Consider the following 72,089-nt stretch of genomic DNA (forward strand, 5'->3'; position numbering starts at 1 on the left):
GCCGTCTCCAAAAATGTTTCACACTCCAAACAGAACCTCTGTACCCCCTGAACAACAACTCCTTATTCTCTTCTTCCCCTAACCCTGGTAACCTCTAGTCTACTTTCCATGTCTATGTATTTGCCTACTCTAGGTATTTCATGTTAGTGGAACTGTACAATATTTGTCCTTTTGTGTCTGGCTTATTTCACGTAACAATCTTTTAAGGTTCATCCCTTTTTTAGCATGTGTCACAATTTGTTCTTTTTCGTGGCTGAGTCATATTCCGTTGCATGGATTTACCGTATTCTGTTCATCCATTCATCTGTCCATGAACACTTGGGTTGTCTCCTAACTTGCCTCTTTGACAAGGTAGTGCTGAGGACTAGCGGGTAGGGGACGGTGGACGCGTCTGAAGATCTCACCGTGGTCTACCCTAGTCCCTTCTCTCGGTGCTCTTAGAGGCAGCAGAACAGAGAAAGACCTGACTCTTAAGCCGGAAGTCTCAGCATCCGGAAACCATCTTCAGCCAGCTTTCCTCTAGGGAGCCTGTGAACTTACGTGGTTGGGGCAAAGCGGTGCTCACCTCCTTTAATAGCCTTCCAATATGCGTTTATTCACAATGCAACCTGACGCTTTTTGAACGTCAAAAAGAAAAGCAAAGAGTATTGCTACTCTGTGCGCATCTTGCTGCTCCAGGGCCCCATCAGTCCCTGTCAGAGCACAGCCCTACTCAGACTGCCCAGCGCTGTCACCAAGCCTCAGAGAACCAGCCAGCCAGAACCTGCAGGAAAATGGGAATGGGAAAACCCTGTACGAATGTGAGTGTTTGTGTTTAAGGAAACAAAATGCTTTTACACCAATTTATGTTTTGTTGGAAGACACAATTAAGGTACCAAGCACTATAATTAAGGTAATCCAATAAAAAGCTTGCTTAAAGTCTGTAGAACCTAAGAAGTTAAGAACAGTGTGACTTACTGATAGGAAACCTGACATGGCAAGGGGGAACATACATCTCCACCCTGACTGTGCTCCAGGGTCCAGGAAGGTTACGCTGATGTCGGTATGACTTCTTGGGGTGACCACAGTCCTACTCAAAAGTCAACACTCTACAAGTTTCACCTTGAACTTTCCTCAAATACTACCTGACCTATTGTGCTTATTCCTGGTAAAACAAATAATCCCAGTTACTCCTCAAAGTTGAAAAATGTGCAGTCTCACTGCCATCAGAGTTTAAGGTTTGTGCCTTTTATTCCAGATATTAGATATTTTAGGATAGGAGACTGTTTTGTTTTCTTTTGTTTTCTCAAATAACCTGCCATACTGCGATGGACTCTGAGATTTTAGATCCTGGCTCTAGTGTCCTCATGCCAATTCTGTTCATGACAAACATTAGACGTGGCATTCTGGGAGATGTGAAAATCAGGAGAAGTCAAATCCTCTTTATACCAAAACCTGGAAACTAAGCAGATGGGTCCTTGGTCTTACTCCAAACACTTATAAATGTTGGATAAAATATATCAAATATAATTACACCAAAGCTAAAGTTGGAAGATGGAATTGGAAATCACTGGATACAGAAACAAAGAAGAAACTGAAACCCAGAGTGGAAAGTAGGAATGGAGGTTTGGGCTGTCCACAGGGCAGTCAGATCCTTACAGAGCTGCAGGCCCTGGGGAATGAAGGCAGGTGGGGGTTTTAACATCCATGTTGTTCCCACAGTTTCCACCTCAGGCAGGAGGAGAGCTGGGATAAACCCAAGGACCTTAAGAAACTGCCAAATCCATAAATCGAGAACCAGAAGTTGGCCAAAAATCGACTAAATCTAGATCCTTCTCAAAAATAATTGTACAGCAAGCTTTAGACTCAGTTGAAAATAACCTGAGGCAAATGTTTCTTGGCACCAGAAAATTCAGAATCTTTACTAAGCAATGATAACTTTTGACCTTGTCTAAGTCATGCATTTATTTAAGTAGAATTAATTGAGACAATGAGGGTAAAATCCAGTTGTCAAGTCTGTTTCTGATGCATGTTAGGTAAAGCATCATCATCATGCATGTTGCCTGTCCTCATTAATATCACAGATATAATTCTCTAAATGCGATCATCAACACTCCGTACTTGATTTCTTATCAACAAATTATAGGAGTGGGTTCCTCCAAAACAGTGTTTACAAGAGGAGCAGGTAGGGCTCAGGCGAAATTGGTTTATTACTCATCAGACTGTTCTGCCTCATCAATAAAATGATTAAGAGCAACTTAACACTGTGTGCAGAGTTCATCAATCCAAGCCTTTGATTTCACTGGCAGAAGCCCTGCATAGGAAAACATATTGCAACCCTACTGTAAATCTGAATTCTTATGAGTCATAGCATTGTGGCCAGTCCATGATAGATGGCTCAACGATGACTGTGAATGAGATCTGCCTAGTGGGAACAACAGTGCTGATGAAGTGTCTGTGGGTTTGTTGTCTCAACTGTCATTCTTCACGTTTAAACACTTCCGTAGTCTACACGCACTATATAAAGTTCCTCTTATGGAAACATCTCTGTTCCCCACCTTAAATGGAGACCTTGACTTCTATTCTCCAATATTATCTTAACTATAATGATAGTTCACATTATTGACTATAAACTAGGCCTTGTGCCATGTGATTTATATACATTACTCATTCATTGTTTGCAGATAGAATATAGAGACTCTGTGAGCCTAAGTAACCTTTCCAAGATCATATATTGAGAAGGTGAGAGAAGGTATTTGGGCCCAGGGATGTTTGACTCTAATCAAGTATATAATTATGGATGTACTTTTATCTAATGTAAATATGCCTCTAACAGTAAAAGCCAATATTGAGAATAGAAAGGTCCATTAGCAGTCCACATTAATGATACAGATATTCAATAATATTCAATAACATTCTAATAGGAACAAGGACTGCCTTTACGTATTGTATGCATCTATTTATCTGGTATATAGAGGATACTTTAACGTACTACACATCATTTGATCCTCATAGTATCACTAAAAAGTAGCTATTCTTCTTCCCATTTTATAGTTGAAGGTATTCAGGATCCAGATGGCTAAGTAGCTTTCACAGAGGAAATAAGTGGTTAGATCCTAGTCCAGGGGCTTGATGCTACAGCATGCTGTCAGTACAACTTCATAAATGCATCATTAAGATTACTTTCAGGGACTTCCCTGGTGCTCCAGTGGTAAAGAATCCACCTTCCAATGCAGGGGACGTGGGGTTGATTCCTGGTCGGGGAACTAAGATCCCACATGCCTCAGGGCAACTAAGCCCGGGGGCCCCAATTACAGAGCCCATGCACCCTGGAGCTGGCATGCCGCAACGAAGAGCCCACACGCTGCAACGAAAGATCCGACATGCCTCAACAAAGATCCCACAACTAGGACCCTATGCAGCCAAAAAAAAAAAAATTACTCTCATACTAACTATATGTGTATAAAACATATTTACAATATTATCCATGGATATACATAGTTTCTATTTTGTATTAAGGAGTGATCTGAATCAAAATAATCAAAATGTCTCCAAAAAAAGTAGAATTCTTAGATGTATATATCACTGATTATAGACTGTTAAGTGTGAATTGCCTGACAATCCAGTGTTTAGGGCTCCGCGATTTCACTGCCGAGGGCCCAGGTTCGATCCCTGGTCAGGGAACTAAGATTCCACAAGCCGCATGGTGCAGCCAAAAATTAAAAAAAAAAAAAAAAGTGTATTACAGACTGTTAATTGCTGAGAGGAACTTTAGGTTTATGGAATATAATCCACTTAATCTTAAAGGTGAAGCAACTGATGCCCCAGAGATGCCTCCATTTATACAGATAGTGACCAGTGGTGGGAGCATGGGCAAGTCTCCAAAATGGCAGCTAAAATTTGAGGTGCTCAAAAACCATGCCAAAAAACAAAACAAAACAAAAACAAACATACCAGTTGTGAAAATAAAAATAAATAAAACAAACAGCACTATGTCTAATGTAATAATGTTAGCTAGATGATTTTTATCATTGCTACCAACAGGACTATGTTAAAATTAAGTCACTCAGAAACTTGAATACAAAGGCCAAGTGTAGGGTGACTATATCATACAGTTTGCCTGTGGCAGCCCCAATTTATGCTTGGTGTCCTAGCTTTATTATTAACAGCACCCCATTTTATTCTCAAAAGTATTCAAATTTAGATGATGAATGGAATAGTCTGAGAGTTTCGCCTCCAAATTGATTTAACAGTTAAATATGAAGCTATTTTAGAGATGATGGTAAGTTTACAAATACGACTTAGGCTATAACCCTACATGCCTTACATGCCCTTCACCTCAGGTTGGACAACAAGGAATTCCCTGTATTCACAAGAAACACTACAAGTGTTTTCTGGGTAAGCCAGATGCTGTCTTACGGCGGAACTAGATAAATTCATATTATTGTTTAGTTTCTCCAGAAGACAAGTACATGAACAAATGGTAAGTTGAAGCACAACACCTCCTCTATATGAATAGCTGCAGGAAATACTCAAATCTGCCTCGCCTATCCACGTTTGGAGAGCTGGCGCCCCGCCTCTATGCCTGGGTCTGTGAGATAAGCTGCATCCCAGGCCTCAAGTTGCGTGACCTGGCTATTGCCTGGAGCTTTTGTGTTGCATTTTGTTATTAATGCAAAAACTAACATGCGTGAGAGACAATATTTCCATTACAGAAAGGACACGCTATATTCTCCAGGGAATATAGCTGGAACTTCTAACTAACCAACATGCAGCAGCTCCAAGAGTCGCTGTCACAAGCTATATGCAATTAGGCTCTGAACAGTGCTTGGGCCATAACATATAATTAATGCTGACAAATTGACAGCAGAATGCTGTTCATTTCCAATGTAAACCTAATTGAGGCTTAAGGGAACACATCCTAATGGAATAATCTTGTCTTTGTCAGGAGTCTTCGGGTTATAAGCAATAGAAAGCCACTGATATTAACTTAAGGAAAAGGAAAATTTAGTATAACGTTGGAGTGGGAGAGGCATCTCACATGGCAATGGCAGGAAATGCGACTGGATTTCCTCATAAGCAGGAAACCTCTCAGAAACTGAGTGAGCTGTCACCTCTGGAACTAAGCAGGTCATCACTGCTTTTTCTCTACCTCTTTTTATGCATCTGCTTCATTCTTTGGCTTTTCTCTGTAGATTGGCATTCTCTGCTGATTTATTTGTATATAGAGCCCCCAAAAAAGGCCTCCTCAGTGTAGCTTTCCATCACTTCTTAGTTCAAGTGCCCAGCTGCAGATTCCAATTCTAAGGTCCCAGGAGGAAACAAATCTAACTGCCTCTGAGCTAGACATGGTGTGCCAACGAGCTACGAGCAGAGAACTCATATGCTGTAAACATGGGTCCTCAGGAGCCTGACTTGAGTGAATATTCCCAAAGAAATATATAAATGGATACAAGATGGTCATTTGCATTTTTACTACATCTCTCTAGTACTAAGGAAGCCTGTTTTTGATTTTTCCCAAATACATTTGGAAATAAGCTGGGCTTGTGGGCGCACAGAAACATCCTGGGATGCCATTTTAGCACACTCAACTGTGCCTCTGAAAACTTCTGTGCAGAAGATCAGATTGTGTAATTCATGAGAGTTATGGGGCCAAGGGCCCCAACCAAGGCACCCACTGTGCACTCACAATGAGGAAACTGGCATTCATTTTTCTCTACCCTGTCTGCTGTCATCTGGCTATTCTATTTTGGGGGGATCTTAGTTCCCCGACCAGGGACTGAACCCTAGCCCTCAGCAGTGAAAGCACGGAGTCCGAACCATGGACTGCCAGGGAACTCTCCATCTGGCTATTCTAGTCTGAGTCCCTGTGGAGTTTCTGTGCCCAGCACCACCACTAAGCTTTTGTATCCTGTCTACACCAGACCTCAGGTTGGAAAGAAAGAGGGGGTCTTTAATAAAGGAATTAAAATCATAATAAATATTTCCTTAGGCAGCTTGTCCAAGTCCTACTATTCAGATGTCCTTGATCTCTAAACAACAATAAAAGATCCTGAAATTTTAAGGGACACAGACAAAACTATATCAAAGGCTGTTCAAGTTTTTATAAATTGTCCTAATATTATTTTAACCTTGATGACTCACATCTTTAAAACTCATTTGCCTTGCTGATTTGTTTTATAATTGCTTGTTTATTTTTTTACCTAATTAGAATTTTCTTATTGACTATTTTTTATTAAAACAGAATCTGATGTGATTCCTTTTAAGAATGACTTTACATGCAATGAGATAGAAAATGGGAGCTTTTCTGTATTTTCCACTATTCTGTCAGATCCAGAGTTTGTTTGTGTTTCAGTACTAGGATTTGGTTAGAAAATTAGCAAATGATTACCTAAAGGATGTGACTCAGTTATGAGTCTTGTGAATTAAGCCTATTTTACTGCTTTTTGAAGAATTATATTGTTTAAAAATCCCTCCTGTTATGATTTTAGCTGGTTCAGAGTTTAAGTTCAAAATTTTAAAACACCATTGATTTTAAGTGCTATGACATCTTTTAATAGAGAGGATAATATAATAATTCCATAATTTTGAACTTGATCATAATTTTAATACCACTTAATATTTCATATTTAATCCAATCCAATCAACATTTATTGAATATATACTATTGACCAGCCAAAGCAATATAAAGATTAGAAAGATAAGGAAAAAAAATTATAGCTTCTCCACCTTTATCTCCCCTGCCGCAAACATGCATGAGTCCACATACTAGCTGAGAGGACAGATGGAGATAAAATAAATATAATACAAGAAAAATTACAGTACGTATCAAAAGAAAAGTATGGAGTGTTTGGCGAATATAGAAAGAGAGATTAATTCTAGTTTGAGGGACACATGGGGACGTGGAATTTAAACTAGGCTCTGGATTTGGGGTAGGTAATCTTCTTATTCAATATCCTCAGTAGCAATTTGCAGGATCACCTCTTAACGTGTGATTTTTCCTTTCGAAAATGCAGAACTAATATTGTTACATTGATTTTCACCATGAGGGCATGACAGAATCATCTAGAGGATTTTGTTCAACGTGTATAGTATTCCCAGTAAGCACATGCCTGCCCCTCCCTCTGTCCCCCAGAGTCTTAGTTGGGGAGACCTGGGTGGGACCTGGGCACACCTCGCCCACAGACACTCACACAGGAAGCAAGACAAAGTATGACTGCCATGATGAAAGTTATTACATAGATGTATTCCAATGTGAAATACAGTTTCTATAAATACTTTTTTGGACAAATAAGGTTAAGGTTTCTCGGAAAGATCTCATTGACTCTTGGAATTAGAAGATGTATCACTATAGTTAATTTTTGTTTAAGGTTATCTTCTATGAATTTATGAAATGTACTTCAGTGCTTTCCGAAACCGAGTGAAGTGGAAAAACGAAATAGGTAGATGACCTGAATGACAGTGTTCTCTATTTCTACTTTTGGAGAGCCAGGGTTTGAGGAGTATTACTATATACAGACCAGCTCCCATACACACGTGACTCACCAAGCCACGATTAAATGTCTTACTGAGCTTCAGCCCCACCCCTAGCCCATCAGTCACAGATCCAGATAGAACACCCCCTGGCTTAAAACAGTCTACAGTCCTGATATCCAGACAGCATTGAGCCCTTTGAAACTTTGCGCCTTTAGCATAAAAATTTTAGTAACACATGCTATTGATTGGTCTCCTTTTGCAAGTATTTTACATGGATTTCTTTCTTTTGAGCACCATAATCATAACCTGACAACACCATAAACTGCCCACTGTAGCTCCTTTTAGTTTGTCAGTATGCAGTGCAGAACTGACTTAATTTCATTCCTGGAGCTAATTGTTGTTCATATAATCTAAGTATGTCAACAGATTAATATTTCTTAGATAATTTACATATATAAATATTTTCACTGGAAACAATATTAGTTTGTATGAGAAATAGTCAAAATCTTTATTTAAAAAAAAAAACCCTATAAATGCCAGAGACTGGTCCCAAACAGAATGGAATCAAAACAACCTGCATTATAGGATGGCTTAACTTTGTTCAACTACCCAGTATGCCAAGGAAAATGAAAAGGTTTAATACCCCTGAAATGTCTTCCTGAGATTCTCTCACTCAAATGTAGACTGGAATCAATTTTGCCATCAGCGCCATTGCGCAGAGGTAGCAAGATTTCTTTTTCAACTAGTGCAGCCAATTGATGTGGTTCATTTTCACTGAGTGCTAATATTTTGTGAAGCTGTGTGAGAAGCATTAATTAGGGTAATAATAAAAAGAGGATATACTGTTCTGCAAAAGCAGGAAGCTGAGTTTTGAGGCAATAACCCTGGAAAGCAGGATGAATAACTCTCCTTGACAAGACAACTGGCTGGCTGCTGAGAGGAACAGTTGGATGGACCTTCCACTGTGGCTCTCATCTGTCTTCCCCAAGGTGCCCCAAACTATTGTTGAACACAATAGAGTGAGAAGCAGAAGAGAAATTGATGGAATCAGATGAAAGATACAGCTCCAAAGTTTGGAAAATTCTCATATCCACTTGAAAAAAAGAAAGCATTTGAATCAAATTTAAGAATCTAGTAATTGTTAAGGCTGGCATTGTTCATGTCATACCATGTGAAGAGATTAATCTTCTCATTTAAAAAAATAGCATATGATGCAAAATATCAATACAATGGATTCCCATGGCCTGCTCATGCGCACTCTGGGCACACATTTATGCCATGACTTATGCACTGACTTAACTTATTTTCTTCTATTTTATTCTCCCTGTTTTCTCTTCCTGCCAGGTAAGCACAGATGAATGTCCTAAAGTTTATAGGACAATGGTGCAATTTAACTGCGTATCTGCCACTTATATTATAATTGAAAAAAAAAAAAAACCATCAAAAGACCAAAACCCTAAGCGTAGAATTTCAGGCAGCAGTCAGCTGATACAAGAGGTGATTTTTCAAATTTTCCTGGCACTTCTACATTCAAACCCACAGATCGATGCCTACCTCGCCTGTTGTGGACTTTCTCCTTTTGAGCTGGAAGTTTCTTTGGGGGATAAGGTGAGCTTTAGAGAAATATTTATATCTCCCTCTCCTTGATATTGAGAAACTCTCCATTTTTTCCCCCTGTTTTCATCTTCTCTGTATGCTAAATACAGAATTTTCAGAAGCAAAATTAGAGTTCAATTGTGCAGTTACAGGTATTTGCAAATGTTGTATGAGTTCCCGAGATGTTTTATGCAATGTGCTGAACGCTACTAACATTCAAATGAACAAAACACTGTCCCTGTCTCAGTCAGCAGAGGAGACACTGCAATAATGTTCTATTGATGTTAAGACAGAAGTCTGCTCAGGGTTACACTCAGGGTCACAAGCGGTGAGTGGGAAATTCTATCTCCAGTATCCATGTCTATATGAACTGACTAATCTCTGACAAAAGAATATTTCACCTACTGTGTAAAAAGATAGAATATTGTAACCCCCAGCAAGAAATTAGCAGTTGCCCTTACTTCAAATGGAAAAAGTTATTTTGGAAAATTATGTCCTAACTCAAAGCCATCAGGTTAACCACACAACTGTCACAAGTGTGACAAGAACTATGAAACTCACAAACTAAACATAAATCAGAAAAAAAAAGATGTCAGAGAATAGACCATACATGGAAATGTATCCTAAATAATCTTGTACCTACACTTTTTATAAGTCCCTTTTCAAAGCAAAGACTAATCTTTAACATTATGGCTAGTTTATATATGCATATGACAAGGAAGAAGCCACCTTTAATTCCCAGCACAGCACCTTGCACACAGTAGGTGGTCTTGAATGCTAATCTTAGAAACCAAACAGCATAATGCAAGTCAAGTCATAAGAATTTGCTTTTTCTATAACACAGATATCTTCTTAACTCTCTTTTGACTTTTGGAATTTTTTAAATTCTATTTTGATCTTTGTAAGTTTGTGGTAAAAAAGTAAAATTTGTTTATCTAAATTCCTTTCAGTTATTCAAGAGACATGTATTAAGCTTTGTACTAGGCACTGATCTAGGTACCGAGGATTACAGTGAAAAAGAGACAAGAGCTTAGAGTCTGGTGGAGTAAACAGACAATAAACAAATAATCAAAATGGCAGTTTCAGGTAGTAACGATGAGCGTACAAAAATGAAAACAGTAATCTAAAAGCATGTTCTAGGGTTGGAGATAACTCTAGGTTGTGTGGTTAAGAAAGGTCTTTCTAAAGAAGTGACATATGAGAAGAAACCTGGGAAATGAGAAGGAATCAGCCAGTAAAAATCTGAAGGATCCAAAGCAAAGTCATTCTGAAAATCTGACCCAACCACACAGACCAGTATGTTCAGGCCAAGAATCTGAAAGTTCTCCTTGATTTCTTTTCACCCCATCATCCAAACCATCATCTAGGCTTGTCAGCGTCACCCACAAAACAATGTCTCAAATCTCTCCATTGCTCCCCTGAACAGTCCACCATCGTCTATCACCTGGAACGGTTCTGTCCATATCTGTCCAATATGGTAGCCACTAACCACATACGGCTATCGATCATTTGAAATGTGTCTAGTCTGAATGCTCTAAGTGTAAAATACACACTGGATTTCAAAGGCTTTGTATGAAAAAAAAAGTAAAACACCTTATTAATCATTTTTATCTTAATTATATATTTAAATTATAATATTTTAAATAGATTGGGTTAAGTAGAATACATTGTAAACATTAATTTTACCTGGTTATTTTGACTTATCTACTTCTTCATTGTCTTCCCCCACTGGACTGTTGCACTCCATGGGAGAAAGACATTGAATCAACTCTATTCACTGCTGTATCTCCAGCATTTAGAACAGTGCCTATTTTATAGTTTGCACTTGATAGAGATCTGTTGAATGAATACTGCCTTATGAAACTTCTTCACCCTGGCACTTGAGTGTGGTGCTGAAGATGTCAGTTCTAAAGCTCATTTTTAGGGCCCTGTTTAATGTTCCTCTTTACATGTGATATTATGGAAAGTCTCCTGACACTATTGCCTAGAAATCACTAATTATGACACTTTGGAATGGAACTCATATGGTTCCTCATTTAGGCATGTATAGATTTGACAAAAACTTCACTTTTTTTATGCCTAGGGATTACTGCATCACATGCCACACAAACTAATAAACACAGTTCTTATAGTTTACAGATAAGTTGAGTCTCACAGAGGTTGAGTAACTCACCCTGTAAAGTGGAGGAGCTCAGCATGTGAAACCAGGTCTGTATGAAGTCAAAGGCCAGGTTCTTTTTTGCATTCCTCTAAGTTGCATTCCGAAGTATAAGAGTATGAAATGAAATGAATGTGTATGTGCTAGAAGGTAAGATGGCATGAGATAGGTCAAGAGTCAGAGTCAGAAGCTCCGAGAAGATAAGAAAGGAATTCACTGGAGAGAGCAGGACATATAATACTTTGTTTTTAGAAAAGTTACTAGAGCTATTTGGATAAATTATATACCATCTCCTCCTCCCAGCCCCTCTTCCTTTGCCCACTCCCTCCACTTTCATTCACATTGGAACAGATGCTTTGAGAATGCCAAGTTTGGGGAGTGGCAGGTTTAATAATCACAGTGAGAGAGAGAAAAGTGTACCTCACATCTTTAAAGGCAAGGCTATTGTTCTACGTCTTTTATTGTTCTGCTCCCAATGCTCCAACCTTAAAGTATTAGAATCTCTAGAATTTGAGTCATTATATACAGTTTGTTTTTAACTCTGGCATATAATATGGATTAATAATCTTTGATCCATGACACATTCTTATTATTGACTCATGCATGATCTACTTTTATTATTTCTTTAGTCATTTTAAATAATGAATTAAGTACCTGTGAACTTACCCCCCAAAATAAAAGCCCTAAATGTTCCAAAAAACTACCAGATTTTCCCCATTATCTCAATGCCTTGCCTCCCTCTACTCAATACATTCATCATTTTGCATGTGTTCACCATTTCCCTTTTTCTTGTTTCTACATAGTCTAACTGCATTTCTAAAAAGTATATTTTTAAAAACTTTAGTTGTTTAACATTGTTAAAAGGGCATCATGCTATGGGCAACCTTTGGGGCTTACTTTATTTTTAGTAAATAGTACAAGGTCATCTATATTGTTGCATATTACTATCATTCATGTTTTGACCATCATATAAAATTCTCTACTGTGAACATACCATGATACATCAATTTACTCTCCAATTGACTGGCATCTAAGTTGTTTCCAGGATTTTATTTTGTTTTTTGTTTTTGTTATTATGAACAAAGCTGCTAAAAATTCTTGTACATGGCTATGGTTAAACACACACAAGAGTGAATTTGGATATATAACTCGAGTTAGAATTGCTAGGTTATAGGGAATATGACAGTGGATTTTTCCATTTTTCCCTACGGTTATATTAGTTTTTGCTTTATATAATTTGATGCTATTTTATTAGTAAAATAATGGTAAAATTCTTGGTGTATTGAATCTATTATCATCATATAGTAATTCTTCCCATACCTAAGAATACTTTTGACTTAAAATGAGTTTAGGGGCTTCCCTGGTGGCACAGTGGTTGAGAATCTGCCTGCTAATGCAGGGGACACGGGTTCGAGGCCTGGTCTGGGAAGATCCCACATGCCGTGGAGCAACTAGGCCCGTGAGCCACAACTACTGAGCCTGCGCGTCTGGAACCTGTGCTCCGCAACAAGAGAGGCCGCGATAATGAGAGGCCCTCCCACCGCGATAAAGAGTGGCCCCCCGCTCGCCGCAACTAGAGAAAGCCCTCGCACAGAAACGAAGACCCAACACAGCAAAAATAAATTAATTAATTAATAAAATGAGTTTAAATCTGATATTAATATCACTATACTGGCTTTCCCTTGCCTGTTTTAATAATTTGCCTGATAGGACTTCTAACATACTTTTCCTTCAATTTTTGTATGTCTTTATCCTTTAGGTGTACCTTCTGTAAACCGCATGTAAATTGACCTTTTTTTTCCTTTTAACTGGTGAGTTTGGCTTTTTAATAATTATTGATATCTCAGGATCTACTTTGAATATCTTATTTTTTCAATATTTGAAAATTCTATTATTTTTAACTTTTTAATATTATTCTTCCTTTTTTCTTCTTGTGAATACACACACACATATACATATTACACATTATATATGTATAATTACATTTATATATATATGTATATATAAAACATCCCCCTTAATAAGACAGGAACACCTTTGTCATGTTCTCAAACTTCTTGGTGTACCCCGCATCAGGTTGATGTTATCTAGACTTTTAATTCTGAAAATTTATGGATGTATTTTCTCTTAGACATTTCTTTCATCTTAGATATTTTTAAAGACAACCGATTTTACTAAAATATTTGATCATCTCTTCTCATGCAATATCATCTAGATTTTTACCATCTTTTCCTCAAGAACTCATGCACTGTTTTCAGTGTGGATCTCTGTGCTGCAACATTTCTGAGGTTTTCTACACCTGAGATTATCTGTCTCCTGTTCTCATACCTGAATGGCACTTTGGCTGAATATAAAACTTCAGTTTCTAAGTCCTTCCCCTTCAATATTTTGAAAATCTTATGTTATTGTTCTTCTTGCTTCTTATGCTATTATTGAAACGTTCAATATTAATTTGATATTAATTTTTCATACTGTAAACTTCTAGAATTTTCTGTCTTGGATCTCCCAAATTTCCCTATAACCTGTTACTGTGGGTTTTCCATATCATTCTCCTTTGATACTGCATGGGCCCTTCCATCTGAAGTATTTTATGTGTTCATTCATCCATCCATTCATTTATTGGAAATTTAACACTTTCCTTTCTCTAAAAAGTCATCCATTTATTTTTCCTTCTCTTTCTTTTCGGGATTATCTGTACACTGCCACTTCTACGTCTGCTCTCCATTATCCCTTTTCTACTTCTCTGCACTTCCCTTCTTCCTTTTGGGACATGAACTCTGGTCTTCCAAGGTTCTCACATGCTCCTTACTGTGTCTCTTCTGCTATCTTATCCTATCTCTCTCGTTCTTTATTTCAGCTACGATATATTTCATTTGTAATATGGCCATTTGGTTCCTTTTTGTTTGTTTGTTTTCATACAGCTAACATTATCCCTTATCTTTTTTTAATATGTTTATCAGGCTAATTTACAAATTGTGGTCCATTCTAATGTTTATGCTTCTGATGGAAACCATAATCTATTTTTTTTTGTCTTTTGAAATAACTGTACTTCTCAAAATAATCTAATTTGCACATGCATTCATTTTCCTCTGGAAATGTGTTGAGGATAGGCCGAGGATGACCCACTGGCGCTTAGGGGTTTTCTGGGATGCTGGACTAAAACCAGGGCAGTCCTAGGTAAACAAGGATGGTGCATCATTTTACCGGACCCCAGTCTGAGACATGCCAAGTTGCTCAGGGGTGAGAGTAAATGAGCTCTGCAGTGAAGAACCCTAAACCCAAGAAAATCACAGCCAATCACTTCTTAGATCAAGAATTCACCTTCTGTTTCCCCAGAGAGAAGCAACCTCAGGAGGAGCAGTCCTTAGGCTGTGATTCGTCAGCTGCCAGGGAAGTTAGAGAAGGAGGTGTTGGTGGGCAACTGCCCTAAGTTGGTTGGGAGCCAAGGAGTTTCATGGCTCCTCACAAGCACAGGGCTTCTGTGCAGCCCTGATTTCCTTATGGAGTCTACATGGCCCAGAGCTCAGAGTCACAATGCATGCAGGGGCAGGCACTGATTTCCCCAAGGCAGCGGTAAGGAGAAGCACTAGCAGATTTTCAACAGTCCTTTTCCTGCTTTATTCTCCCACCGCATGGATGGCTGCTTACTGCCCCAGGCCTACATCCCCACTGCCCTCTTCTAGTCCCAGACAATTTAAAAATGACAAAAAAACCCTCATTCCTGGGTTTTCCCATAGTGCTCTTCATTGCAGGGCGTTTCACCCTCCATGTTACTCCAGCCATCTAGGAGGAAGGAGCAGTAAGGCTAGTTCAGCATCTTCATGTCACATATTAGTAGAGTTGCTCCTAATTATTTTTAAATTTTTTATTAAAAACAAAAAGCTTCTTGGATATGTGGGAAAGTGATTTGGAAATGGCAAAACATTTTTATTATTCATAATAATGTAACTAATGTAAAAAATTAGTTACATTATTATGAATATCAAGATATTCATATGCCTACTTTATGCTACTATAGCTTAATTTTTAAATGTTCTTATATTTGTACAGAAAATAGCGTTAGAAAAATTACAACAATTATATTTGACCAAAAACCATGTAATGTCTGACAAACTTCTGATTTTTATTACAGGTTATTTATTGTTGCTATACTATTACATTTGGTACATCTATGTGTTTTTTTATTTCCAAAATGCATCACTAAGCTATAATTTATTATTCCTTGCAGCTTCTTTATTGAAAAGATTTTTCTATGGCAAGGTACAAAAAGGCATTCTACAAAAAACATTTTAAGTTACATTATTTACCAAAAGACTATCTCTATATATTACTGGTCTGTTGAAATTTTTCTTTTCAATCAAATTCCATTCATTTTTACATAATGCATGTCAATAACAGCTACCATGAAAAAAATAACTATAAGCAAAAATTGTTTTCCTGTTTATTTTCATTTTTTGCTACTCTTCATTTTTCTTCCTGCTTCTATTTGTGAAAGTGTGAATCCCTCCTTCATGATGTCCTCAAGTCCATAATTACCCCTTACGACAATTTTTTCATGACACCCACATTATAAATTATTCATTATTTTGAATAATGCCTTAATTTCAAATGTACCTTTGTACTCTTCTACTTTTTCTTCTGTATTGTTTCTTCCTATATTATTTTCATACTTTTTATAACATTGCTTTGAGACTTCTGGCTTCTGATTTTTTCCCGATAGTTGTCCCTAGAATGGCGTTGCTACAGGGAGTTAAGGAATCAAGTGATCCTGTATTCCCCTTATTTCACTCTACCTCATTCCTGCTTTCTTCTTTTGCTCTTTCACCTTCTGCCCCACCTAGTCTATTCTTTGGCCACTTCCTTCAAAACATGGCTCCATATTAATTTTCTCAGACAGCTTTCCCTGACCAAACCCACTCCAGGTTGTTATGTTTCTCTTGACCTCTAGGAATTCATGTATAAATGATACATACTATTACCATGTACTTGGAAAAGTATTTCTGCAATTTTATTCAGTTATTTAGTTATATATTTTGTAATATTCTATTATTTATATTTTATTTTATTACACACCGTGTAATCCCTGATTTTTTCCTTATTAGCAATAGTTATAGCTGTTATTATATAATGTAAATGTGTAATCAGTTGCTTAATACCTGCCTCTTCTGTTTATAACGTCTGTACCTCCTCCTAGAATTCAAGCTCTTTTGGCTAATTGTCTATTGTTGTATCCTCGGGGCCTAGAATAATAAACATAGTAAGTGCTCAATAAATATTATAATGTCTTGGAAATACCATGCAGTCCATTAGTAGAATGAAAGTGCTCATAAACGCTTGCTGATCTTTTTTTTTTTTTTTTTTGGGGTACGCGGGCCTCTCCCGTTGCGGAGCACAGGCTCCGGACGCGCAGGCTCAGTGGCCATGGCTCACGGGCCTAGCCGCTCCGCGGCATGTGGGATCTTCCCGGACCGGGGCACGAACCCATGTCCCCTGCATCGGCCGGCAGACTCTCAACCACTGTGCCACCAGGGAAGCCCCTTGCTGATCTTTTTAAACACCATTTTGTCTCAAATCCCTAACACTTTGTGTAACACTTGAGATGTATTTGCCTGCAAGATGCAGAAAACCTAGCGGACTTAAACTAACAAACATAAAACAAAGGACACTAGCTGTTTACTTCACCATGGTCCAAAGGTGGGCATTTCCAGCATAGGTTTGACATTCCAATGTTGTCATCCAGGACTAGGTTCTTCCCTTCCTTCTTAGCCATCCAAAGCTTGCTGGTTTTCAAACTCAGCCATAAGGCATCACAGCCCAAAGGTGGTGGCCACATACTCATATTTCAATGTGCTAAGCAGGAAGCAAATGATGTCAAAAATGGGGATATTAACTCATTCTTGTCAGAATCCCAGAAATCCCCCAGCCTAGCAGCCTTCTTCCCAGACCAATGGCAAGAACTGAGTCATGTGCCTACTTCTGAACTATGTACAGAACGGAAAGTGCTACCATCAATGATCAATCCTGATTCATCCCTTTTTTTTTTTCCCCAAAAGTAAAGGGAAACTGCAGGGTATATAAGCAACATTGTGCCTGGTCTTCTATATTAAAAAAATTACACTAGAGCTATTTTCCTCAGGACCTTCAAGCTCTTAAGATTCTTCAGGGTTTTTCTTTTTTTTTTTCTTCCCCTATATTTTAATCATTAAGCCTTTCCTTCATGGATTTTTTTTTTTTTTGCCTGCTGAAAATTGCCTATTGAAAAATTTCTGTTCTTGGGAGTTCCCTAGTGGCACAGTGGTTAAGCATCCACCTGCCAATGCAGGGGACACGGGTTCAAGCCCTGGTCTGGGAAGATCCCACATGCCACAGAGCAATTAAGCCCGTGCGCCACAACTAGTGAGCCTGCGCTCTAGAGCCCATGAGCCACAACTACTGAGCCCACGTGCTGCAACTACTGAAGTCCATGCTCCTAGAGCCCATGCTCAGCAACAAGAGAAGCCACCACCATGAGAAGCCCGCTCACCAGAATGAAGTGTAGCCCCCGCTCGCCACAACTAGAGAAAGCCCGTACTCAGCAACAAAGACCCAATGCAGCCAAAAATTAATTAATTTTTTTAAAAAAGAAAAATTTCTTTTCTCTATTAAAAGGTTTTTTCATTGATTTGTTTACATACTCAATTTCTGCATTCTAATTCTTTTTCTTTTCTAAAGTGCTGAGACGTATCACATTTTCAAAAGAGACACACGTTTATTTTGCCCCTTCCTTTCCACTCTTCATATATACTTCTGTTTCTCAACTGTATTAGGAGCCTGAGAGGCCAAGAAAATGTTTTCTGCTCTCTTTATAATTACCAGTAGCATTTCATAGGTGCCAAATGTATTTGACTTGTCCTTCCCCTTTATGGTTAATCAGAGATATGTAAGCTTTTATAGGAAGCAAAAGGAATCAGGGTCTTATAGCCAAGCAAAGCACTGGTCATATTACGAATGCCCTCTACTAACTTGTTTACATTAAATTCCTTGCATACTTGCTTCTTGTTATTGTCAGAAAGTCCCAGAATACAGCGTATTTCCCACTTCATCCCACCTTTTCCATCTTTCACTGAAGCAAAGAAAGGAGCTGGGTTTCCATGGTAACACAAGTGTGACAGTTGAGGATATATGGGCATAGGTGAGATAATTCTCAGATTCAGAGGGGAGAGGAGAAATGAAGTTTTTCTCTTTTCTTTTTTTTTTTTCTCCCAGCAATGTACTTCTGAAGCTAAAGAGACCCTGAAGTGTCAGTGTACACTGTTAAGCTTTCACTATCATACAGATTTACAGCTCTTGGGGAAAATTCAATTTTATTTTATCTCATTTTTATTTTGTCTTTCCCACAAACAAATGACTGGAGACATTTTATTTCTAAAATCACTCTCAGAATAGATAGTTCATGCTAGCATAGCAATGAACACAATTAAGGGATCAGGAGATACACACCCAATTCCCACCCAAATCTTCAAAATTCTCTGCACATCCCAACATCCTTTCTTTTAGCAGCTAATTCTTCTCTTTCACATAGAGCCTCAAATCAGGTCACTACCAAGACAGAATAGGTAGGAAAATGTGCTCCTACTTAACATGTTTTTTTTGAGTCTTATTGATTAAAAATCTACCTTTATGGCAGCACTGAGAATGAAAATTGAGGCCTGTCATTATGAGAAATATAAATGAGCTACACTACTCCAAGAGCTGCAGTCTCTACACTTCTCCTTATCAAGAAAGTTGGCACTGATGAAAGGTCAGGGAAAATAAACTGAGAAATGTCTTTAAAAACCTCTCCTCTCTCTATTATGCTAAGTGGAGTAACTGGGCACCAACTCACTATTTTTTTGTGACAACTTCTATCAGATGCACTCCAGTCCAGAGCTTCTCAACTTTTGGGGACCTAAAAAGTGAAAGCAGTTGCTTAAAGATACATTCTGGACCCACAATCTGGACCCACATTTGGACCCACAATCCCAATGCAAATTTCTTAAAAAAAAAAAAAAGTCACTGGGCCTTTACTTCTTGCAAAGTGAATGGTTTTTCAGTTCCACTGTAATACAAGGTACTACACAGGTTGTAATGATCCATACAAAGAGAGGAAGTTTGATGCTTCTTGGCTCTATTCAACCCCTAACAAACCTAGGGATTTCTTATGACTACAATACAAAAGTTGGATCTTAAAAGAGACAGTATGTCTTTTCCGTGAAAGAAGTGTAGCTGTTACTAAAGAAACCACAAAAAGCATATAAGTTTTACACAGTATATGAGACTTCTAAAAAGCTAGTTCAACACTGTATTCACCAACAAAATCCTCTTGAAACATGCCTGCCAAAAAAGCTCAGATATGAAGCTTCACTTCAAATCCATGTGAGCTCTTAATTTTAATTCACTTATTCACATTAGTAGTTTAAAATGAGGTATCAGATGCTCTTTGGTTTCAATTCTCATAAAACTTTCCTCTTGATTCTTAGTTCTTTTGCAATCTGCCTTCACTTCACTTGATTCTGGTGGCTCAAATATAACACTCATATTTTGATAAGTAATCAAGAAATAATGATTGAGTTATATTTTACCACATATTTTGACAGGACACTTGCCCGCAATTATTTTAAGCAAAAACTTGGTGTGTTATACTATAGCAAGATAATGCAAGGGTAAGTTATTCATTTTAAGATAATGGAGCGATAGGGCTGTAGGACACTGCTAAAGCTGAGTACATCTTTGTAGTAGTTTGATAATTGACCAAAAAAAAGATGATAAAAGAACATCTGTTTTATTGATGAACTCAGACCAAAATCCTCTCTACGTGATGACCTTGTGCAGAAGAGGAAGGCTGAAAAGGTATGCCATGATCAAACCTTAGTTAGAACTATAGAAACTTATTATTCCCAAGAAATGTGAGATGGTAATGGATGGCTGTAGACTAGTTCGAGAAGGACATAGTTTAAGGAAGGTAAATCCGATTACCAGTTATTGCAAAATATAATCCAGGAATATTTAGGGACATAACTTCTCCTAAATTTGACGTTATAGGTGGGAGAGAGTGTGTAATTAAGATCTAATGCCACAGAGAGAACAGTAAGTTTCAAAACTGAGTTGTTAAAAACCTTTTAGGAGGCACGCATGGAAAACCCATGCAACTGCTGCTGTATGTCTAAGCACCCGAAATTTTCTCACCCTAAAGAGTCCCTGTTTTGTCAGTTCACCCCACTTTTCAGCCCACATCCCTCAGCACTATTTCCGTGTCTATCATTTAGGCAGAATGCCACGGAGACGACGTTAAAAGTGAAATCCATCACTCTCGCCCGCAACACATCCTGTTTCTTTGCCCGAATAGGGTGCCGCGACCCACCCCTCAATCACTGACCCCTCCCAGACCCCACCAGCTCTGCCCCTGTCTCCTTACTACCGGCCCTTGGTGGCAAGGAAACCACGAATTCTGGTTGGCTCAGCGCAAGTCTCCGTCTTTCTTCAGCTCACCTATGATTGGCTGGCAGAGTATGCGCAGAGGCAAACGCCCAGCCTGGCCAACAGTGGCAGATGGGATGGCTGAGCCTGAGACTAGACTTTTCCTCCATTGGCTGATGGGTCAGTGTCACGTGGCACGAAGCGGCTCTCTATTGGTCGAGAATAATACCACGGGGTCCAAAAACGCGGGCTGGTTGGCTGGAATGAATCCCAGCTTCCTACTAGATGCCCCGGCTGGCTGTTGCTATGAGGTGTCCCTGGGCCTTCTGGCTGCTGCTGGGGGATCCGCTCTCCCGGTTTTCCAAGCGCCCGTAGCTGACAGGGCGTGGGAAGAGCTCGACTTTTATCAGGCACTGAAGAAGGGCGGGGCTGGGGAAGGTGGGTGGGCCCCCGGCGACGTCACAGAGCGTGGGCCCGGCTTCCTTGGTCTCTGGCCTTCGCCGCCTCGGGCAGTGGGCTGGATGGGTGTCTGTCACTTCTCCCTCAGTGTCCTGACGCTTACAACAAAGCTGCATTTCGTTGTATTTATGCTCCTCCCTTAAAGCTTCTTATGTTTATACAAGATAAAACCAAAGCTCTCAGGAATGCTGACAGACTGGGTGGTGCCCAGCAAGGCCCTCGTGCCAAGGCCTCCTTCTGGACCTTGCCAGTATCTTCTTCTCCCCGCCTCATGTTAAAGCCCGGAGATTGCTCTGGCCCCTCCAACATCTTGTCTCCGCCAAATTCTGAACGTGCCGTTCTCAGGTAGAAGCGGCTCCCGTCGCAGGAGGAAGAACTGCGCATGCTCAGTACGCAGGCCCCGGGGTTCAACGGGGCAGACGAGATGAGGTGTTGTTGGGTAACCCAGGTGGCTGTTTATCTAAACGCGGGCCGAGGCTTCCGCGCCGCGCCGAGCTTCCTGGGAGCGCGCGCGCGGCCGGTCGCCTAGGCGACGGAGGGAGCAGGGGCGGGGCTGCGCCGCCGGGCTCCGCCCCGGGCCGCCGGGCCCCGCCCCCAGCAGCGCTGCGGCTCGGGCTCGGGCGCGCGCTTCGGCGCCGGGAAGAGAGGCGGCGGCGGCGGGCGGGGAGCTGGGCGTGGAGGCGCGAGGGGCGGGGCCGCCGGCACTGCGGGCCCGCGGTTCGGGCGGCTCCGTCGGCTCCTTGGCTCACACTCCCTGCTCGCCCTCAGTGCCTGCCGGCGCCCGCGGTGCCGCATTGCCGCCCGGCTCGGCCCATGCCCAGGGCTGCTGCTCCCTCCGCCGGCGCCCGGGGGGCCGCGGCGGCCGTGAGGTGGGGGCGGCCGCGGGAGGCGGCGGGGCCGGCCGCCGGCGCAGGGTCCGGGCGCGCAGCGCGGCGGGCGTAGGTCTATGTCGCGGGCAGCGGCGGCGGCGGCGGCCGCGGAGGGACGATGCGCGAGTACAAAGTGGTGGTGCTGGGCTCGGGCGGGGTCGGCAAATCCGCCCTGACCGTGCAGTTCGTGACCGGCACCTTCATCGAGAAATACGACCCCACCATCGAGGACTTCTACCGCAAGGAGATCGAGGTGGACTCGTCGCCGTCGGTGCTGGAGATCCTGGACACGGCGGGCACCGAGCAGTTCGCGTCCATGCGGGACCTGTACATCAAGAACGGCCAGGGCTTCATCCTCGTCTACAGCCTCGTCAACCAGCAGAGCTTCCAGGACATCAAGCCCATGCGGGACCAGATCATCCGAGTGAAGCGGTGAGAGGGCCGGGGGCGCGGGCAGGGGGCTTCGCGGTGCGGCCGGCAGCCCCTGTCCCGGGGCCAGAACTCCCTCTCGCGCGCTCTAAGGTGGCCGTGGGCAGGAGGAGGTGTCTAGGGAGATGGCTCTGCGATCTTACGCTTTATGATTTTTTTTTTTTTTACCAGCATCCTCCTCCTCCTCATCTTGAATCTCAAATTTGAGTGCTTTGTTTCACAACTCAAATTTGGCATCCCGTGAACCCACAGCACAGCTCTTTGTCTCTTGGATATTACTAGTAGCGCTTGTGCAGAACCCCAAAGGAAACAAAGTTTAAAACTTGCAGGGGGGTTGGAGAGGGGCGGGTAGGTTTCTGCTGGGAAGAGGGCAGCTGTGCAAGTATAGTGGAGACATTTTCAGATTGAACAACAACAGAAAACCTACCTTTGCAGTATTTGACAGCAAAAATTGCTCACACGTACGTGGTTAAAAATGTCAAGTCCAAAGGAAAGAGACCTTTCTCATTTCATAAAAGATTGAATGGTGCCAAGGCGTTTTACAAAAATGAACTCTCCAATTAAGATGAAACTTTAAAGACAGATTATCAAATTATTTGAAGACATGGCTCAGTGGGCTTGAGTTAGTATATAGAAGTACAAGTATACCATTCACATTAAAAAATGCGACTTAACTTTTTTTTTTCTTTTTAGTCCAGCTGCCTTATTCCCCTCAAAAACAAAAAAAGAAAGAATGAAAAGGGAGGGAAAAAGGCATTCCTGGAAATAATGCAAGTTTCTTCAAAGGTGTGACTCAGATATTAGCTAATTTAAAGTTAATGCAAATAAGCTCTTTCCTGATATGAACTCTTTTTTTCTAAAGTGTGCATTTTGGAAATATGGCTGGTAGCATAAATGGCTTATGATATTTGTTTTAAGTTGATTGAGTATATTTTTTCCTATAATTTCAATAATCAGAAGTGTAATATCTCAGTTCAGAGTTTTAGCAAATTTTTCTAATTACTGTTTACGTGTTACTGCTTTGTCTCATTCTTATTATTAGTTAATAATTGCTAATAATTTTGATTTAGTGTAATTTTGTTTTTCTTACCCAATTCTACCTATAACCCTAAATTTGCAGACATTTGCTGAAAACTAGTTGTAAGTGTACTGTAGACGTAGTCTCATTTTTAGTCAGTTTGAGTCTACTCACTTTGAAAGAGCAAATACTAAGGCACATATACTCAGGGGTTGCTCAAAAATTCATTAGAAGAAGCACATTTTTAATGCCACATATGAGATCAAAGGGGAGGCCCTCTCCTGCAGCTCTCCCCACTTAATTCACTGAATATGCACTTTAATAGCTAACCTAAAATTTGGTATGTTACTTCTTCCATTAAATTTCAAACTAGAATAAAGTGAATATTTTTATAGCCTCTCATGGTGTTCTGAGATCTGTGAATCTGATAGCTTCTTACTTCTTCAGTCTCATTTTCTTGACAGTTAATTGTTATGGTTAACATAGGAACAATTTTGGTGTTAAATTTACTAAGTATCTGATATTTAAGAGGCTACATTCAAGTGACTCAAATCTTTAATTCCCCCTTCATACTACTTAAAAAAAAAACATACAAAACAGGGCAATCTAACACACTGTCACATGTCAATCTTAGGCGATATACATACATCAAATAATAAAGTAACTGCCCCAACTCCTCCACCCTTTATATTTAAACATATACAGATAATACGTGCATTGATAAAAGTCACATGCCCAGGGCGAACTTCTTGACACAAGCCTAGGGGACAGAATATGGTAAAATGTCATTGGATAGTGTAGTGCATATGATTTTGTAGTTTCTTATGATTTAGTAGAGATTACTAATAATGAGTTAGTCTAAACGTAGTGTATTGGAACAATTTATTTGTTTGCACTGTGACCCAGGAGGGAAAAAAAGAGTAAAATTCTATTTGCCCAGATGTCACTTACTCACTAGTCTCAGTTCCTGATGTGAAAGTTGAAAAGACCAGCTGAAGTGTAGTTTATAAACTCTTTCACTAGAATTCATCCATTGTGTCCTTAAGAACCACTTGGGCCATTCTGTGTCCTGATATTTTTTACTTCACCCTAATCTCATCATCTGGCCTCCCGGCCTATAGCATATTATAAACAACGTTGAAAGAAAGAAGGAATCTGTGTATACTATGTATTTTACAATATAGTGTATGTTATGCACATATTATGCTAAAGCAGGCATTCAATGTGTTGGTTCTTTAACTTTTCCCACTTAAAGAGAATAAAATGTGATTTTCAAATAAGTGAATTTTCTTCTCTTTTTGGGAATCAGTTTTTAAATTAATCAGTTGCTGTAGGAGGTATTCGTAGTTGTTCCCTCCCCTCTGCCAGTTACTGCTTTGCATATTATATACAAGAGTTGTTTGGGGATATTTAATATCACCATAATGCAGACGACATAAGGGAAGTGCAGAGAGGGTTGATATTTCACCCAAAACTAGTCATTGGTGGAGAAGAGATTTAAACCAAGATCTGCATGAATCCACGTATTCTTCTTTTCTTCTATACCACTCTGGCTTTGACCTTGATGTTTATTGGCAAATTCAGCAATCCAGGTCTAGGGTTGCGCTCTTCAATTCAAATATAGTTGTGGGCCATGTGTGTAATTTTGAAATGTCTACTAGCTGATTTTTTTTAAAAAGTGTGAAGCAGGTAAAATTAATTTTAATATTGTATTTTATTTAACCTACTCTATCTAAAATATTGTCATTTCAATGTGTAATCAGTATTCAAAAATTGAGATACTTTAATAGTTTTCTTTCCCATACTAAATTTTCAAAATCTGGTGTTCAGTTTACACTTACTGCACATCTCAGTTCAGACTAGCTGTATTTCAGTTGCTCAACAGCCACATGTGGCTCCAGGCTACCATATTGGACAGTGTAGGTCTAAGGTGTATTTATTTGGGGAAATGCTTGCTTCTCTGAGCTCCATCTTCCTTGTCTGTGAATTAGAGTATAGCATGCACTTCTCAAGCGTCTTTGTTAGGATAAAATGAGATAATATATTTTAAAGTGTCCAACACAATACCTTGAACACAAAAATTGCTTCAAAATCCCAGCTGTTCTTTAACTTTGTCACCCTGTCTGCTTAAAGTTTTATCCTTGATATAAATGTAATTTGAGAGGAAATAAATTTGATTGCATTTTGAAAGTCATTACCTAGTATAGACAAGATGATACTAAAAAAGCAGTGGTGACTAAAACAATCCTTGGAAAAATTTTGTTGGTATTCTCTTAAAATATTTTCTCTTATTAAAGATCTTATGGGAAAGGGCAAGAGAATGAACATTTAACTTTAACTGTAGCACCAATGCACGGCTGACAGTGAAATGGAGCTTTTCCCTGGATTGTTCTTGTATGGAATGTTTTGCTTATAAAAAGTATAAAACAGGTCCCTACTCCCTTAAGTGTCTGTAGGTTCACGGACATCCATATACAGGTTCCCCCCTCCAATCTGAATGTAGAGAGTTCCTGTGAACCTTTCCTAAGCCAAAATGGCATAAAGTGAAGAAGCAATTACCTTAGGACGCATCTTGCTTACAGATGCTCAAAAAAAAAAAAAAAAAATCTAGATAAAGCGCAGATGCTCACAGACACAATTCAAAGCTATGGCAGCTTGATGCTGAGGTGCTGAGTGTGGCTCCTGGGGAAGGAACTTGGAGGTGCCTTTCTCCCTGATGGGGTACGTGCTACCTCTCAACTGCTCACAACAAACCAAATGCTGGATGCTATTTTCACTTTTTGCCTTTTTTCATAAAAGCAAAAATCATCTTCTGATTTCTTTTGGTTATCAAAAACAGGTACTAACGTAGGTCCTTCCTAAAAGTGAAGTGTCACGAAGCAACTTTTGAAAAGCACAGGATACCTGTACATACACAAGCTCCTGTCCAAGCCAAGCCAGCTAGCTAAAATGGTGGTTTTTATAAATTCACATGCTTTCTTTTTTTAAATTGACTTTGGATGAGATCAGACACATAGGGAAGAGTGACAAGGATACAGAAAATGTTTCAATTGAAATAAAACGCAAGTTCTTTCTAATTTCATAGTTGCTTCTCCCATTCCTCCCAGGGTAAGCCATGGTCCTGACCTGAAGTACCTTGGAACATGCAACCCAATGCCTGTTCTTAGGATAAAACCCAGAAATCTTCACCATGACCTTCCCAGGCCCAGCAATGCTCTTATCCCTCCCTGCCTTTCCACCTTCACCTCTGGCAACCTTCCTCGCCCCTTGGATTCCAGCACCCAGACCTTCTTTTAGTTCCATGAAAGTGCCTATCTCTGGGCTTTCCTTCTACATGCAGAAATCACCCACCTTTTGCAGAGTTAATTCCTACTTTTTGGCCCCTGCTTAGAAGATTTCCTCCTCAGGGAAGCCTTCCTCATCTTCCCAGACTGACTTTATTCCATCTTGTCTTCCCACACTGTATTAACCTCATGCCTCACCCCTTCCCTCAGCCACTCATGTTTCAGACATCAGTGGCACCCTGTGCTTCCCCTCTTCTGGTAGTGCTCATCAGAGTTTAAGTACAGTCTGTCTTTCTTATTCAACTGTAATCCCATGTGGCTAGAATGGCTCCTGGCACATAGGAATCAATCAAGAAAAATGTGTTGAAAAAAGTTAGTGTTCAAAGAGAAAATTATTTTAGTGGCCTCAGTTTCCCCAAGCATTTGAATTTTATAGATGGAGGAGGTGACTCTTTAAAGCCCATTTTGCAGCTGGAGTAGCCGACCTCCCTTCCACTCTAACGTTCTGTGAGAGTACTTCTATCTACTAGGGGCGACCAGGGAAGAGGTGAAGTTTAATAACAGACTTTAAGAATCAGAAGCATGGTGTCTTCCAGACGGAGGACATGGCATGGGAAATGCATAGGATGGGTTCATTGGCTGTTAAATAGACCAGGTTGGCCAAACCAGGAATTTATATAGAAGTGTGAGAAGAGGTAAAATACATAAAGCTAAATTACAGAAGGTTAAAGACTTTGGACTTGCTCTTGCAGTCAAGGGCCATGATCAGAATTGTTATAAAAATAGTAATATGGTGGTGCTATGATAGATGGCTTAGTGGTAATAGACCAGAGTCAGAAGAAAGAGTTGTGTTGTCATAATCTCATTTCTACATGAAGTATAAAGATTCTGAATTGGCATGGAAAGAATGGATGCAGATAATGTTGTAAAGAATCCATTAATCAAACTTAGTGGAAGAAGAAGAGGGAAAGGTCAAAAGTAACCTTGACATTTTGAACATGAGCGAATAGGATTAGAGAGGAATAGCTGGGGGAGATTGTTTTGGCTGTGGAGATTGTAATCATCCAGATAGATGCACCTAATAAGCAATTAGAATACTGGACTAAAGCCTGAAAGTTCAGTTTATGTATGAGTGTAAAGGCTCGAAATCATCTGTATAATTCACATTTGGAGAGCAGATGAACCCTGCTGGGTAGTGTGTAGAGAGGTAGAAGTGAATGGCCAGGAATAGAAATTAGAAATGAATATGGCCAAGGACAGAACTTGACATTTGTAAGGAACCTAGAGGAGAGTTTTCAAAGCCCCCTTTTATTATTAATCACAGAGCAATAAAAGGCAAACAAGCAACAACAGCAGAAAAAACTATTTACAAAACTACTTCTAAAATACTCTTAAACACTTTTGACTTACTAATTATCTATGAAGAAGTTCTACATCAGGTAAAGCATTGAAAACTTTAATACCTTAATCATTTAAAAGCACCTTCATTATCCAGGCTTTAGGAGCCAGTGTCCTTTAACAGACAACAGACTCTTGAATAGTCCTTTATTGGACATTTTAAGAGTTATACAACAATAAATATTTTGGCTTCCCAGAACCTGCACCATATCTACCTCATTAGCCTACCTTTGGGTCCTTTCTGATCGGGCATTCCTTTTCCCTCAAGGTTCATAAATACTGCACTAGATGGCCTTTTCATTTCAGGATAGCCATTTCATTACTTATTTTTATGTGGCATGGTGCATTTTAAGACTGAGAAGAAAAATGGGGAAAGGGTGGTTATTTGTACTACCCAAAGTGAATAAGTTACTGGGGTTTTTTTTACTATTATTATTTCATATTTCTGTATCATTTAAGTGATCACTTTTAAGAGACCCAGCTGATCGTTTGCACATTTTCTCCTCACAGTAAGTTGCCCTAAAAGCCCAATCTAAGGTAGAGGTAGATTGCCAATTGCTAACACATAGATCATGACCCACAACAGATTGGCACTGTGGAGCTGAAACCAGGAAATACATCCAATGATGTTTGTCCCAATGAGTGATTTCTGGAGTCTGCCACCAATTCCTTCTTCCCCAAACACCTCCTTCCCAGTTTGATACCTCCAGAGACCATAATTGTAATTGAAAGCTCCTCCAAGGTACAGAGCCTAATAGCTGTGAGTCACTTTTTATAGCCCAGAGTTTTTTCCTGAAAAGGAAACTTGGTTTTGCTGCATTGTAAAATTAGAATATTACAGTAGAGCCATTTCCTTTTTACCATCCCAGGATTAGAATTTTTTAAGTTCACTTTGTAGATGAAGCAGATGATCTCCCACCAACCCTACGTTCTGAGAACACTTCTGTCTCATTGGCACAATAAGGGGAAAAGTAGTTGAGTATGAACCTTAAAGAATCAGCAGCCTGTGACCTGCAAATCTTATCTATTTAGGGGTTTGTGATAATTGTATCAATAAAATCTCTAATCAGGGGAATCATTACAATGTTGTTTTTTTTAAAAAAGGTGGAGGGGCAGAAAGGATTTAAATAGCCAGCCAACAATTCCACTGCACACAGACAAAAGATATCAGCTATCCCTGAATATTGATAAATCCTCAGACAAATGGAACAGATGGATGATTTGAAAGGTGATTTGACTGGCCACTGAATGAGAAGTATTTAGGCCCCAGGCAGGTGGATGACATTGACTTTCTAACTCTCCTTTAGGAAAAAGTCAGATAATTAACAGATAAACACTAAGAAGGAGGAACTAATAAAATATCTCTGGATGACACAACCAACAGGAAGAGCCAACAAAGTTGGAATCTTTTTATTTGTTAAAATTTTCCAGTAACAGTACACTTGAGTGATTTGATTCTGTACGCCATCTTTTCAGAAATTATATATGGCACATTAAAATGCATAGATTATATATTTACACATTTCTAAGCAGTGATCTTTACATAAAACTATGTACACCATACGCAATCTGTGATTTTAGACATTTGCATTTCAGTAAAGTATATAAGTAAAATATAAGTATATTGATAAAGTTTAAGTTTATCAAAATATATTAAAAGAGCATATTTCTAGTTGCTAAGATTTTGACATGGTATATACTAAATACTGTTTATGTACTTCTACAAGATTGGAACCTCTTTGGAAATGTCGGACCTAGTATTTCAACTATTCATCTTTTATTCTTGTAGGAAAATTCTACTAAAAAACACATCACATTAGCCTGATTTTTAATAAATTTCAGTTTAAATTAAAGAAAGGTCACTGCTATGAAATAAGATTTTTTTTCCAGCATGTGAGTCAGAATAAGGTTATTGGGTATCCGAATCAAATGTCAGCAGCATATTATATCGAAGGCATGGTTTGGGAAATCCAATAATAAAGCAGCATTGGAATTCTTTGGAGTTTGATGCATTTTATTACTTAATGTTGGAAATGTACTTATCACACATTGCTAAAAGCTCTATCTGAATAAGCTATTTAAAATAGATTACAGCATGTGAATAAAGTATACTTGTAAATTATACATTCTTTTTAATCAAACTGCTGAAATATATTCACTGGTGGAATTGGATAGATTGTTGGTTTTCTTTTGTTTTTTTGTTTTGAAAACAAACCAAATTGATATTTTATGGAGAAATGTGGTAATTAATTATTTTGCGGGTTTTTAAAGTTCATTTTTATTGAGATACAATTGACATATAACATTGTAATAGTTTTACGGTTTTTTCACTCAGTAAAATTATGCAAGACAAACATTGTAAACCTTTACTTTAAACATTTAGGAGTTATTTCCCATAAAACATAATGATTTGATATATGCATATATTGCAAAATGGTCACCACAGTAAGTCTATTTAACATCTGTCACCACACACAGTTACAATTGTGTGTGTGTGTGTGTGTGTGTGTGTATGTGATGTCAGCGTTTATGATTTACTACCTTGGCAGGTTTCAGGCATCCAATAACATATTGTTACCTGTAGGCGCCGTGCTGTACACCAGCCCCAGGACTTACTTATCATTTATCTTATAACTGGCAGTTTGTACCTTTTTACTGCCTTCACCCATTTCACCCCCCACCCCATCTGTTCTCTGTATCTGTGAGTTCAGTTTTGTGGTTTGTTTGTTTTAAGATTCTGTATATAAGTGGAATTATACCGTTATTTGTGTTTTTTCTGTCTGACTTATTTCACTTAGCATAATGCCCTTAAGGTCCATCCAAATTGTCTCAAATGACAGGATTTCCTTCTTTTTTATGATTTAATAATATTCTGATCTATATATGTATATAACATTTTCTTTATCAGTTCATCCATCAGCGGACACTTAGGTTGTTTCCATGTCCTGACTATTGCAAATAATGCCGCAGTGAACTTGAGGGTGCAGATATCTCTTCGAGATAGTGATTTTGTTTTCTTTGGGTAAATACAGAAGTGACATTGCTAGATGTTCTATTTTTAATATTTTGAGGAACCTCCATACTGTTTTCCATGGTGGCTGCACCAATTTACATGCCTACCCACTGTGCACAGGGGTTTTCTTTTCTCCACATTCTCACCAACACTTGTTTATTTTTTGTCTTTTTGGTGATAGTCATTCTAACAGGTGATATCTCATTGTGACTTTGATAATGCATTTCCCTGATTATCAGTGTTGAGCACCTTTTCATGTACTTCTTGGCCACCTGTATGTCTCCTTTAGAAAAATGTCTGTTCAGATCCTCTGCCCATTTTTTAATTGGATTTTTTTCTATTGAGTTGTATGAGTCCTTTTTATATTTCAGGTATTAATCCCTTATAAGATATATGATTTGCAAATATTTTCTTCCATTCTGTAGATTGCCTTTTCATTTGGTTGATGGTTTCCTTTGTTGTACAGGAGCTTTTTAGTTTGGTGTAGTCCCGTTTGTTTTTATTTGCTCTTGTTGCCTTTGCTCTTTGTGTCAAATCCAAAAAATTATTACCAAGACCAGTGTCAAGGAGCTTACTCCCTATGTTTTCTTCTAGGAGTTTTATGGTTTCAGGTCTTATGTTCAAAGCTTTAGATCCATTTTTGAGTTGATTTTTGTGTGTGGTATAAGGTAATATTCCAGTTCCATTCTTCTACATATGGCTGTTCAGTTTTCCCAGCACCAGTTACTGAAGAAACTATCCTTTCCCCATTGGCATATGCTTGGCTCCTTTGTTGTAAATTAGTTGACTATATATGTATGGGCTTATTTCTGGGTTCTCTAGTCTGTTCCATGGATCTATGTGTCTGTTTTTATGTTAATACCATACTGTTTTGATTGGTATAGATTTGTAATATAGCTTGAAATCAGGAAGTGTGATGCCTCCAGCTTGGTTCTTCTTTCTTAAGATTCCTTTGGCTATTTGAGGTTTTTTGTGATCCCTTACAATATTAGGATTATTTGTTATATTTATGTGAAAAATGCCATTGGAATTTTGATGGGGATTGCATTGAATCTGTAGATTGCTATGGGTAGTATGGACATTTTAACAATATTCTTCTAGCCCATGAGTACAGAAGAGCCTTAGATTAATTTGTGTCTTCTTCAGTTTCTTTCATCAATGTCTTATCTTTTTTTTTTTTTTTTTTTTTTTTTTTGCGGTACGCGGGCCTCTCACTGTTGTGGCCTCTCCCGTTGTGGAGCACAGGCTCCGGACACACAGGCTCAGCGGCCATGGCTCACGGGCCTAGCCACTCCGCGGCATGTGGGATCTTCCTGGCCCAGGGCACGAACCCGTGTCCCCTGCATCAGCAGGCGGACTCTCAACCACTGAGCCACCAGGGAAACCCTGTCTTATCATTTTTTTAAATTGTTATTATCTGTCAAAAAACAAAATATTAAAAACAATAACTCTACTTCTTTGTATTCACTTAGCAGTGGCTTTTACATTTTCTGAATCATGGCTCTCAGGAATACATTTTGCATTGTACATACAGGCATAAATACATATAACTGAAACCAAAATTTCGTGAAACAACAGTTACACTTGGTCTGTTGCTGGTATTATATTTTCTGTTTTATTCTTTTCTGTTTTATTTCATTGTTTTTAAGTGTTCCTCTTGATCCACTAAATTGATCTCATCACACACAATCTGAAAACTGCTGTCCTGGAACATTTTACTCTAAGAAAAATAAATGGAACTACCTCTTTCATATTTTGAAACAACTTCTATCTTCTCTTCCTGCTTTTCCATTTTCCAACAATGCTATGTAAATGATCAGAAAGTGAAATGAATTTCCCAACATGAGTTAGTAAATGTTACCTCTGTCACAGAGAAAGATAACATTTAGTCAAGGAACAAAGAGATACATAAACTGTATCTTTTGAGGAAGCATTTATTACTGTTTGTTGGGCATATTACAAATATGAGGACATATTTCTCTTGTGATTTTGTTTGTTCTGGTAAGGCAGGATAGCTCCTGCCTTGTGAAATTTAGAACAGAGAAAGGATGTTGCAGTAGGATCCCAACCAGAATGTGTTCATTACTACAGCAGGTTGCTGTGGGGACTTGGGAGACTGATCTTTATGAGAGGTTTGCTGCATCTGTCTAGGATGATGTTGATTCAGCTCTGCCTTTAAGACAGTAAAAATAGATGAAGACGACCATAATTACAGCTATCTTAAAATTACTTAGTAAAATTACCCCAGAGAAACATTATAAACCTTTACTTAAAACATTTAGGAGTGTTGTTTTTCATGCTTTTCTAGGAGCAGCCCTTAAAAATTAGTAATTCGAATGTGGAAGTCCTACACCATATTGATAATTCAGTACATCTTAATGTTTTCATCTTACCAGATGTCTTTACATCTTCTGCAAATGAAATCTTAGAGGGTTTTTCTCTGGCTTTGGATGGAAAATTTTGTTTTGTTCTTAATTCTAAGTACATGCATCCTTAGGTTTACAATGAACATAACAAATACTGTATATATTATAATTGCTCTCAGTCAGTATTTAATTTTATTGGGCATACTGATCTTATCTATGAAGACCATTAATTGTTAATCTGGTTAAAGCTGAGCTTCAGTACTTACTAGTCATATGATTTAGGAGCAAGTTAGCATTCTCTGCATCTCACCTTCCTCGTCTGGAATATGGGTATAATATAATAACTAGTGAGGTAATGAATGTAAAGTTTCTTTACATAGTAACTCTAAAATATTAACAATAAAGTTTCACCAAAAATCACAGAAATAGAAATGAGACCCAAGCATTTTCTGACTTTGTAAATCAGTATACTGCCACATGATTTCTTAGGCATTAGACTCACTTGCCTTCCCATATCTAGAAAAATTATATATTAGCTAATCTAGTATTGCATTTCCATTTTTCCATTGCTTTCTTGCCCGTGTCTGAAGTGCTCGTACAGTGTGTGTATTACAGAACTTACAGCATAGACCCTGAGCACTTTGTGTCTTTGCCTTCCACAGGAGACTCTCTTGCCTGTAAATGGTGACAATATGATTTTGTGACTCACAATTGTGATTTTTTTCTAGCACATGTATTTAAAATATAAAAAATATAGAAAGTGATCAGGCATATAATAAGTATTTGTTAAGTAACACTTTTCTTTTTTAAAAAGTTTATAATGATAATAGACCTTTTATGAATACCAAAACTATACATGGGGTGAAGAAAATTTTAATAGTGTTTATGGCTAATTACATATATATGTGTATATATGTATATAGGGGGGCAATGGAGGGAAATGTGTTGACAGAGCTTTTTAATAAATTGATTCTACAAGTTTTGTCTTTGTGTAAAAGTCTTCACTGTCAACATCAAATACTATGGTTTAAACCACGTTATTTGCATAACACTGCCCTGAGCATTATGCAGAATAAGTACAAGATACTATCTTTGTCCATCTGGCATGCCAAAATGTACTACAAATGAATATATATTTGACAGTGTTGAGTTTATTATATATGGAGAGAGAGACAGAATACATTTTTTGAAACAATTTGATTTCTAAGTTTTAAAGTATTATTCCACCAAAAACATTGCTTTTGCTAGGCCACTTTTTTTAAGGAATTTTTTTTTTTTTGGCACAACTTTTTTTTTCTCTTCCTATTTTATGGAGATAATTCACATACAGCACTACATAAGTTTAAGGTATACAGCATAATGATTTGACTTACATGCATCATGAAATGATGACCACAGGAAGTTTACTGACCATCCATCATCTCATACAGATAGAACATTAAAGAATAGGAAAAAAATTTTTTTCCTTGCAATAGGACTCTTAGGATTTACTCTCTTAACTTTCATGTTTAACATACAGCAGTGTCCATTGTATTTATCATGTACTTATAACTGGAAGTTTGTACATTTTGACTACCTTCATCCAATTTCTCCCCCAACCCCCAGACACCCCTGCCTTTGGTAGCCACAAATCGTTCTGTTTTGCTATGAGTTACTTTGTTTTTGAAGCATAATTGGCCTACGACACTATGTGTGTTCCTGGTGCACAACATAGTGATTTGGTATTTCTGTATTGGGTTGGCCAAAAAGTGCCTTCAGTTTTTAAGTAAAAATAAAAGACACATTTTTCATTTTCACCATGAACTTTATTGAACAACGTATTCACCCTTTTGTGCCACTACCTTCTGCCATTTCTCAGGCAACTACATAATTCCATCTTCCCAAAACTTTTTATCTTTTCAAGCAAAGAACTGTTCCAGGTGCCTTTTACAGTCTTACAGGGAATTGAAATTTTTTCCATTAAGAGAATTTTGTAAAGACCAAAATAAATGGAAATCTGAAGGTGCAATGTCTGGTGAGTATGGTGGATGAATCAGAACTTCCCAGCCAAGCTGTAACAGTTTTTGCCCGGTCATCAAAGAAACGTGCGGTTTTGTGTTATCCTGATGGAAGATTATGCGTTTTCTGTTGACTAATTCTGGATGCTTTTCGTCGAGTGCTGCTTTCGGTTGGTCTAATTGGGAGCAGTACTTCTTGGAATTAGTCATTTGGTTTTCCAGAAGGAGCTCATAATAGAGGCCTCCCTTCCAATCCCACCGTATACACAACATCACCTTCTTTGGATGAAGACTGGCCTTTGGTGTGGTTGGTGGTGGTGCATTTCGCTTGCCCCACGATCTCTTCCATTCCACGTTACTGTACACTATCCACTTTTCATCGCCCGTCACAATTTGTTTTAAAAACAACGTTTTCATTACATTTAAGTAGAGAATCGCATGTGAAAATGTGGTCAAGAAGGTTTTTTTCACTTCTGTGGAAACCAAACATAAAAGCGATGAACATAACCAAGCTGGTGCAAATGATTTTCAGTGCTTGATTTGGATATTTTGAGTATGTCAGCTATCTCCTGCCGACATACTCAAAATATCCTGATTGTTCTCAATTAATGTCTCAGTTTGATCACTGTCAACTTCAGCTAGTCTACCCAACCGTGGAGCATCATCCATCGAGAAATCTCCAGCACGAAACTTCGCAAACCACTTTTGACACGTTTGATCAGTCACAGCACCTTCTCCATATACTGCACAAATCTTTTTTTGCGTTTTGGTTGCGTTTTTTCTTGAAATAATAAAGCATAATATGCCGAAATGTTGCTCTTTTTCCTCCATCTTCAACGTTGAAATGGCTACACAAAAATTCACCAATTTTGATGTCTTTTTTAAAATGCACGCTGATACGATAGCTGTCACATACAGTCTAACAGAGTTGTTTCGAATGAAATTAAAGACAACTAAGTGCTACTGGACCCACCTTACGGAAAAATCTGAACGAACCTTTTGGCCAACCCAATACGTTACAGAATGATCACCATGATAAGTCTAGTTACCATCTGTCATCATACAAAGATATTGCATTATTATTGCCTATATTCCCCTGTACAAATGTATACTGTATATTTCATACCTCTGAATCATTTATTTTGTAACTGGAAGTTTGTGCTTCTTAATCCCCCTCACTTGTTTCTCTCACCTTTTCTAAAGGTTTTTTGATGCATTCTAACTCATTATAGAAGGTCAAAATTTGTCTGTAAGACTAATGCCAACAATTATATATTTGCTTTGTTATATTTAGTACATTTTGATCCTCCCTGGAAATGAAATCTTACTTTGTATTTGGTTGTTGAATGGTTTGAGCAGAATTGTTATCTTAGAAAGCATTAAAAAAATAAACTGATTTATGGATAATTGAGAGAAAACAGCATAGATTAGCTAGTACGAAGGGAAGATAGCTGGGAGATTATCTAAAGATAAAAGTTCGTTATCAGGGATAGTTTAATATAGATTAAGAAACAAAGAATAAGCTTTATCTTAATATCAATTTTTTTGTCTTTGCATTTAGTGAAGCTGAAATATCCAAATATGGTACATATAAAACTATACTATCCAGGACTTCCCTAGTGGTGCAGTGGTTAAGAATCCACCTGCCAATGCAGGGGACACAGGTTCGAGCCCTGGTCCGGGAGGATCCCACAAGCCGCGGAGCAACTAAGCCCGCGCACCACAACGAAGGGTAGCCCCCGCTCACCGCAACTAGAGAAAGCCTGTGCAAGCAACAAAGACCCAACGCAGCCAAAAATGAATGAATTAATTAATTTAAAAAAAAAAAACTATGCTACCCAAAATATAATCCTCCACTCACCCACCCAGATGACCCACATACACTTGGACTGTTTTCTGCTTCGTGAACCAACACTCCAAACAGACTTTGTCCATCAGTCATAGTCATGTGGGCATAGTGAGGAGCTGGGTGCTCGTGGTAAGACAAGTGCGTACATACATGAACACTAACTAGACAGTTCAGACAATTTTTAAGTTTATTTTAGAAGAGCTGGAGATGAGAAAATAACTTTTCAATGATTAATCAGTTTATGCATAATACTGATGGCATGAAACTCTTTTCAGTGGTCTTGCATTAAAGAGCTTAATGTTTGCATGAACTCTACTTGTTCTTGCTCTCAAATGGCCATCAACCAGTGTCGGCATACTGCCCCCTTCAGGGAGGAAGGATATAAACAGAGTGTTGGGTGGTTGGAGGCCTCCCAGAGGTACAGCCGTTTGAAAAGTCCACTCTTGATGACACTGTTCATTCCTCAGGCTACCCTGAGCACATCATCTGGTTTTACTGAAAGAAATACTTGGACATTTATGGAGGAAGGGACTATTTGGGAGAAGAAGATTTGTTCTGTTGCTCTCATCAGCACATCCTGTTAAAATCATAAGTACTGAAGCTTTTCTAGATCGTACTGACTAGCTTCTAACAATCCCATAAATATTTCCTTTGGATAAGTACCACTGCTTTGATCTGTTCCCTCTTCTCCAAAGGTGGCCGTATGTCTCTTTACCTGGGACAGTTCAGGTTTACACCTGTTGCCTTGGTACATTTATTTACAACGCCCCTTTCCGTCTCAAAAGTGGCTCTTGGCAAAAATTATATGGTCCCTCTAGGCGCTTACCTTAAGTTCCCTGTTTTTAGAATTATGTCAATTTCAATCCCATTTTTACTTGTATTTTTGTGATATCCAGTCTGTATAAACAGTCTCTTTCTTTGACTTGGCCAGCGTCCTTCTGTATTACATTTCTGAATTTGGGGCAGCAGATCCTCGTGAACTGGAAATTTTATTCAGTTTAAAAGATGACATCTTTTGGACTTCCCTGGTGGCGCATTGGTTAAGAATCTGCCTGCCATTGCAGGGGACATGGGTTCAAGCCCTGGTCCAGGAAGATCCCACATGCCTCGAAGCAACTAAGCGTGTGCGCCACAGCTACTGAAGCTCGCGTGCCTAGAGCCCGTGCTCCGCAACAAGAGAAGCCACCACAATGACAAGCCCACGCACTGCAACTAGAGAAAGCCTGTGCACCGCAAGGAAGACCCAATGCAGCCAAAAATTAATTAATTAATAAACTTTTTTTAAAAAAGGTGACATCTTTTTTACTAAACATGCTAGACTAAAGATGGCTGTGGATTGTTTCACATGACTCCCAGAGAGAGGTGGGACCTGTTTCCCCTCCCCTTGAATCTGGGCCGACCTGTAACTACTTTGACCAAGAATGTATGGTGGGGGCTTCCCTGGTGGCGCAGTGGTTGGGAGTCCGCCTGCCGATGCAGGGGACACGGGTTCGTGCCCCGGTCCGGGAAGATCCCACATGCCACGGAGCGGCTGGGCCCATGAGTCATGGCCGCTGGGCCTGCGCGTCCGGAGCCTGTGCTCCGCACCAGGAGAGGCCACAACAGTGAGAGGCCCGCGTACCGCAAAAAAAAAAAAAAAAAAGTATGGTGGAAGTGATGCTAAGCAAGTTTTGGGCCTAGTCTCTAAGAGGACAAAGCACCTTCCACCGTGGTCTTTTGGAGCCCTGAGCTGCCATATGAGAAGTCCAGCTACTCTCCTGGAGAACACATGAAAAGGCCCTGAGACTGTGTGGAGAGAGAGACGGAGGTACCCTTCCAGCTGTGGCCACCAGCGGGCCAGACCTGAGGTGAAGCCAGCTTTGAGATTCCTCCCAGGCCAGCCCTAGCTGAACACCACTGAGCGAGCCCAGCCAGTGCCAGGTGGAGCAGAAGAATCGGCCGCCTGAGCTCTGCCCAAGCTCCTGACTCACACCACCATGAAATCGAACACAATGGTTATGCTAAGCCATTAGTTTGGGGCTGGTTTTTTGTGCAGTAATAGTTACCTGGAACAATAAAACATTTTTAGGCGAACATGTTGATATTTTAGAAATTATTTTGATAAGAGTACTATTGATCCTTCGGATTTCTCGGTTAAGATCTTTAAAGAATGTGTAATGAGGATGAGTGACGAGTGAAAGGATGTACTTTAGCTCTTAAAAAGGTAGCAGATTGACACAGGCATCTACCAACTGCCTTCACACTGTATCTGTCCCATGTCATTTTACCATTCACACCCACATGTGATTAACTGCACTTTGAAGATGATATTTAATTTTATTAGAATATAACATATTAAAGTTTAGTTTCAGCAGAAAAATCTGCATATATGTATATACACTTTGGAACTGCTTGTAATAGTCTGTACTGCCCATCCCCATTCACTCTACCCACAGTGTATATTCTTTCTAAAAGTAGTTGACATATACCATCTAATTTATGTTAAAGAAAGCTTCTTCCATGTATGTATTTGGTGGTCGTCTGCTTCCGTTTTGATATCCAGCACCTGGCACAGAGAAAGCATCCAGTAAATGTTGAATTAGGAATAAAGGTCCCTTCAGTTCATTACCTTATGGATTTTGACCATTTTCTTTCTGAATATCTGGAGAACCCTTATACTGCAAATCACTTTAAGCATTTCGGCACCTAATGGGAAGCATGATAAAGAATAAAAAATAAACAATTCTAGATGGTGTACATCCAAAATGCTTTTTTAGCCTAGTGACCATGGATATGTTTGCATTGTTTCTGTGACATTTTCACTATGGGCTACATACAAAAACTGTCATATTTGAAGATAATCACTTCGTTGACTCATGCTATTTTGTATGGCTCTGAGCGTCAAGAATTGATTCCAGCACCGGAGATACAGCTACATAAAAAAACATTCATGGCCCTTGCCTTCCTGAGGTCCCAGATCTAACTTTAAGGGTGGCACAGCTGTTTTAAAGCAGAAGCAAGACTTTATCTCAGAACACCTAATTCTCTTCAGTTTTGTTTGGTTTCCGTTTTCTTTTTTATTATCCCACATTGTTTTATAGGACGTGAGAGCCATGGTTCATAAATAGTAACTTGACTTAGCAGTGCTTGGAGCAAGAAGATGAATAGAGTAAAGAAAGATACTTCTGTTCAGAGAAGATGGTAAATTGTCAGCTTCTGATATCAGAGGCAATAGTATCTATCCTGTTTTTCTTACATTGTTCCCATAAGAACTAATGGTCTGTAGAAAGTTAGGTTTGGCCATCCTGCCAGGGAATGGAAGCTGGAGATAGAAAATAAGGTAACTATGTAACAGTTTTTGTTACCATGTAACAATAGTATTCTACAGTATCCATAATACTTCAATGGATAATTCATGTAAACTGCTTAGTGCCGTGTCTGGCACCTCTGAAGCCCTCTACAGATGCTAGCTGTTATTAATAGTCATCACCGTCATCTTCCATAACGTAATACCTAAGGATCAGTGATGTTTGTTTCACAGATAAGGAACAGGAGGCTCAGAGAGGTCACATGACATATGTGAGGGCACACAGCCAGAGTTTCTAGGTCCACTAAATCCAGTTCTCTCCCCCTTGCGGTGCAGTCCGTCATGATTTTAGCCAGTGACCACATTGGGCTTGACCTTGACTGTTAACGTAGAGATAGCCTTTATCAAGTGGTTGTAGAGCCATCACATATTTTTCTTAGGTAGTGGTTTGGGGGGATGGGGAGAGAACCGTGTGCAGGGCTTTAAGATAACTACTGAGGAAGTGGCATATAGGATAGAATAGAGGGGTGAGAAATTGGAGGTGGGACCAGTTAGGAGACTATTGCATAGCTCAGGTATGACTTGTTTTGGAAATGTAAGGGGTTTTGTAGCGGGAATGAAAATGAAGGGACATTTTCTCACATCCAATAATTCTCACCCTGCCTGTCCCCTGTAATCACTACTGTTCCAGACCTATTGTTACGGTCTCTCATCCCAAACCTGATTACTTTAGAGACTAGTGAAGACTTTTGCTTACCACCCTTTCTCCCTCACTCTCACAGTGACTTCTTATAACTGTTTCTAACTTCTTTTAATTCGCTGTTGACTTGAATCCTGTCAAAATATCGGTAACTCATCATTCTCCATTGGCTGCTGTTGGGCACCATAATCTCTGCCAATAATGATAGTTTCCAGCTCCTTTCTTCATTGTGCATTTGTTTTGTTTTGCCTTTGCCATCTGTCACCTGTTACTTCTCCCGCTTCAGTGAGAAAAACCTTATTAATAGACATCCCCAGTCAAACTTATGCCAGTTGAACCAACCAGTTACAGCCTGTCATGCATAATTGATATGCTCGTCCCCTGAGCTGCTTATTGCTGGAGAGAAGAAAAGCTAATTCTGCTGGTCTGATAACCTGCATTTTCTAGAGATTCCGTGTGTTTTTGTGTTTTTAGTTTTGTTTGGTGCTGTTTGTATTTAGTGATTTGGAAATAAATATTTTAAGATCTTACTACAACAGTAGGAAAATACCCCAGGAAAAATACTCTTCTGGTCATAATTTAAAAGTTTCCAAAAAGTCTTAGCTCTTTCTAGCTTTGATACATCTTTAAATCTTCTTCAGTCGGAGGTAACTTTTAAGAAGTACTTGTAACTGAACTTCAACTGTGTATCAGATATATATGAATTTTCATTCATCAACATTTTTGCCAAGAATTTGAAATGAGGGGATGCTGAGAAGATATATCCTATAATTTGATATAAATTTAGATAACAGTTCAAATAACTTGCATTTTCCTGAGCAATTGACTCAATTTAGTCTTTTCAAGTACAATAGTTGGACCTATTTTTTAATGTAGAGGTTTTTAGATTTCGACTCTCGCTAAAGATAAAAAGCATGTTTTATGTCTGAAGACCTTTGTTCCTTAGACAGATGAAAGCTATGTGTTTTTCGAATAGGTGTCCAAACTTGAACTTTCCCTGCTATTTAAATTATGTAAGAAGATGCATACTTTGTTGACAGGTTATTTGATGACTGAATATACATTAAAATGCAGATTGAAATTTAACTACACGTTGAAGTATCAAATGTGGACCAACAACTGCTTTCCTCTGCCTTATTTTGGATATCTTGGATATTGTGCTTTTAAAAAAAAAGGGGGGGGGAATCAACTGGTTTATTCAGATATTTTTGCGATTAGTTTCTAAGTAACAAGGTTTAAGGCTTCCAGTTGCAAACACTTCCTCACATATGACACATTACTCGGGCAGATTATCTTCATTTCTAATAAATAAAAAGCCAGATTGAATGTGGTCATGATTATATTTTCTGTTTCTAACATGGATATTTGAAGTTCTCTGGCATACTGTGGCATCTTGATATGCCTGAAAAGAATTGTGGTCAGATGGATGCAATTTATAGATGTGACGGTGAAGAAAATGTTCAGAGTTATTATCATTTTTATTTCCAAAAACATATACTTTAGTATAGTACTCCTTATGCTTTCAGTCTTTAGCCAGTTTTGAATATAAAATAAACAGCATAGGACGTGGACAGAAATTTAAAATGGATTAGCAGTATTCAGCTGAATAATATACTAACTGATCGATTTTATCATGCACTTTGTGTGACTTGCACCCCATAAACAACATGCATGCTCACTCAGTTTGTCTTGAAGGTTATTTCACCATTCCTATTTCAATGAGGAAATCATTTAGATAATTATCTCATTTACTGATTTTTTCTGTTTCAATTTATTATTTTAGTGATGTATAACTTTTATGTAGTGAAGTACATAAATTAAGATTAGACAGATAGATGTGTACTCCAGGCAGCCAAGTCCCAGATGAAGATGTGGGACAAACATTTCAAGCAACACAGCAGGTTCCCTCATGTTTCATCCCTGTCACTTCCATGCTCAAAGACCAGCACAGATTAGTTTTGTCTGTTATTAAGCTTCTGGCCTTTATCATTCAACATCCTCTTTGTCAGATTCATCCATGTTGCTTGTAGCAGTAGCTGATTCTTCACTGAGGTACAGTAGTCCCCTTGTATGTAGTCCTCTTGTATGATTTCATTATTTATTCTGTTGATAAGTATTTGGGTAGTTTCCAGATCAGGGCTATCATGAGTAACACTACTGTGAACATTCTAGTGCATGTCTTTTGGTGCATATATGTACACTGTCCCTTGGTAGTAGAATTCTACCTTGGAGTAGAATTATTGGGTCATAAATGCATAGGCTCAGCATTAGTAAATACAGTTCCTTGAACAACATGGATTTGAACTGTACAGGTTCACTTATATGCAGATATTTTTCAAAACTAAATTACTGCAGTGCCACACAGTCCATGGTTTGTTGAAGCCCTAGTTAGTTGTGGAGGAACCATGGATACGGAGGGCCAACTATAAGCTATATGCAGATTAACCCCCAGGTTGTTAAAGGGTCAACTGTTCTGCCAAATGATTTTCCAAAGTAGTTGTACTGATTTACTCTTCACACAATAAGAGTTTCAGTTGTTCCACATCCTGGTCAACATTTGATATAGTCAGTCTTTTAAAATTTTAGCTTATCTGATAAGATTTTAGTGGTACCTCATTTTGATTTTAGTTTTTATTTCCCTGGTGTATAATGAACACCTTTTTGTATGCTTAACGACTATTTGCATATCTTCTTTTAAAAAATACCTGCTCAAGTGTTTTGTCCACTTAAACATTGTATTGTCTTACGTTTTGTAGAAATTCTTTATACATTTTGGATAGAAGTCCTTTGTCAGATATATGTATCGCAGACACCTTTTCCCAATCTTGCCTTACCTTTGGACTTGCTTAATAGTTTCTTTTAATGAGCATAAATTCTTAATTTTAATGAAGTCTACTTTATTAATCTTTTATGGTTCTTTTCTGTGTCCTAATTAATATCCCTTTGTCCACTCTAAGGTTGTGAAGATTCATCCTCCATATTTCTTTCGAGAAGGTATATTTACTTTCATTCTGTGATGCATCTGTACCTTGCGTTAGTGGTATAAGATGGGGGGGTGGTTCAAGGGTTTTGGGGGTTTTGTTTTCTGGGTTTTATCCACATATGGCTATCCAGTTGACCTAGTGCTATTTATTTAAGAGACCGTTTCCCCAGTGAATTGTAGATGCACCTTTGTCATAAATCAGGCAAATCTATATGTGTAGGTCTGTTTCTAGACCCTCTGTTCTGTTCCATTTTTCTATTTCTTCTTATGTGTAAACCACACCGTCTTAATTATTATAGCTTTACAAGTCTTGATATCTGGTTTCTAATACTCAAGCTTTGTTTTAATTCTTCAGATTTACTTTGGCTATTCTAGTTATTTTGCTTTTCCATAGAATTCTTTGCATTTCCAAAAATCATCTGTCAGTTACCCCACATGCACAAAATTATCAAAAACCTGCTGTCGGGCTTCCCTGGTGGCGCAGTGGTTGAGCGTCCGCCTGCCGATGCAGGGGACACGGGTTCGTGCCCCGGTCCGGGAAGATCCCACATGCTGTGGAGTGGCTGGGCCCGTGAGCCATGGCCGCTGAGCCTGTGCGTCCGGAGCCTGTGCTCCGCAACAGGAGAGGCCACAACAGTGAGAGGCCCATGTACTGCAAAAAAAAAAAAAAAAAAAAAAAACGAGTAAAAGCAATAGTTTACCTGTGAATCTTACTGATTTCTCTTTTTTGTCAGACAACTACCTGCTGTCTTCTTCGACCAGTCCATTATCATGTCTTTGTTGGTGCTGCGTCCAAAATATATTTTAAGTTTTATTTCTTAATACTGTCATTGCCATCATCCCAATTCAAGTCATCATTGACTTTTGCCTGGAACAGTACAATCATCTCCTGTCTTCCTGCTACTATTGTGCCCCTAAAGAACATTTTCTGTACATTAACCACACTGATCTCTTAACACATAGATCACCTAATTTTTTTTGTTAAAAGACCTTCAGTGACTTTCTCCTATTTTTAAAATAGTGGCCACAGGTCCTTCTTCAATCATCCCTCGTGCTTTTCTCCCCCCTTGCTCTTTATTCTGTAATCGTTCCAGTCTCCTTTTTGTTCCCTGAATGAGCCTAGCACTCTTCTACAACCTATCCTTTTATTTTCTTCTGGCTAAAATGTTTGATTCCTGGTTTTCTCCCATGGCTGACTCAACTCTCAGTCTTCAAGTTTCTGCTTAGAATTCATCTCCCAGAGATGCCTTCTTTGATCACCTCATGTAATATTGGCCTGCCCAAGTTACTGTACATTAATCAATATTGGTTTTCTTTGAAACAGCTATCACAGTCTTTAGTTACATTGGTTGTTTGTTTATAGTGTTACCTTCAACTTGAGCGTAAACTCCAAGGATTTTATTTGTCTTATATCTCCAGTCCTTCACACAATGCCTAGTAGATACTCAAGAAATAAATTAATGAAAACCTATGAACCCCAAATTCTTAATGATATAAAATGTAAATAAGAGTTCAGACAAATGAGCTATTTATAAAAGGAAGATTTTAAAAGAGATGAAATTTGACCTAAATTTCGAATGGTAGTTAGAATTTTGATTGGTAGGGACTTCTATCGTTAGAGGACCATCATGAACAAGGAAACAGAATTTAGAACAGAAGATTCTCTTTGGGAAGTTGTAGGAGATAAAGTTGAATGAGATATGAAGGGCTAGAGTTTGGAAACCTGAAGAGGCTAAACAGAGGGGTTTAGGTATAAAATGGTCAGTAGTGGAGAGCTGTTATCACCCCCTGAGAAGAGGAGCATGAATGACATCATATAAGTAAATTTTTTCAAGGAATTGGTGCATTTCATCTAAGTTTTTATTTCAGGAGCATATTCTCTTTCATGTCTGTAGGGTGTGTAGTAAGTTTCCTCTTTCTGGTATTGTTAATTTGTGTCATCTTTTTCTCTTGATCAATCTGGCTAAAAGTTTATCAGTTTTATTGGTCTTTTCAGAGAACTAGATTTTTAATTTTGTTGATTTTCTATATTGTTTTTCTCTTTTCAATTTCTTTTATTTTTGTTCTTTATTATTTCATCCTTCTGCTTAATTTGGATTTATTCTGTGCTTTTTCTAGTTTCTTAAGGTAGTAGCACAGATCATTGATTTAAGACCATTCTTCTTTTCAAATATAAACATTTAATGCTATAATTTCTCTCTGTGCAGTGCTTTAACTACATCCCACAGATTTTGATATGTTCTATTTTCATTTTCATTCAAATAAGTGTTTTCTTATTTTTTTAATGATGTCTTCTTTGACCCATGGATTATTTTGAAGTATATGGTTCCGTTTCTAAATATCCGGAGATTTTTCCTGATACCTTTTTGTTACTGATTTCTAGTTTAATACCACTATGGTCCGAGAATATATTTTGTATCATTTCAGCTCTGTTACATTTGCTACAGTTTTTATAGCCAAAAATATGGTCTGTCTTAGTGAATATTGCAGGGGCACTTGACAAGAATATGTATTCTGCTTTTATGGTGTAGAGTGTTCTATAAATATTAATTAGATAAAGTTGGTCGATATCCTTCTGCATTGCTACACAGTTCTCACAGTTGGGGTCATCTTCCTAGTATAGTGGGCAGAGAAAAAAGAAGGAAAAAAACTAAAGATTTCTCTCATTCTCTTTGGACCTTAAGGAGCCCTTTTTCCAGTTCCTCTAACCAGGAATTTCTAATGAAGTCTTAGCTGTTGGCATTGCCCACTACCCCAGCTCTGCTAGGGGCCCACTATAGGTGAGTTGTGAAAGGAAAAACAAGAAAAAAGGGAGGTTTGGGCTTCCCTGGTAGCTCAGTGGTTAAGAATCCTGCTGCCAATGCAGGGGACACGGGTTTGAGCCCTGGTCCAGGAAGATCCCACATGCCGCGGAGCAGCTAAGCCCAAGCACCTCTACTGAGCCTGCGCTCTAGAGCCCACGAGCCACAGCTACTGAGCCTGTGAGCCACAACTACTGAGCCCGCCTGCCACAACGACTGAAGCCCGCACACCTAGAGCCCATGCTCCGCAACAAGGAGAAGCCACCACAATGAGAAGCATGCACACTGCAATGAAGAGTAGCCCCCACTCACTGCAGCTAGAGAAAGCCCACATACAACAATGAAAACCCAACGCAACCAAAAATAAAATAAATAAATTTATTTTTTTAAAAAAAATAAAAGAAAAGAAAAGAAAAAAGGGAGGTTTCCCCACCCACACTAAAAATCCAGCTCACAGAGATCCCTTTACCCTGATCTTCTGGGTAGAAAGACAGAATTTCTCCCAGAGTTCTGGCTGAGTGCATACCACTGAGTGCCCACCCTCAGCTCAAGGCCACAAGAGAAAAGAGGAAAAACTAGGAAATTCAACCTCCATATGGGTCTTCTCTCTAAGAATTGGCTCTCCTCCCCAATCTGCCTGCTTTTCTTTACTTTTCAGAGTTGTTTGGTAGGCTGTTTGTATTTTGTCCTGAGTTTTTACCTGTGATTAGTGGGATATAAAGACTAGTGGACTTAAGCCAACTTGGCTACCCTAGTCCTCAAGTAGCTCTTTTTAAAAGACTTTATTTCTTGGACTTCCCTGGTAACGCAGTGGTTAAGAATCCGCCTGCCAATGCAGGCGACACGGGTTGGATCCCTGCTCCGGGAAGATCCCACATGCCGTGGAGCAACTAAGCCCGTGCGCCGCAACTACTGAGCCTACGCTCTAGAGCCTGCGTGCCGCAACTACTGAGCCCGCGTGCTGCAACTACTGAAGCCCACAAGCCTAGAGCCCATGCTCCGCAACAAGAGAAGCCACCGCGATGAGAAGCCCGTGCACCGCAACAAAGAGTAGCCCCCACTCGCCGCAACCAGAGAAAAGCCGACACGCCGCAACGAAGACCCAACACAGCCCAAAAAATAAATAAATAAATAATAAAATAACGGAATAAAAAAAAAAAGACTATTTCTTCAGAGTACTTTAAGGTTCACAGCAAAATTGAGGCGATGCGGAGATTTCCTGTATAGCCCCTGAGCCTACCCGTGCATAGCCTTTCCCATAAGCAATATCCCCCACCAGAGTGGTACGTTGGTTAAACTGATGAACCTACACTGACGCATCATAATCATCCAAAGTCAGTAGTTTACCTTAGTACACTCTTGGTGTTGTACGTTATGTGGATTTGGGCAAATGTTCAATAGCATGTGTTCATCACGGTGGTATCATAAAGAGTATTTTCACTGCCCTGAAGATCCTCTGTGCTCCACCTCTTTACCCCTTCCTCCCCACCCCCACCAACTCCTGGCAACCACTCATCTTTTAACTGTCTCCATAGTTTTGCCTTTTCCAAAATGTCGTATAATTGAAACCATACAGTATGTAGCCATTTCAGATTGGTTTCCTTCACTTAATGTGCCTTTAAGTTTCCTACCTGTCTTTTCATGGCTTGATAGGTCATTTCTTGTTAACACTGAATGATATTTCATTGTCTGGATGTACCACAGTTTATCCATTCACCTACTGAAGGATATCTTGGTTGCTTCCAAGTTTTGGCAATTATGAATAAAGCTGCTATGTACATCCATGTGCAGGTTTTGTATATTCATAATTACTCACTTTTGTGGGTAACTACCAAGGATTGCTGGATTGTATGATAAGAGTAAGTGTAGTTTTCTAAGAAACCACTAAACTGTCCTCCAGTGGCTGTACCGTTTTGCATTCCCACCAGGAATGAATGAGAGTTCCTGTTGCTCCTGTCTATCATTTGGTGTTGTCAGTGTTCTAGATTTTGTCCATTTTAGTAGGTGTGTAGTGGTATCTCTGTTTTAATTTGAATTTCTCTGACAAAATATGATGTGCAGCATCTTTTCACTTGCTTATTTGCCATCTGTATATCTTCTTCACTGAGATGTCTGTTAAGGTCTTTCGCCCATTTTTAAAATTGGGTTGCTTGTTTCTTGTTGAGTTTTAAGACTTCTTTGTATATTTTGGATAACAATCCTTTATCAGATGTCTTTTGCAAATATTTTCTCCCTCAAATGGTTTTTTAATACAACATTCAAAATGCCTGAGTTGCATTGTCATGATCAATTGGTCCCTCACCATCAAACTGTCCTTCTGATACAGTGTCAGCTCTTAATTTCTATTAAAACAGATTATTTTTATCTACATTGGTTTGGAGTATCCGTGATAGTTTTGAGTATCTTTTTAGTGTTATTACGCTCCTAACTTAATTTTTACATTACATTTACAAATTTCTCTCTGTTCTTCAGTATGCAGTCTAAAACCAAGAGAAAGTTGCAGCATAGAATTGTGGTTTCCTTTCATTACTCGAGCTAAATTACCAGAAGTGCTCTTTTAAGATGAAATATTTAGTCACCTCAAAACAAATCAGTTTAGAGGAAGACGGAAGCCTTATTTAGCTTATGTTTTCCATCCTTACGAGAAGTATTGATGTTTTATGCTGGCAGGCTGTGGTAGGAGCCTTCAACTCCTACCCCAAAACCGTTCTCTTTCTCCAGAACTGCTATAATACTTAATTGAAAGATTAAAAATATCAATCCCAAGGGTGGGGAAACAGGCACTCTTGAGCACTGTTGGTTGTAGTATAAATTTCTGGATGTCAGTTGAGATTACATGTATATGTGCATGGCAATCTGGTTATCTAATATAGAAATGTGATTTTTCTGGTTTAAATGGTATGCCATACACACACACACACACATTATGCATACCTTTGAGAAAGAAGTTATACCTCTAGGTGTAGTTCATCAGATTGCTGTTTGTTGGTGAAAAAAATGAGTAGAGGGGAACTCTCCATGCACAAATGGAGAAGGAGTCATTAAATTACGGTATGTTTATCGTGGAGACTATAAAACGGAATACTGTTAGGCATTAATATGATGTATATCACTTATTGATATACAAAGTCCATGATAAGTGAAAATCGAAGCTGGTATAATCTCCTTTCATAAAAATTTACATTTATATAGATATGTATAGGAAAATAGTGAAACGAAATACCCCAAAATAGTTATAGCAATTATTCTCATAGAGGTGAGATTAAGAATGTTTTTCAATTTCCTTTTTACCTATTTAAATATTGCCATGGGTTTTTTTAAATCATTATGTGTTACTTATTTGACCAGGGAGCTGGAGAAGAAAAGCCATTTTCAACTTGGAGAAAAGATTTCTATGTTCTCAAGCATAAAAGGAGGGACAAGGTGTTACAGATCACAGCTCATTAGATAGGGATCAACTTTTTAGCACTGACTTTTTAACACTAACACTTAACAGAACTGACAGGAAGGACAAAATGGGTGGCCTGAGATATGATTTCCACGTCACTAAAGAGGTTGAAATATAACCATTTGGTAAGGTTGTCATGGAAATGATTAAAGCATCAGGTATTCTGACATTTTGCCTTGAGACCCGCTTGGTAGGTGAGATTTTTAACAGCGGGTGGAAGGTTGAACAAGGGGACCTTGTAAGTAAAAATCTTTCCGATTCTCATTGCTGAATTTAAAGAGAATTGTATTTCAACCTGCTCTTGAAAAAGTGACTGAGAAGACAGCAGCCTGGTCAAATTCATGTGAAGCATAGCCTTCTTTTAATATGCTACAATGCAACACCCTCAAAAGGAAGTTAAAGGAACTGAGTGTAGTGGTATCTGTCTACAGCTTATCATTGGTGAATAAATGCAGGGAAGAAGGAATTGATCCTGGACTTGCGACAGTATAAAACCATGAACTATACACATACAGTATTGTTTGGGGTCACAACGTAGTAGATCAGGTGAGTGATTCCTAAGCCCTGCTGAACCTCACAATTAGTCTTCAGAACTTATAGATCTAGATAGGTATTTTTTAATAGGGTCTTGAGTCCTGATCCCACAAATTCAGATTCAGTAGCTCTGGAGTTGGGCCTGGGAATCAGTATTTTTAATTCTCAAGCTATTTTGGTGATCAGCCAAGTTTAGACACAACCAGAATAAAATATACATACACATATACCCATATCAAGACAGTTACATAAAGACTGTTGACAAACATCAAATGCTTTGAACTATTCATATTTATAAAGCTGCCTTCACTGAGAAGCCATCCACATTCTACAGCTAAGTGATACTCACGCCAGTATTTTTTTTTTTTTGATGAGAACTCTTGAGATTTACTCTCTTAATTTTCATATATAACATACAGCAGTGTTAAATTATATTTATCATGTTGTACATTACATCCGTAGTGCTTATTTATTTCATAACTGGAAGTTTGTACCTTTTGCCCACCTTCATCTAATTCCCCCTCCCTCAGCCCCCCTCCTCTGGTAACCACAAATCTGATGTCTTTTTCTATAAGTTTGTTTGGTTTTTTTTCATTTTACAACTTTATTGGAGTATAATTGCTTCACAATGGTGTATTAGTTTCTGCTTTATAACAAAGTGAATCAGTTATACATATACATATGTTCCCATATCCCCTCCCTCTTGCATCTCCCTCCCACCCTCCCTATCCCACCCCTCTAGGTGGTCACAAAGCACCGAGCTGATCTCCCTGTGCTATGCGGCTGCTTCCCACTAGCTATCTACCTTACATTTGGTGTTGTATACATGTCCATGCCTCTCTCTCCATGCCAGTATTTCTGATGTTTCATTCAATGCATTAAGCAGAGCTGCTCAAAAGAACTAATTTTATTTATTAATATATTATGTAATCATGCTCATGATACAGTAAACAACACGAACATTCATGTTAATAAAACAAGAGTTCTCAGAATATAAACAAAAATAAAAGTGAGATGCAGAAGCCACCATATGATCCTGCTCTCAAAGGAAACATCAAGGAAGTTATGCTGAAGCTGATGAGAAACCAGCTGCTGTTTAAGACGTGGACAGCGTTGTACTCTACTCTTGACGTTAACAATAATACATACATCAAATATTTTCGGAATTTTGCATCTTCACCTTTGTTCCCAAGTGATGTGTTTAGAAAAGGGAAAAAATGAAGACAACTCATGAAACTATTATAAATATAGAGCATGAAATGCAAGTACCGCCGTCACCTGCCAACCAAGCACCTAGTCTTCCTAGATAATCTAGTTGGCCCTGTCACAGACGTCACGTTTGTCTTCTGAGGCCACTTTTGCCACCCAGGTTCCAAAGTTCTGTTTAGCCTGAAATGAACAGGTTTCCTGTGCTGCAGGGTTTCTGGCTGCAGGAGTGGCAGGAGGCTATACAGATGGGCCCCCAGCCATCACACACACTCGCACCAGCTTTCACACTGCCTGGCCTGAGTCCTGCCTGGCACGCTCTTCCCCAGATACCTGCCTGGCAAACTCCCTTACACCTTTGCTCACATGCCACCATCCCCAGCAAGGCCTACCCTGCTCATCTGGTTTAAAGTAGCGCCTGTGCTCCCAGCCCCCTCCCTGTTCTGCAGTTTTTTTCCATCGTACTTAACACCATTCAGTAAACCAATAATTTACGTATTTACTTAGGTGTATTATCGATGACCATCTCCTCTCCTAGACTCTAGGGCAGAGCTCTTTGTTTTATTCACTGATGTATCATGAGTGCCTAGAATAGTATCTAGCACATAGTAGGCCCTTATCAGATAAACATGTGTTAAATGGATGAAGAAATATACAACACATTGATTGCTTATCACCAGTTATTTACGCAGCGGCAGGCAGTTCTCCGTAGAACCTTCAGTGCTTGCATAGCTAAAAGCATCCCACGTTTCCGTGTTTGAACAGTGGTGTCAGTGAGATGGAGCTGCCGGGCCCCGAGTGCATCTCCACCTTCCTGGGAGGAGGAGTGCACTGCACCCGCTCCACTCGCCAAGTCGGAAAGCTCTGCCGCCTGGGGCCTTCGCCCCACTGAATCTGACGAGGTTACCCCTGCACGTTGGGCTTACTCCTGAGGCGTCCATCCGCGTCTCTTGTGAAGCTCAGCCTGTTGGGTGCTGTCCTTAGAGCAGTGCTGGGCTCTCAGCAGTCACTCAGTAAGTGATACGTGTCGTCTTGGGAGTGACCTGCTGTGTCTGTGCTGACTTTCAACTTCAGGGCTTAAGAACCCCTTAGAACTTCGCTAGTCCAGCTCATTTTATAGTCCAAGAAACCACGGAACATAGATATTAAGTTAATTTTCTAAATTCACAGCACTGGCGAGAGGCAGTTCTGGAACTGGAGTCCTGGTCTGGGTGTTTTTGGTTTGCTTGTTAATGTACCGTATAGCCACAGTGGAGAGCAGGACCAGTTTCCTCACAGCCTCACTTTATTCTGTCAAGCTCATCCTCTGCTGCTTTCCCTTTTCTTTTTCACTCATCCTCCTAAAGGAGGATCCAGGTTCCTCCAGAGCTTCCCTCCACACACAGGACCAATTCTGTCATCCCAACCTTGTTTAAGTCCTTGTCATGCTGAAAAGAACCGTGATTGTCTTTCAACAGGCTAATCTATAACAGTTTGTATAAAGGGATAGAGTGTAGTTGTGTTTGGTGGGTTTCATCCTAATGAGTTCTACTAGCTTTTTTCTTATTTAGGAACTATTAGAACACGATCAGTTTTGTATACTTCTAGAACATAGTAAAATGCTGAAATTATATAAAATTATAAATTATTCATTTAGTCACAAGAGCTATTACCTCATCTGAATTTTTGTAAGCATCTCTTATAATGAAAAAAGTTTAAATTAATCCATATAAAGGGATTTATTCTGAGATTCTGAGAATAATTTTCCAAGTATATCTGGAAAGGTAAATTGATTTTAAAAGATGTATAATTGATTAATTTAATACATCATTTTGAAAAATCCATTTATGACCTACTATGAGAGCTGTTTCTAAATGCCTTCTGGCAAATGTCAAACCAACTGGAGCAAATAATTTTTCGTGTAACTAAAAAGTATATTTGTAGTAGACTATAGTGACAAAAGAGAAAATACACTTTACCTGTTTAACTTTGTGCTAACTTCTCCAATATCTGTGTGTTTTGTTTCTTCTCTCGTAGGTATGAGAAAGTGCCAGTCATCTTGGTCGGGAACAAAGTAGATCTGGAGAGTGAGAGAGAAGTGTCCTCCAGTGAAGGCAGAGCCCTTGCAGAAGAGTGGGGCTGCCCTTTCATGGAGACGTCTGCCAAGAGTAAAACAATGGTGGACGAACTCTTTGCAGAAATCGTGAGGCAAATGAACTATGCCGCGCAGCCCGACAAGGATGACCCGTGCTGTTCTGCATGTAACATCCAGTAGCATTCACACGTGGCTGTCCTGGTCAGGAGCTGCCCTGAATCGTAGGCGATACCAACCTCGTCTGCTCAGCAGTGGAGCTTGCAGGATGTGTGGTGTGAATCTCCAGTGAAATAGCAGTCCTTGTTCAGAGTGGAGCAGTGACGGTCAGTTGATGTCTCTGAGTAACACGTGGGTTCAGTAACTCCAGTCTTCACCGTGGTCCTCAGTCTTCTCTAGGCACCTGCAGCTTCAGGCATAGCCAAGTCGATCTACAGAGTGTTCTCCTTTGAAAGCTATCATGGCATTGTCACTGAGTTGACAGAAGCAACTATGGTGTATGTTAAAAATAATCATGGGCAAGAAACCAGAAGAATTCCTGTGACCACTTACAATTAAAATATTTTGTCTTCTGTTAAAAAAAAATTAAAGGAGAAATATTTTCCTACAAGAGTACTGAATTTCAGGAACTGAGATAGTGCTTCTAACCAATGTATCACGTCAAGTAAGATAACAACAGCTGACCTGCCAACAGCGTTACAGGGAGAGATTCTTTGCTCAGCTGACATATTTGTTTTTCAAAATCGATGCTTAATGGTAGATGTTATCCTAATTTGTGACACGGAACTAACTCACACATCGGTCCTTGATAGAGCAAAAGTCACAACAGGTTGTCTAAAAATACAGCCTAGTGTTAGAATGTGTCATCACCTGCTTTGCCCAGAAAGTGGAGACTCTTACAAGGGTTTGAGCTGAATGAAAACCCCAAACCCACCCTCTGTTAACTAAACAGGGATGGTCTTTATTACTTTACTGAACAAGAAGGAAGCAACTGTGACGGAAAGAGATTGTGTAGCCTTACTAACGAGAAGTGTTCTAGTAGATTAACTAGTACCATCATGTAAGGAAAACGAAGCCATGTTGCATCCACATGTTCCCGTTTGCAGAAACCTCACAGGACAGTACAGATATCTTGCATTTTTATGTTCGTTAAAGCAGCAAATTCCTTCTTGCCTTTAAGGGCTATGGTTGTGGTGTGATTCTTGGCTAACCTGCTTTCGAAATCAAGTTTTCTATAGCAGAGCTTTATCGCAGGCATTTAAAAAGTTGAATAACCATGAGAAATAATTTGGGCTTAAAAGTGGAACATAAATTATAGAGTGGAAGTTAAGAGACAAAAAAAAAAAAAAAAAAAAACCCTTTAATTTTCCTGGAGAATTATATAAAGATTTTCTTATAACAATTTTGCCCTGATTCCTGAAGTGGCAAATAAAGCTAGAGTGAATATTTTGTTTTGAAAAGGTGCTCAAGTTCTGACATTTTTGGTTTTCATAGCCGTAAAGTATTTATCATTTGCATGACTAAAGGCACATGAAAAACCTATTCATAAGTTTTACAATCAAGTGCAGAAGGGTTTTCAACTAACTTCAGAGTTACAAATGCTGAAGAGAGTATCCTGAGCTGATCCTCTGGAGATAAATTTGGCCTTCAGAACTGCAGTATCACTGAGCCTGTGATCTACATACCACCCCACATTTTGTTGGTTTCACGCTCTTGTGCAAGTAAGCTCGGGTCTTATGTGTGTAACTGAGCGAAGAGTGTATGTTTGCGTGTGCATGTGTGTTCATTGTTCCTGTGAATTTGGCACAAGTCAGAGATAATTGCCTATAATGAGAATCTGTACTGCAGAATATCGTGTATCAAAACCATTTTTTTCTTTTAAATTATTTGTTTTTATACATTATTGAAATCATTGGTAGCCCCCCAAGTGTTTAGTAACCTGACATTAAGGTTAGAGGAGAGAAAAAAGGTGGATAGTCCTTTTCATAGATGAGAAAACAGAGATCTGTGGGTAAAACCAGGCCATGGTTGTCAGAAGTCTTTGAATTGTGAATATTTGCATTCTTCAATATAGTTTTTTTTTATGATCCCCAATTATGAAGCACCTTGTTTATAGGACAGAAAGTTCTAACCAATTTTATTGAAATAAATTTCATCACGTAAAAGGTGATTTGACTCAATCACGTAGAGAAATCAAAGATTCAAGAAGTATGATTTTATCAACTGAATTAGAGATATTTGTTAGTGCACTGTTTGAGTTTTGAAGCCTGTAACTTCTAAGAATGATTCTGTTTTTAGAATTCCATATTTGGTAGCAATTTATGGCAACAGATTACATATTAAAAACACCTATAAAGGTTCTACAGTTTTACATTGTGGATTGCTATGCAGACAAGAAAAATAAGTTAAATAATATGAAAGGTATGGCAAGATATAAGGTGGAAAAGGTTATCTAAAAATTTGGGTTGTAGTTAGACGTGTTTGTCAGACAATAAGGTGGTTTTTTACTGTAAAGATGTTAATAACTGATTTGGCTGCCTGATCAGTGTTTCCACACAGCCCTGAATATTTAATGACAAAGCATCAAAGATACACAGAAATGTGGAAACACTTTTGTGCTCTTACTGTTGGTATTTCATCTGGTATGGATATAACTCAGCTTGAATGAATGTGTTTGTTGAGATGTTAATACAAAGCTTAAGAACAGGAAGATGAAATTTGTTGGCCCATGAAATAATAGTGGCTAAAAGTTGGTGACCTTGGGTCGCTATTTATTTTATGCCCTGATCAGACTAGCAACTAGATAAGTGAAAGTTTTTCTAACATGCCTTAAAAATGTTATGGTTTGATCCAAAGACCCACTTTTTCTTTAGCTACTATGATAAGGTTTTCTTTTTTTTTCTGTTTCATCTCGTTTTACTTTTATACAAAGGCAGCATTTTTTAAGTTTTTTCGTTCTATATTGCAACTTTTTTTTTTTTTTTGGTTCTTTTAAGCTGTGATAGTGATGGTAACTGATGCCTTTCATTTTGTTCAACTTATACAAAACAAGCCAGCATCTGATCAAAAGTATTACATAAAATCTTCCTTAAACTATTGAAAGGTGCTTTGATGATTTTCTCCTTTGGTTTGTAGAATTAGGACTGAAATTTTGACTCTGATCGCTACAGTTGCCATCACTTTTCTGTGGTAAAACTACTGATATTTGCTCTTCTGTATAAAGAAATGTTGCCTAAGGGTGTCTGCTGTTTGTTTTCGGGAGTTGCCCGCTGGGGGTACTGTCTATATGTATGAATATGAAAGTGCTTATTTTGCTTGTTGCCATTGGTTTTTTGTTTGTTTTGTAGTTTTTTGTTCTTCTCAGTAGTCTTGTGTTAGCACTTGGGTAAGCTTTAATTGTCTCCTTAGCCAATCAAATGTTAAAGACTATGGGGGTCTTTTTTTTTTTTTTTTTAACGTGTCATTGTGCATCTCTTAAATCTTGATCAGGGTTTCAAGAATGACTGCAGTGGGTTTTGGAAACAGACTTATCCTTATTGATTTGGGATTTCCCAGAGATAAATATAGTTCACAGTTAATTGTTGAGCTCTAATACAACTGACCATTTAAAATTGAACAACAGTTTATTGTTTTGTAACAATGTCAGTTGTTAAACCTTGACATTTCAATTAAAACATGAATTGTAGTTATAACTCAATGCAAATTCAACAGTTGTATTTGGAGTTAAATTATTTTAACAAATAAATTTATTTAATGAAATTTCCTCTGGGTTTGGGTTTTTTTTGGTTCTTGTTGTTTTGTACATGTTCATGAGTGAAACGTATTTCATGTATTTTTTCAAAAAAAACCTAAACATTGCCATAGAATGAATTTAATACTCTTCTTATAGAAATAGTCAAGCTGAATTAAATTGCATTAAATTCATCATGTAAAAAGGGAGGTTGGTAGATCATTTTCACACCGTTTAACAATTAAACTAACATTAGAAGGATTTCCAAATCAGTAATTTCAAATATAAAGTTACCTTCATAAATGGTATCTTATGTTTTTGCTGATAGCTGGCTAATTTGAAATCGCAATGCTCTTGCTCACAGACTTGTTCTAGATAATTACTATTAATTAGCTGTTGCTTTGGAGCCCTGCTAGTGTCACTAAAATGTATCAGTGTCCTTCTAGTCATGGCTCGGGGCTGTCGTTTTGTTTAGGTCTTGTGGATTTTAAGGTACCAGAAGCTGGAGGTTGCTGTTTAGTGGGGCTGTAGGGCCTGCTTGTTCTATATACGGCCCTGTTAATGTTGACAGGTGCTGTTAATTATATACAGCCTTCAGCTGCTCTGATAAGGAGCCCATTCATTCCCTAAGCCAATTTAAACTGTGCCTTTTGGTCGTGTTGCCTTCAAACTCTGTTGAAATTTCCTGGCAACATTCCACCAGTTTGGAAGCCTCATTGTTTTGGATTATAAGAATAATTTGAATGAATATAACAGAGGCACTGTAGACAGAATCTCAAATATTTAAAGGAAAACATGCCTATATTTTAGTAAAATAAATATCTACTGGTTGGCTTCATAATCTCATTTGAAACATTTGTAAAGTATTTAAGCCTATCAAAGTCTAATTTCAGTTGGGAGAATTTCTTTGCGGCTGGGAAATAGTATTTTGAAATTCTCACAAGTTGTACCATTTATTGATTGTTAGAGGTTCATGAATAAAAATATAAATAGCTGAAGGAATAAACTGCCACCAGTTGGGAACCCATCTGACCTCTGGGACCTGTGAAGCAGAGAAAATTGTCACAAACTCCCTAAAAAAGCTGCTAACCTCTTATTTGTTTTTTAGTTCAAAATATCTATGTTTCCATGTAACTAGGAATAAAACATAGTGGCACTTCATTTGTTAAACAGATAATTTAAACTGGTTTTACATTTTTCCATATTAACTTTTTTCCCCTGCTTTTTGTTTTTGTCTTTCCCTTTGAAATATTAGGCTTTAAAAGATCTGCTGCTCTTCCAGGTAAGGTGGTTTGTTATTTCTTTCAATATTTTCTTAAAACAGTAGTCTTCATATTACCTTCTAAAGATTCCTCCAAGATTAATGGAGAAAAAGGTAGAAGACTGTCTGCTGGAAAGATTAAATATGAAGACCTATTTATACACACAAGTTAGGAAAAAAGAAACTGAAGGAATGATACTTGGTTGGATTTATGGGAATTTTTATGACTCTCCCATTTCAAAAACTTAAAAATATGAAAGATTCCATTTTATCATATGATTACAATTTTACATTGACAGTATTTGGGGTATGCTTTACACTTTTATCTTAAAAAAGATGAAATATTAGTGAAAAGCACAAAATATAAAGGGAAAAGCCACCCAATTTCCAAATTCCCTAAACAACCATGTTAACATTTGATGTAAACCATTCTAGACATATTTCTCTGCATATACAGATACACATACACAGGTAGTGAGATAAATAATTCTATGTTGCTTATAAGAAAACTGGCTCTAAGTACTAAAAATGAATCACCCATGGTCACTCAACTAATAAAAGTGGCAGAGTTGAGATGCAGACTCTTCTAACTTTAAATCACCTTTTCCCTGCCGTTATGTCTTTTTATATATGGTATCCACTCGTTCCAGGCTCATTCACCTGTTACTCCTTGAGGATTACTCACATCTGGCATGGTGCAGCCATACAGATAGGCACATACACATAACCCCTGATAAAAAAGACAATTTAATTGTCTTGCTTCCTTCAAGCTGCTATGACAAAATACCATCGACTGGGTGGCTTATACAACAAACAACTATTTCTCACACTTCTAGAGACCTCAGAGTCCAAGACCAAGGCTCTGGCAGATTTGGTGTCTGGAGCAGGCCCTCTTCCGGGTTGCAGATGGAAACATTCTCATGAAACATGAAACATTCTCATGGTCTCAATACAGCATTCCACAAATTACTTCCTAATTGCTAAGTGACAGATGTAGCTTTTCAGTGGAAAGATCTGGCTGACACCAACTGAACCAGGTGATCAAACTTAGTACCACCCACAGTGAGACTCAAGTCCATAATGGTTCACTGCTGTGACACGTGAGAAGCACCCCATGTGCTTCACCTATGTGGTATCCTTGCCAAAAACATCTACCCTGCCTCTAATCATGGGGAAGAAATGAGACAAATCCCCATCACAGGCATTCCACAAAAATAACTTTGAATGCTGCAAGAAGGTTTGTCTCAAAAGACAGAAATGGGGAGAGGGGGGTTTTCTAGATTTAAGGAAACTAAAGAGACATTTTAAAGAGTGGAAACATTTTTTCCACTCTTTGCACATGGGAAAGCCTCCTCGTCTTTCCCACGTGCAATGTGGTTCCACAGACAAAATTGTATTGCATATGGAACGCCTCAAAAGAAGGAAAATGGGGTCCCACCCCTAAGGGAGTACATCAAAAGCGATGTTTGGGGCTCTGTAGAAAAAGCCAGTCTTTCCCCTCATCTGGAAATTCAGGAACTTCCTTCCACTGTGGATTGTATTCCACTCCTTTCCTGCTGAGAATCCGTGAATTAGCTAAGGTTTTTCCATTAACATAAGTGATACTCTTAACACTTGCTGCCCAAAGAGCTGGACTTCTGGGGGTTTTTTTTTTCCCACCTTTATGGCTGAACAATACAAACTAAAGAAAACCCAGGGTACTGTTGCCTTGTGGCCAAACGAGAGCATGTAAGTAAATTTGGAGTTTACCTGTGAAACCTGAGTGGAAGATTTAGGATAGACGTCAGTTGTCCGCTTTACACCAGCTCAGAGCTTCATCACATGCTTCCTTCCTTCCTTCATTCTTCCCTTTGGCCTCATTTGTCACCATATCTTCCATGCCCTGTGTGGCTGGATTTTCTCCACATCCTAAACACAGTTGCTATTTAAAGCATTCACATTATTTCCTTTTGAGAATGATTTTGGTCTGGTGGTTGCTCTTGTTGTTTTTTCTAGCAATAAATTATCTCACTTCAGCAATTTCCGGTGTTTTCATTCCCCAATCAGGGACCTGTGCTTTGTAACTAAAACAAAACAAAGATACAAGAAACTCTTCTCATTCACTCATACCTCTAGTATTCATTGTGTAATTTTTTTTTAATTACAAACTTTCTTTTCCCCTCAATCACACATAACAAAACTGATTTCTCAACATTTACTTTAAAGCAGGACACTAGTGATTGTGACCTCTAGGACCTCCCAAAGCCACCCATGGCCGTGGCCTGGGGCCAGGTGGGAAGGACCGGAAAGAAGCCCCAGGGCCAGGGGCAGGATTGGCTGGGATACTGGAACCAGCTGGGGAACAAGGACAGATGCTTCTTGGGACTCAAGGGAGAGTCTTTTCAAGGGTAAGTCCTGGCAGGAGTCCGAGATGGAGAAATATGATAGTAAGAAGTGGAAGACCCTAAAATAATGGCTGGCCCTCTCATTCTTACTTGAAGGAATTCCAAAGAGGAGCAAAGGAACACATCTTTTCTTTTTGTTTTATTCTATCTGCAGAGTTCCTTCAGGATGACAGTGTCCTCTTTTTTTCTTCCTACAAAGCTTTGTCAGCCTCAGTCCTGAACAAATATCGTCTGACATATTAGCACGTCAGTAGCTTAGAAAAATATAATTAAAGGTAAAATGTACTAGAACTGAATGATACAGATACACTAGTCGTTCACTTTTAATTACATTTGGATGGATTTTTCGTTGCCATGGAAACTCTCTATCCTTAGGAAATTTGAGAGGCAGGGATCTTCTCCAAATTTCACAGTTCTGTATCTTAAAGAAATTTCTCGCTCTATTTATGAGTTTAGAAGATATTCTCCAACTTTCCATTAGGATAAAAGGCAAACTTATCTGTTGTCAGTTGCTCAGAGCAGTTAACGTAAAAGGCATTGTTTGCTTTTCATTGTTACAAACTGTTACAGATTTCATTGCTACAAAAATTGCTATAAATTCTATATAGAACTATTTTCTTTATTGTCTGTAGGTTGGTTGATTCATTAAACTTGTATGTCCAAAATGGCAGCCATTAGCCACATTCACATGTAGCTATTTAAATTTATGTTAGATAAAATTAAATATTCAATAAAATTGAAATATAATTCTTCAGTGGTATTACTAGAATTTCAAGTCCCACTAACCGCATTTTAAGTGCTCAATAGCCTTAGGTAGTTAGTGGCTATGTATTAGCATAGATATAGACCATTTCAATCATCACAGAAATTTCTATTCAATAACACTACATTAGAATAAAAATTGCTTGCATCAGATCTATTCAATTTTCTTTGCTCAGAAACAACAAGAGACTTAAAACATATGCAAAGCTAGTTTATGGGTGTGCAAACTGTGTCATAAATGGCCTTGCACTTAAGGAGGACCCCATGTATGGCTTAATGCTCTGTTCTCACAATCTTGAAATTAATAATTTTAATAACTTTGACTGTGGGACTTCGCATTTAGGCACTGGACTCCCCTCAAATTATATAGCCAGTCCTGCGCAGAAGAGATGGCGCTTGGATGTTGAGTTCTTGGTTCCCTTTCCCTTGTAACAGGTTTTTTTCAACCTCCTCTCCTATAATCTTTAGAGACTGAGGAAAAACATTTGGCACATGGGATAAAATTTAGGTGCCTGGAATCCTTTAGGCCATCTCATCAGAGACCCTCGTCAGGGATTCAGTTTAAATAATGTCTGTTCCCAGGAATTCCAGAAGCCTACAGTTGTGTCCTGGCACCTTCACTATTAAGGGAAAATTGAGTTCTCTTTTGAACAGGTGTTTTCTAACAAGGATTCTGAGTTGCCCACAGTGGAATTCCTTTCCATTCAACAGCCTTGCCAGGGCTCATGTTTAAGCTTTAGCCTGATTGGTTTTATTCACCATTCTTTCATTCCTTTATTCTCACTGTCAATCATTCAGCAAACACGAAGCATCTATTATATACAGGGCACTGTTACAGCTCTGAATAAAAAAATTATATGGCACAAACCTACTGTTACCATCTGGTAAATTATGTGCTTCAATTAACCCAAGATTAACGATAGATTCAGGAGGACAGTAAAATCAAAAGCAGCCTGAGTATCATCAAGGGTTTATTAGCTACTGTCCATGTTTCCATGGTCACATTAAAACAAGAACAATAAAAAGTAATATAGCAACAATTCTGACTGATTTGTGTATTGTGTTATGAAGGGGAAAGTTTTCTTCCAAACCAAATTTTGGTTAATTTTTTTTTTTAAATAGGTACAGTGTACCTGCCAAAAAAAAGAAAAAAATGGCACAGATAAAAGCAGTGTTAGTAATAACAATACAGTAAATACTAAAGTCATTTTCACTTACTTTGGGAATTCATTGCATGAGGTGCTTTTCTGAAAATTTTGATTGCTTATTATGTTTAATTAAGCTAACATTCACATTGATGCTGCATTCCGTGAGCTTACGTGATTCAAGTGTGTACCAAATGGCAGAGAGAAGGCAGTTATGTGATTAAACTGGCCAACAAAAATTTGCAAAGCCAGAAACACTCATACTGAGAATTGAACTGTCATTAAAAGTATTTTTCTCTCCTTTCTATACCTTGGAAAATTGTACCGCAAAATTGACTAGGAAATAAGGGAAAACAGAATACAAAGTAGAAAAATTAGAAAAACAGAAAAAAGGGGGGGGTGAAGTTATTATTCACAATGTATGCCTGATGGCCCTGTACTTCTGAAAGCTGAGCTCTTCCTACCTGATTCTGAGTTCAGGATATGAGAACAGCCAGAACCAAGTGCTTTTGGTCCTCAGCAGAAATCACTGGGTTCTAGGGCACTGAAGTGGGATGGATGGTAGACTTTCATCTCAAGGGATTTTTCCTTATTGACTCCTAGTTTGACTTTCTCTAGTCCTAGTCTGGAAAACTATACATTCTAGTGGGAGGTGAAAAGAACATGTGTAATGGAAAATAATGGCCTGTGGGATAAATCTTATTAGGAAAAGCTGATTATAATCTTACCTCAGAAGACTGAGATGCTTAAGGAAATGAATCAAATTTTAAAGTTAATTAGGGGGGCTTCCCTAGTGGCGCAGTTGTTAAGAATCCACCTGCCAATACAGGGGACGCAGGTTCGAGCCCAGGTGGTCCGGGAAGATTCCACATGCTGCAGAGCAACTAAGCCCATGTGCCACAACTACTGAGCCTGCACTCTAGAGCCCGCAAGCCACAACTACTGAGCTTGTGTACCACAACTACTGAAGCCCACATGCCTAGAGCCCGTGCTCCACAACAAGAGAAGCAACCACAATGAGAAGCCTGCGCACCACAAGGAAGAGTAGCCCCCGCTCGCCGCAATTAGAGAAAGCCCACGCTCAGCAATGAAGACCCAACGCAGCCAAAAATATAAATAAATAAAGAAATAAATAAATTTATTTAAAAAATAAGTTAATTAGGCATTAATATATTGCATCATTTGTTGAAAATCCTCCTAAAAAGTATGTGTTTAATTTCAGAGTTAAAGTAGCAGCAAGTTTTGAAGTCCATGTACCTGTTTCCAAGTCCCCATTAAACAGCCCATGAAAATACTGAAAACTAAAAATTGACAAAATGCCAAAGTCAAGGTAGGATTTCTACTAACTGCATTATTCCTATGTTTTACTACAGTTTAAAACATACACACACACCCTCACACACACATCTACATTAACTTAAAGGCAAAATACTAGAAATAATTTCAGTATGGTAAAGGACAAAAGTGATGTTCCTTATAATTACCATGTCATCACACTGTTCTAGAAGTTTTGCCTAATTCATTGAAACAAGGAAAAGATAGAGATAAGAAATAGAAATTAAGAAATTAAGAGAAAAAATATTGCAGATACACAATTGTTTGTTTGGAAAACCTTAGAAAATCAAATAGAAAACTATTATAACTAAAAAGGAACACAAATAAATGTACACAAATCAATGCTAACTACACTCAATTAAAATATAGTAAAGAAAAGCTCCTGGGCTTCCCTGGTGGCGCAGTGGTTAAGACTCTGCCTGCCAATGCAGGGGACACGGGTTCGAGCCCTGGTCTGGGAAGATCCCACATGCCACGGAGCAACTAAGCCTGTGAGCCACAACTACTGAGCCTGCGCGTCTAGAGCCCTCAAGCCACAACAAGAGAAGCCACGACAATGAGAAGCCCGAGCACCGCGATGAAGAGTGGCCCCCGCTCTCCGCAACTAGAGAAAGCCTGCGCACAGAAACAAAGACCCAACACAGCCAAAAATAAATAAATAAATAAAAATTAAAAAAAAAAAAAAGAAAAGCTCCTGTTGATTTTGGGGAAAAAAAGCAAACAAGCAAATAAAAACACCTTAACAAGAGAGGTGAAGAAGCTCCACTGGAGGGATCCACAAAATTAAATAAGACACCTAAGGACATCATGCTGCCGTTAGATCCAATAGTCTTAAGATGCTGTTTTTCATAAATTTACTGTATACCCTTAATGCAACATCAAACTGCCAATTTTGAGGGAACTGATAAAATGATTGTATATAGTTCATCTGAAAAATAAATGGAAAGGAAGAGATCAGAACATTTTAATAATGTAGAGAAATGTTGGTGGGGTGGATCTTGGGTGCCTGATCTTAAAGTGTGTGATGAAAAATAAATAAATAAAATTTTATATACGCTTCAGAGTCAGACCTGATTGAAGCTGTACCAACTACTACTAGCTGGGTTATCTTAGGCAAGGGGCTAAACTTTTCTTTTCTTTTCTTTCTTTTCCTCCTGGCTGTCCACTTGCCATGTGGGATCTTAGTTCTCCAACCAGGGATCGAACCCACGTCCCCTGCAGTGGAAGCGCAGAGTCTTAACCCCTAGACTGCCAGGGAAGTCCCAGGGGGCTAAACTTTTCTAAGACAGTTTCTTCATCTAGAAAATCATTATAGTTATATATATAATTTATTTATGTATAAATATATAGTCATTATATATTATATATTACATTATATAGTCTATATTTATATATAATTTATATTTAATATAAATATATATTATTATATGAAGTGTGATTAGAATTAAGAGATAATTTTATCTCTTAGCACAATACCTGCTACATTTTTACTGTTATTATATAGACAACAGAACCATTAGGGAAATGTGTTCCATGAATTAAAAAAGGGTCATTTTTCAAACCTGATAAAGCAAATAATTAGAATGAAGCCATATTATGAATCTTTACGGGCTACAGTAATACCCACTGCTGGTACTGGTGTGATAAGGTGCATCCTGGAGTGAAAAATGGTGTGAAGTTACTGGAGAGTAATCTAACAATACTTCTCAAGAGCTTCAAACATGTTTCTACCCTTTGACCCAATAATTGTATCTCTAGGAATCTAACACAAATATATTAATTACCTCATCATAAATAACAATTCAGATATTCAACAGAGAAACTATAAAGTAATATAGGATATACTCATATGAGAATATTTTAGGTTATGTATATTTATGCAAGTAAAGATTACAAATGACATGGTAAAATGCTCACAGCAGAATAAAGAATGCATATGTTGAATTTCTTTATGTTTTTCTGTGTTTTCTAAATATTCTACAATAAGCACTTAGAAATATGTGTCACTTTTAAACAGTTTTTATTTTATATTGGAGTATAGGTGATTAACAATGTTGTGTTAGCTTCAGGTGTACAGCAAAGTGATTCAGTTACACATACACATGTATCTATTCATTTTCAAGTTCTTTTCCCATTTAGGTTATTACAGAATATTGAGCAGAGTTCAATATACAGTAGGTCCTTGTTATCTATTTTAAATATTGCAGTGTGTATATGTCAATCCCCAAAAAAGCATATCTAAGAGAACAGTTAAGCTGCTGTAAATCAAGAAATTAAAGTATAAGATTTAAACTTTCTTTAAATGGAATAAAATGTGTAAGTCTACTTCCCTGAGTTAGTATTGTTTAATTAGCAATATTTTGGCATTGATTTGAGTTATTTAAAAGCCTTGGAGTTATCTCTGAAAACATTAATCATTCTATAATATTTATAATATTAAAGAGTAGAATATTAGACCTCATATGTTGTTTTGTTTTGTTTTGTTTTTTTAATATACTTTTTTTATTTTGGCTGTGTCGGGTCTTAGCTGCAGCATGTGGGATCTTCACTGCGGCATGTGAGATTTTTTTTTTTAGTTGCAGCACGCACACTTCTTAGTTGCGGCATGCGGACTTCTTAGTTGCAGCATGCAGACCCTTAGTTGCAGCATGCATGTGGGATCTAGTTCCCCAACCAGGGATCAAACCCAGGTCTCCTGCATTGGGAGCATGGAGTCTTACCCACTGGACCACCAGGGAAGTCCCTAGACACCTCATATGTTTTAGGAGAAGTACAGAATACTCCCTGGAATTGTATATATATATATGCTTATATTTTAATTGCTATTAATAGAGTTACCCCTCTTGTAATTTTTCTCTTTCTCTTAAAAAAGAAATTCAGTTTAAAAAATGAGGATCACAGGTATTTGGATTCTTGTTAATGGAGATTCTCTAGATAATGAAAATTACAGAGTACCTATATTCTGTACTACTAAGGAAATGAACATGGCCCTTGGGACATGGCAAATCTTGGTAAAAATTCTAATTTACTCACTTGCTATCTGCAGGTCTTGACTTTGTCCAAATTATTTCACCTCTACCAACTTCAGTAATCGAAACTAAACAATGGGGACAATTTTAAGAGTTGTTTTGAGATAATTCCTGACACACCTGTGGCTAGGATTAAAAATCCAGGCTCTGCCCCCAGAGAACTAAAGTTAGGGGACAAAATTTTAAATAAAAAATAGAAAACAATGTGAAAATTTTAAATGTGTTGTATTTAGAAGATAAGAGCATACTCTTATAGCAGCACAGAAAAAACTAAGTTTAGGACAGAGTTAGCAGAAACAAATGGCTAAAATTGGAATAACAGACCAGAGGGTGTGTTTGAAGCTAGATTCGCTAGTTTGGTTTCTTGGGGGGACAGCCCCACCCTACCTTGCTCCTCCCTTTTTCTCCTTTATATCAAGGAGTGTTAGAAATTGTTTTTTGTTTTTTGTGTTTTTTTGAATTTTATTTTATTTATATTTTTACACAGCAGGTTCTTATTAGTTATCCATTTTATACATATTAGTGTATACATGTCAATCCCAATCTCCCAATTCATCACACCACCACCACCCTCCCCCTGCCACTTTCCCCCCTTGGTGTCCATGTTTGTTCTCTAAGAAATTGAATTTTCTGATAATTTGAATATTCTGATTCATTGATATTACAATAACTACCAAAGACAGCTTACACATTCCCTAATAACTACAATAATTTAATAAAATATACTTCATCTGAAATTGCTCTGAACATAATCTTAGACTGGGAATCATAGATGTATCTGAATCTCTGTAGATTCAAACCTTAGCTCAAGATCTTACAGTGTCTCAGGTTGTCCATTTAAACATCATTTATACATACAGTAAATAAAAGCCTGATTATTTTCACTTTACGGCTTTCTGTCTACTTTTTATGCACTTTCTGAATAGGAGTTTGTGACAACAAGTGTTATAATTATAGCTATGGAAAAAGATAAATTACAGTACATTGGGAGTCTCTTGTATTGGACCAGGAGCAAATTGGGGCAGATTTTATGTGGATATACATAGAGGACTTAGATGTTAACAATGGCTACATTTAGAGAGTTGTCTTGGAAAATGAATAAAAATTAAATACTGTGGCATTTCTATTTTGGTTATTAGTATTGTAAATGTACACATTGACCTTTTGAAAGTCAGAAATTACCAGGGCCTAGACAAATAAATGGAACATAGCAGAACATATTTTAAATCCAAGCCCATTGTCTTTAAAGTATTTGAAAAAAGTAAAAAGCAGCTAGAGAGAGAACTCAAGAGGAAAAAAAAGAAAGTAATTAATATAAATAAAATATTCAAAAGTCTATAAAGAAATTAATTTTAAGCAGGAGATTCAATGTGAAAAGCACATTTTGGGGTTTCCCTGGTGGCACAGTAGTTAAGAACCCACCTGCCAACACAGGGAACACAGGTTCAAGCCCTGATCCGGGAAGATCCCACATGCCGTGGAGGAGCTAAGCCCATGTGCCACAACTACTGAGGCTGCGCTCTAGAGCCCGAGAGCCACGACTACTGAGCCCGCATGCTACAACCACTGAAGCCCACGTGCCTAGAGCCTGTGCTCTGAAACAAGAGAAGTCACTGCAATGAGAAGCCTGCACACCGCAAGGAAGAATAGCGCCCACTTGCTGCAACTAGAGAAAGCCTGTGTGCAGCAACGAAGACCCAACACAGCCAAAAATAAATAAATAAAATTTATTTTTTAGAAAACTAAACTTTTCTTTTAATTAAAATTTAAAAAAAGAAAAGCAGGGCTTCCCTGGTGGCGCAGTGGTTGAGAGTCCGCCTGCCAATGCAGGGGACACGGGTTCGTGCCCCGATCCCGGAGGATCCCACATGCCGCGGAGCGGCTGGGCCCGCGAGCCATGGCCGCGGAGCCTGTGTGTCCGGAGCCTGTGCTCCGCAACGGGAGAGGCCACAGCAGTGAGAGGCCCGCGTACAGCAAAAAAAAAAAAAAAAAAAGAAAAGCACATTTCTGTTTGGCACTCATCTTTCTGACTTTTTTGGCCCTGGGCAGAGGGACAATGTTGATAGAAAAGAAGCTAAAACATTGACTGCTGGCATGTGGATGTATGATTTTGTCCAAGGTTGTGTGAGTTAATCATATTGGGAGAAGAAAAGAGATAGCATTTGGTTCTGTCAGAAAGAGCTGTAGAGTTTGCAAAATAGTGGGCCTGGACAATAAAAACATTGGCTCAGTGGTAGTAGGTGGAGACCATAAAACCAAAAAATCCAAGTGTTAAACGAGATTTGAGAGACCTTGTTTATTAGAGTGAAACTGAGCAGGACTCTGCAGGGCTTTCCCAATGACAGATGCCTTGATGTCCCCCGCTTATTGCTGATTGGGAAAAGAGGCTATGGAAATAAATTGTAGCCACCTAGGTCTTCCCTGAGTTCCAAAGAGCAAGTTTAATCAGAGAAGTGAGAAAATGTAGAAACAAAGGAAAGCAGTCAAGCAAGACAAAATAATAATAGTTTAGCTATAAAACAAGGTCAAGGACTTTTAGTTCCTCCTCAAGGGCTATAGATAATATCCTGAGCCATATCCTTGCATTATTTTGCAGATACTAAAGTCCACACCAGGTGGAAGAAGTTAACTACATGCAGACCACTGGCATGTAGACCCCAGACAGGTTGGACCCAGAAGGTGGATGATTGAGATTCCCAGTACATCACCCTGTTACCTCACCATCAGCCAATCAAAGAATTGCACACAAGCTGACCAGGTACCCTACAACCCACACCCCTAATCTTGCCCTTAAAACCCCTTCCCTGAAAGCCATCAGGGAGTTCATGTCTTTTGAGCATGAAGCTGCACATTCTCCTTGCTTGGCACCCTGCAATAAATTCTACACTTTGCTTCACCACAACTGGATGTCAATAGATTGGCTTTGCTGAGCATCAGGTAAGCAGATCCAAGTTCAATTCAGTAAAAAAAGGTAGTTGCTAATTAATCAACCCAACGTTGTGCCCTGCCCTAGCTGAATGATTTCTCAGAAGCCATTTCCAAACTCTCTTAGAATTCAGCTCCAAACATTAAAAGAATAACTGCCAGCCTAATTTTTGCTACATGCTGGACAAGTATCTCAAGAATTATCTGCTAAAAATAAATCAATCTGAATTCACTTTATTTTTAAACAGAAATGGTATATATCACTTTAAAGAGTGGAAGAATGTATCAGAAAATGAAACATTTTAGAAAAACCCATCACCCAGTTACCCTCTTGCTGATGACAGAGCATTCTCACATTTTTAAGGCATTGTTAAACCTTGGTAAATTCTACTTTTCTTTATCCTTAAGCATTATACTTAGTATCATACTTAGTTACCTTAAGACTTGAAGGTAACCTAGAGATCAGCTCCTCCAAACCCTCAGTTTTATCCATGAGGATACTGAAGCCAGAAGTTTACAACTGCCTAAGACCCATAGATGTTTCACAGAGCCAAAAATCATACAGCAAACTTCTTCCTTTTCCTATACTCTCTATTTCAAATAATAGAGGAAGCATTCTCTTAGTAACCTTAACTCTTTTACTTATCCCCAAATTATATCACCCCCATCCGTCCATCCGTCCATCCATCCATCCATCCACCTATTTATCCACCAAATGTTAATTTGGCATTGACTATGTAAAGATACTAAGTTAGACCCTTTGGATATAAAGATTAAGTAGAATACAGTCTCTGCTCTCCAGACCTTGGACAAGAGGGAGAAGAGTCGTCCCAGAGTTCCAGGTAAGCCAAGCATGACCCACTATCAGTCCCCTTGGTAGAAGCAGGAAATTTCACTTCTACTAGAAAACAAGGGTGGAAGTGAAATGGATCAAGGTTAGTTAGAATACACGTGTTGACTTCACCTTTCTACAAGGTGTTCCCAAACCAAGCAAGTGAGAAATGTTGTCATGCAATTTTAACTGTATTTTCTGCATGTCTTACGACTTGGTTTATAAACAAATTATTTTTGCTGACATCCTTTCACTTTCTTAGAGATATTCTTACTCCTTATATGTACCTGCCTATATGGCCTTCAACAGTCTACCCCGTCATCCTGGGGCT

At 38.6% G+C, this 72,089-nt stretch overlaps 1 protein-coding gene across 1 annotated transcript; it reads left to right on the forward strand.

Annotated features, from left to right (window-relative positions):
• Positions 1-21,791: 21,791 nt before the first annotated feature.
• On the forward strand, positions 21,792-58,083 carry RAP2A (RAP2A, member of RAS oncogene family). The gene is made up of 2 exons (XM_082602227.1): positions 21,792-22,404; positions 54,301-58,083. The coding sequence occupies exons 1-2, from the start codon at positions 22,091-22,093 to the stop codon at positions 54,536-54,538; spliced, it is 552 nt and encodes a 183-aa protein (XP_082458353.1). The 5' UTR covers positions 21,792-22,090; the 3' UTR covers positions 54,539-58,083.
• The last annotated feature ends 14,006 nt before the right edge of the window (positions 58,084-72,089 follow it).

The sequence above is a fragment of the Mesoplodon mirus genome (assembly GCF_964341445.2).
Source record: "Mesoplodon mirus genome assembly, chromosome: 17".
Lineage (NCBI taxonomy): Eukaryota > Metazoa > Chordata > Mammalia > Artiodactyla > Ziphiidae > Mesoplodon > Mesoplodon mirus.

Excerpts from the sequence above, each read along its gene's own strand:
- RAP2A (XM_082602227.1), top strand. The coding sequence starts at position 22,091 with ATGCGCGAGTACAAAGTGGTGGTGCTGGGCTCGGGCGGGGTCGGCAAA. Across the intron at positions 22,405-54,300 it reads CAGATCATCCGAGTGAAGCG|GTATGAGAAAGTGCCAGTCA; the intron begins GTGAGAGGGCCG and ends CTTCTCTCGTAG.